The sequence below is a fragment of the Amphiura filiformis genome, chromosome 1 (genome assembly GCF_039555335.1).
Source record: "Amphiura filiformis chromosome 1, Afil_fr2py, whole genome shotgun sequence".
In the NCBI taxonomy this organism is placed as follows: domain Eukaryota; kingdom Metazoa; phylum Echinodermata; class Ophiuroidea; order Amphilepidida; family Amphiuridae; genus Amphiura; species Amphiura filiformis.
In genome coordinates, this window is record NC_092628.1 from 21,385,126 (window position 1) to 21,438,451 (window position 53,326).

General features: G+C 37.3%; 2 protein-coding genes across 2 annotated transcripts; one reads left to right on the forward strand and one right to left on the reverse strand.

The window, feature by feature from the left end:
• The first annotated feature begins 6,654 nt into the window (after positions 1–6,654).
• LOC140157106 (holocytochrome c-type synthase-like) lies at positions 6,655–26,102 on the forward strand. Its single transcript, XM_072180181.1, has 6 exons — positions 6,655–6,771; positions 17,932–18,115; positions 19,803–19,971; positions 20,782–21,052; positions 23,038–23,121; positions 25,178–26,102. The coding sequence occupies exons 2-6, from the start codon at positions 17,942–17,944 to the stop codon at positions 25,392–25,394; spliced, it is 915 nt and encodes a 304-aa protein (XP_072036282.1). The 5' UTR covers positions 6,655–6,771; positions 17,932–17,941; the 3' UTR covers positions 25,395–26,102.
• Positions 26,103–30,899: 4,797 nt separating this feature from the next.
• Positions 30,900–39,827, reverse strand: LOC140169045 (uncharacterized). The gene is given in 6 exon segments (XM_072192356.1): positions 30,900–33,064; positions 34,355–34,577; positions 35,564–35,658; positions 35,661–35,729; positions 37,523–37,795; positions 39,785–39,827. Coding segments are annotated over 5 exon segments (1,191 nt in total). The 5' UTR covers positions 37,572–37,795; positions 39,785–39,827; the 3' UTR covers positions 30,900–32,309.
• Between the last annotated feature and the right edge of the window lie 13,499 nt (positions 39,828–53,326).

The window sequence follows — 53,326 nt, forward strand, 5'->3', positions numbered from 1 at the left end:
TATTGTCCAAGGAAAGTTGTATGGAATTTTTCTAGGAAATCATTTTGATCCCTATAAATTTATTACGTTTATAAATAATAGGAGTTCTATGTTGTTGTACAGTTCTAACTTTAACCCCATGAGAACTACCTGCCGATTGGCCCAAAAGAAGTTTTCATTATCAATTCACCCAATCAGCAACATTGTTAGAATAATTTCACCACACAAAAAAATTGGGGTGAATTATTTGTAAAGCTCCATTCTGATTGGTGATTAAAGTGATGATATCATGTAATTGACCAATCAGAGGCAATGTTAGATCGGCAGGTAGTGCTCAGGGGTTAATAAGTAGTCTGCATCATTGTGCAGATGGGTGAAAGATTTAGTGCTAATGTGGACGCTAGTTTGGTCGATGCAAAGATCCACAATGAAATGAATTATATAATATCATCATCATCATGTTTCTGTGGATTGATGCGTAGGGTAGTTCTAAGTTTACTCAGTCTTCCATTTTCCATCCACATTGATGTAAAACAATCCACACCAGCACTACATTGAGTTCCTTTTCATCAATCATTTTTCTTAGATCCAGGGTGGGGCCTACTACTCCTTGACTGTCCTCTTGCTTTAGCAATGTTGGCCTCTCTTTTTGCTTTCCTCTTCTTTTCCTTATCCTTTTCTCAATGTCCTTAAGCAAAATCCAAGACAAGATTCCACTTATTATGAAAAGAGGAGTTAGGAATAGAAAGACAGTGTACAGGAAACCGTATGGATCCTTGGCTACCCATTTGATTATATTTTCTTCCAACCATTCTTTCCAAGTGCCATCTCCAGTGTCAACGGTGATGGTTTCGTCTAATGGTACTTCGTCTTCCCCAGACATGGTTGAGGATGCTTTGCTCGGTGGGAGTTAGGACCTGTACAAATGATACATGTAGGGTAAAAGAGAACACCAGATTTAATTTTAATTTTAATATTTACAACAATTGTAGCATAGTACATGTAGTAACAATAAAACAGATTCCTGGGAGACTGATTGACATGATAAATTGATGCAGAGATTTAAGGTATTTGAGCCTATTTAGGCCATTCGCACTAGATTATTAGTTTACATGTACCGCCTGCATCCAAACTTGAAAATCACAAAAAAAATTTTTTATTATTTTTGTTTCTGATTTTCTCCATTAAAATAACTTTCAACTACTTCTATTTGCCATTTTCTGGCTTTAAAATAATATCAACAATAATGATGAATAAACAAGGAGTACAACTCCACCTTCACTTATTTATAAAATCAAATATTGTTGTGAAATAATTAAATGCCCGCTCTTGTCAAAATGAGTTGAAGGTTGCTTGTATCTGTTCAAACTAAATAAAGAAAATAATAGATATAAATTAATAAAATAACTAAAAGTCACCTTGTCCCTTTTTCAAAATCTTTAACAAGAAACTAATAATCAAGTGCGAAGGGCCTTATCATTTTAAGTAAAATGAAAAAAAATGATTGTTTGGTTGCCATTAGACAAATTTTGGAGGGTCGGTAGGTCGATCCTTTTTTTTTCTTCATGGGCTCTTCCTCCATTTTGAAAAGACTAAAGGTGTTATACCAGCACCCTCTATCTTCTATCCACACAGTAACTACCGTGTCAAAGTGGATTTAATATAGATTTCTCGATCAATCTATCTTCTATCCACACAGTAACTATCGTGTCATCGCGGATAGATTTCTCGATCAACCTGCAAGGGGGTGTTTAGCAGTACTGCAACCAGAACCAGAACCATCCATGGTACGTACATCAATGCACCTGCCACATGACATGATGCATGAAAATGATGAAATAATCCAGTACCGTAGTAACGCTGTTACTTTCCTATTCGGCGAGGATGACAATTCTGACATTGTCTGTTTACAAACAAAAGACCTGTCAAAACTGTTCCGGTTGTCAAAATACTCAAGTATCAGAAGGATTGTCCACAATACTACTTACTAGTGTGATTCGCGCAGCATGAATAGGGGATTAAAAAGCTGTGAAGAAGGACCATTGTAGGCCTACTTCTTTTGTCCAATTTGCCAACAACATTTCGAATGGAAATAGTTCAGACCCAGAACAGGATAAAATTAACGTTGTGGAGATAGGACATCCAGGCGGCCCTACTCTGCCATGTTTGGCTGAGTAACAGTACATGAACATGTCCTTTTGTGCCTATAGATGTAAATCAGTTATTGTGTTTAAGCTGTGTTTATACAGTACGACGGCAACTTCGTGACCTCTTTTGTTCTATAGAAATTTTTACGGGTTGGTGAACATGGGTTACGTAACTAAATGTTGAAAATTTGGCCGGCAAACATGTTTTAGCGAAATAGCTCCAGAAATGGGAGACACGGGTCGTTTTTTGCTTAGACTGCGTACCATGATCACGCTTAAGATACCAAACATTTGTGCAAAGAACAAAAAATGAGAAAAAGTTGAATAATATTGAAAATAAAGAAGCTTGAACATGTCCAAAGTGGCCGGGAAAATGAGAAAAATTGCATGTCACGATCACCAAAATGGTTATATCTACAACAGTGAGTAAACGCCGGTCGATGCTTTTCTCTAATGATAGATATTAACTAACGTTAGCTTGTATTAAATTTTCAGCGAAAATGATTGGTGGAATAATCGAGTCGTAGGTTGGAAAGTTACTCTCAAAACAGCCTGTGTTGCAATCTTGCGTGACCCGTTAGTGACAAGTGTCACTAGCAAAATAGCAGCTGGCCTTGTCATTATAATCGAATAATAATCGCCAGAATCGTCCAGTTGACTCCAGTGATATTTATTTATTCAAGCAAATATACTGCATTGACTTACAAAATATTGAAGTCAATATAAAAAGTAATATCACCTCATTTGGCTGAACTTAAAAGCAGTTTTAAAAATATTATTGTTGATCGAGTCTCTGAATGAGAAATAAGATTGCAAAAGATACGAGTATGGTACAGCAGGTTGTGATAGTCTAGTGGTTGACGCCATGGTTTGAAGTGCGAGAGGTTGAAGGTTCGAATCCTACAGCATTTCGATTTGTTTTTCTCTCTTGTTCTGTTAGGCCTATGGTATGTGTGTAGGCCCGTCAGTATTATGATCATTTGAAAATATTTCTATGCAACACGTTTGCAATGTTTTTTCTATGTGTAGGCTTAGGCCTACATATTAAAAAAAAATGAGATAGCGTCAGCCATAATTTACGAATTTCAAACCTGATATCGGCGGTCAAGATAAAAAAATGCTTTCTTTCATTTTACCTCATTAGGGGGCTGGCATTTTCTTCGGGAGGGGGGGTCCCATAAATACTGGGGGGGGTCATAGAATTTTCAGACCAAAAATAGGGGGGGTTATAATTTTTTTAACACCCAAAATAGGGGGGTTATAGAAATATTAAGGGCTGGTGGCTCAAGATTTTCGCGAGCTGCGCGCGCATTCTTTAACTTTGCAATCGAAATGTGCATACAATCTATGCAAAATTTTTACACGCTCTGCGCGCCTTCTTTACACTTGCAATAAAAGTTTTAACGCATTCAACACACTTTTTTCACTTTAAAGTTTTGACGCGCTCCGCGCCTTAGTTTCGGCAATGAATAAGTTTTCTTGAGTCTGTGTAGTTGGAAGGGGGTCATAAAATTTTTCGACCAGCGATAGGGGGTCGTAAAAATTTTTGCCCGCGATAGGGGGTCATAAAAAATTGACTCCGGTCACTGACATATTTGTGACCCCCCCCTTCCGAAGAAAATGCCAGCCCCTTATTTCGTATGAATAAATAAATATCACTGTAGTCAACTGGACGATCCTGACAATTATTAATCGATATATGGACACGGCCGTCAATTTTCCTGCTGACACTGATCACTAATGGTCACGCACGATTGCGAGGAGAAGCCGTTTTGAAAGCAACTTTCCAACCTATGACTGGATTATTCCACCAATTATTTTCGCTGAAAATTTAATACAAGCTCAAGTTAGTTAATCATTACAGAAAAGCATACGACCGGCGTTGGCTCATAGTTGCAGATCTTATCCATGGGCTCAATATGGAAATGAAGGGAGAAACGACTCGTGTATTCCATTTTTTTGATGTTTTCTGAAAAACTGTATTTGCCACCTGATTTTCAAGATTACGTTACGTAACAGCAGAGGTCACGCCGGTAAAAATTACCGGAAGTGAGTTAAGTTGCTGTCGTACTGTATACTCATGGGTTACTCATCATCAGACTGAATCATTGTCGTTTACAACTGCACAAATTATGTGTGTAATTTTTGTGAATGTTGACCAATAGAAGGTGTCAAATATAGGCCTATGTGTCGCTTTTGAAAAACAGCAAATCATGCGCATGCTTAGTATGCAAATTTATACGACGGCGATTTAGTACACAGATCATGCGTGCGATTCAGGTTTCTGCAAAAGCGATTGAGTATACATCTTTAGAAATGACCGGCGTTTGTGTGTTCTCAAGTGGGTTGTATCAAATTTATTAGCACATTTGTATTGGTTCGATCAAGCATTGAAATGCTTTCAACTTTTGTACTGGATCGTTCAAGCATGATCAACAAATTTTTCAATGTAAAGTGCCTCTGGCCCTAGAAGTAGAAATAAAAACGAATACTATATTGGCCTGAGTTAACTTTTAAGTTCTAGGGCTAACCATAGCTGCATCCCTGTTCGGACTAGAAATAATCATGAATTATGAACATGATGAATTGAACCATTGAGTTACTAAATAGATTTAAAGCCATAATGTACGATCTTATAATATGAAATTGGTTAATTTTTTTCAAACCTGATTTTTTTATGTAATTTTTACATTACATTGTATGTCCCAACTTGCACTTAAATGGAATCGGCCAAATTTGTTGTCTTTGTAGGTCAACAGAGCAAAGTTCAACATATGATATAAATAACATAATTTAAAAATTATGATATGTCCTCCCATAGAACTGCGTGTTAAATGGCCAAAATAACCAGTGGGGTTTCTTGTTATTTCAACCTTAAAAATGGACAGCAACCCTTCTCGTCAGTTAATATTATTTCAACATTTTGAATAAAGAATAACAAAATCAAAATCGTACCTACATTAAGTAGGTATGCTAGGTGAATTCAAATTTGCCATCAAACTGCATCATTTTACATATCAAATTAAAGCCCTTGAGTAAAGAAAGCCAAAACTGAAAACATTTTTGTCATAGCACTTTTCCATAACAAAGTTACATCTTGTCAAAGATTGACTTTCATCAAAAAGATTCTGCTAGCAAAATTCCCCAAAACGGCATTTAGGGTGTTTCTAGATCTTAGTCTCATGGCGATAGCAGCTTTTTAACGGAACTGCTATCAAAATCCTCTAAAATTCCATATGCGACTTGATTATCACCATAAAAATCATATATTTGGGTCAAGTGAAGTATAGAAAACATATTTATGTAGGTTTTCTTCACCGACCTATCCTCGAAAAAAATTCAAATTTCTATGTAAATATGCATTGTGTTTGGGCCTTGGTCTCGGCGAATTTCGCTGACTAGCAAATGTGTTAACTAAGGTTTGCCTGGGATACCTACATTAAGTCTTTAATCATACCGCAGAAAGTAGGCATGTTGCCACGCGCCTCTGGGGGTCAGGTTTACTTGAGTTGACCAAACTCAAATATAGCGCAAGAGCCAAAAGTACACAAACGAAACATCTCACAATTTGCGCCTATCGATATTAAAATAAAGCGATGTCGCCAGGTCTGAACGCTGTACAGTACTATAGTAAGAATTCCAATTGAATGAACGCAGCTTTCAACAGCTGCACTCGATCTAACCGCGATCGTATATCGCGTATTTCAAACTACAACGCGAACGCACGACCTTGGATACAATGCTAACCAATCATGAGTGCGTTGGCATGGTTGATTCACTTTCGCGTTACTCACGCACAGTCGCACACGCTGGCGTACATCACGCAGTGTACGCAAAAACTCGTCACGCTATTAAAAGCTGCGTTCATTCAATTGGAATTCCCACTATAGTCTAGTGTACCGGCGTCAGCTGAATTCGAGTACGCTTAGACTTTAGAGGGCACACGCATGGAAAATGTTGTGTTTATTAATTTATGGATTTAATACTACTCTAGCTCGATGATAATGATTGATTTTGAACTGAAAAAAAATTAAAGAGATTTTAAGCTTCACACACATCATAGACATAGTATGACACTATTTGTTCATCATTCATAGAGAATAATAAATAGCAAAAAAGCAACTTATTTACCTTAATCTGTATGACTTAAGAAAGTAGACTTCAATCGACAGAGTAGCACAACGATCAATGGCCTAAATGCAGGGAAATTAAATAATTTATTTCCGGTGGAGAATATTTTTTTGCTACATGGGCGCGGCCATATTTAATGATGCATAGTGGGATAGATTAATGAGTTTTTATTTTCTAGTACCTGTTTCATCCCAAAAATGTTTTACAAAATGCAATATTACATAAAAGAAACGAAAAAAAGTAATTTTATTAATTCATAAAATTTTGTTTGTATATTGATAACATTTAATTATTATTTTTTTCAAGATACGTTACGCCAAAATATTCAATTTATTGTTGAATAAGCATCTGTCAATAGTTAAATGCAACGGGATAAAGTTGCGAAACTTGTGTCATGTGTGTTCTGCTGCATAACACATGACGATTTTGAGACTGAAAAGAAGCGTTTACAAGAAGCAACGTTTTAACTATATAATGTTTTCATGATATATCTTTGACTTTTATGGTGTGTTTTGTAAGTATAGCAATATACGATGTTCAGGATCTGCTTTTTGGGGCATTTTTAAAATGATTTTTACTAATTTTAGTAAGCTTATTAAATTTAAAGGCAGGGCTGTCAACTCTCACGCATTGGCCGTGAGTCTCACGCATTGGGTCACTTTCTCACGGTCTCACGCCAAGGTAGTATAATCTCACGCCAAGGTAGTAAAGCTCACGCAAAAAGCTGGAAAATGAGTAAAATCTCACGCATCGTCATGAATAATTTGTTGCTCCTACCCCCCCACCCCCCACCACCCCCCCCACCCCGCTTTTCACATTCTCGAGCGCCGTGGCTCAAATAATCATGGTACAAAATGAACATTGAGTCGTCAAATCCTGGTACGCCTCTGTCTCACGCCAAGCAATTCCAAAAGTTGACAGCCCTGTTAAAGGAGTATTTCGTGATCCTAGCATCCTCTTTTTATGACATTTTCAGTACATATCCACGAAAAAAGCATATTCCCAAAATTTCAGTTGATTCCGATTTTATGCTTATGCGAGTTATGCATGATTATGTGTATTACACTGCTCCATAGACAATACGTTGTAATTTCGTTCTGGTGCACCAGAACGAAATTCAAATTTCATGATATCTTTGCTAAACTAATTAATCTGCAAGAAATATTTTGTACATAAACATTATGTAGCCAGAGTATTCCAGTGACATAAAAATCTCAATTTTTTTTGAGAAAAGTGGGGGATGAGGCTGTGGATCACGAAGTGCCCCTTTAAAATCATGAAATCAGTGTACAGTGAAATTTAAAGTTAAAAATTGAAAACATGCATTGCATTGTCATTGTCATTCATGACATTAGATATAGACTGTGGAACTCTACAGGTATTAAATTAAGTAATTCTTGGCCAAGCTCAAACACTATGAAGCCTGAAGGCTATAAGTGTCCGGCTGTCCGCAAGTAAACACATACATGTAGGTATCACAGGGAAACCTCAGTTAAGGAGGCACACAGGATCACTAATTATCCATTATTATTCACCTCATAACTCGAAAACTATTTATGTAAAGTATATAAAAGTATACATTTTTTGAACGGAAATGAGCTCATAAATCCATTTAAAATGTCAGTTTTGGGTCAAAAGTACAATTTTCGAGAAAATCTCAAAAAGCGGCTTTTTGACCAAAATATTTTGGTCCGCCATAAAAAAATTTTTTGAAAATCAAAAACTGTAAAACATGAATTTTATTAATTTAGACAAATAAATCTAGAAAGTGTTTTTTAATTTTTTCGAAATTTTGCTTAGTTTTTGGCTCTTAGCGGAGCTAGTGAGCCTTAGTCATTGCAGTCAGTGAGGACTGTATTTTTGCTACATATTTTGGCCACTTGCATTATTGCTTTTTATGCTAAGGCTTCTTTTGTGTATGATATCTGGCTTTGAAATTACGCTCCAAGGTTTGCTTAGTTATTTAGCAATCGATTGCACTCCTTTAGAAGTGAATTTGGGGTGGGGAAAGTACTTATTTTGAAGTGAGAAAAGTCAAAAGTCGCCATGAGAAACAAGTCATTTCTATCGTTTTGCTTGGTTCCCTGTATGCGCTAGAGATTATTTTGGTCTGAGTAATTTAAGTTGTGAGATCATGGCGGAATTGACGGATTGCACTATTTTTCTTTGGGGAAAGTGACCTTTTATCATGAATTTTTGCGTGATCTCACATGGATAGAAACGTGATTGGATGATTCCTTTGTCCAGATTGTTTATTGAGTTCTCGGGAGTTTTGTTACCATGGGACAACACTTCAAAATATTTAGAGACCAGCGGCGTAGTAATTTAGTTAAATTAACGCTAAATAACCAGGGTTGGCAAAAAAATTCAGCCCGAATCGCAGGTCAAATAATCTAAAAGTCGCCCAATTTTTTTCTTTACCCTTTGTATTCTATGGGGCAGGAAATTGTCCCGGGAAAATCTTCAAAAGTCGCCTAATTGGGTTACCAAATCGCTGGTTTAACAACCCTGAAAACAACGCCTCGACAGCGAAGGTCACATCTGGCTATTCATTATCATTGTTTGTCTGGCACGCTTTCTACAGCGTGGAGGGTTGGGAATTCTGAAAATCTGTAAAAATTACAATTTTGCGGAATAAAGGGTGGGTTTCTAAAAAGCGTGGGAGCAATATATAATTATAAAGCGTGTGGTAACGCTACCAATTGAAAAAAAAATATAATAAAGTAATTTGATGATCTGTTGAAAAACATTCATATTTTCTTCATAAATCTGGAAAGAAAATGTCAAAATTTATTTGCTGATGTTTTCAATTCATACGACGTCACCAGTAGTATAATCGACGCTACCGTGAGTTTTATGAATGAATATAATTTTCAGTCTCTACATCAGCCGCTTTGGCCCGCTCGCTCACACTAGAAGTGGAGCGATCCGAACCACAGCGGCCGTGTAGAGAGTATAGACTGACCATTCATGTATTCAGGATCTCACAGGTATCTCGGCCCTTTATCATTTGCCCATGTGTTAATGATAAACAAATTAAACAATCTAAAGTCGTATCTTTTCGATGCAGTTGCAGTGATGCAGTTTTGCCAACATTTAATATCATAAATATGTCGCAAATGTTTCAGATGAATAAGAAAATCATGAGTGTTTGATAGATGAGGATAAATTCTGCATCAATTCGGATTCTGAAATGGATTGATGGCGCAGATAGTGATAAAATGGACCCGAAGTGACTGTATGAAACGGCGATAGTGCCGATGTTCAGTCTTCCGAATTTGATAAAGTAATGCTGTTATGCTGTAAGTTTTGGTCACAAACACTGCATAAGGGTGGGGGTTCAATTCGAAATTTGTAGTTGCTACAACTGATCATCACTATTTAATTCACTAGAATCTGTTTGTCTGTCTGTGTAGTAGTAGCTCGTTCACGTAGTGATTCCGTTGTCCCACTGGCCTACAAAACTTAGATTGCATGGCGATCGGAGTGTTATCGGCAGAGAATATCATCAGAGCGCCGCAGACTAGCATAGTAGGGGAAGCATGTTCCTCTAACTTGGTGGGTGGATGCATCTTTAGTACAACAAGTCACACATACAATATTTTCTCAATTCGAATTTTATCCTTTCTGTGTAGGCCTATGACTGATTTTTTACCGTAAAATTTGTGTCAATTCCCGATATCACATGTTAGTACCGTACACTATAAATGCACCACATTTTGTAGGCTCCAATTGCTGATTACATAAATGAGAACAACTGGTAACCAAGCGGCACTGCTGGTCTGTTATTCAATTGCGTTGTGTGTGGGTTACGTGTATTTTATGTGTAAAATGCCTATGCGGTGATCCACCCAAAAAACAAAATCCCTGGTTCTAGGTGCATCTTGACCCCAGCATAAGTTTGTATTGGTTAGTGGGTCAAGGTCACCTGAGGTCATCCAGGGGTCATCTGAGGTCAAATTTGCAAAAACTGTTGTAGGGGCATGAAACTGTGGGTACAGTCAACATTTGGAGTCAAATTTTGGGAAGGTCATCTGGGGTCACCCAGGGGTCATCTGAGGTCAAATTACTAAAAACAAGTATGGGCATGAAACTTGGTGGGTCAACATTTAAAGTCAAATTTTGGGAAGATACTAAAAATGGTCGTATGGGCATGAAACTAGGTGGGTACAGTCAACATTTGGAGTCAAATTTTGGGAAGGTCATTTTGAGGTCATCCGGGTTCACCTGAGGTCAAATTACTAAAAATTGTCGTATGGGCATGAAACTTGGTGGGTACAGTCAACATTTGGAGTCAAATTTTGGGAAGGTCATTTTGGGGTCATCAGGGGTCATCCGAGGTCAAATTACTAAAAACTGTCGTATGGACATGAAACTTGGTGGGTACAATCAACATTTGGAATCAAAATTTTGGGAAGGTCATTTTGGGGTCACCCAGGGTCATATTACTAAAAACTGTTGTATGAACATGAAACTGGATACAGTCAACATCCAATTGCTGATTACATAAATGAGAACAACTGGTAACCAAGCGGCACTGCTGGTCTGTTATTCAATTGCGTTGTGTGTGGGTTACGTGTATTTTATGTGTAAAATGCCTATGCGGTGATCCACCCAAAAAACAAAATCATTGTATAGATCCCTGGTTCTAGGTGCATCTTGACCCCAGCATAAGTTTGTATTGGTTAGTGGGTCAAGGTCACCTGAGGTCATCCGGGGTCACCTAGGGGTCACCTGAGGTCAAATTACTAAAAATTGTCGTATGGGCATGAAACTTGGTGGGTACAGTCAACATTTGGAGTCAAATTTTGGGAAGGTCATTTTGGGGTCATCGGGGTCATCTGAGGTCAAATTACTAAAAACTGTCGTATGGACATGAAACTTGGTGGGTACAGTCAACATTTGGAATCAGAATTTTGGGAAGGTCATTTTGGGGTCACCCAGGGGTCATCTGAGGTCATATTACTAAAAAACTGTTGTATGAACATGAAACTGGATACAGTCAACATTTGGAGCCAAATTTTGTGAGGTCGCATGTTCCTCAAATTTGGTGGGTGCATCTTGACCCCAGGCAGAACAAGTTTGTATTGGTTAGTGGGTCAGGGTCACCTGAGGTCATCCAGGGTCATCTGAGGTCAAATTAGCAAAAACTGTCATATGGGCATGAAACTTGGTGGGTACAGTCACCATTTGGAGTCAAATTTTTAGAAGGTCATTTCAGGGTCAACCGGTGTCACCCAGGGGTCATCTGAGGTCAAATTACTAAAACTGTTGTATGTGCATGAAACTTGGTGCGTACAGTCAACATTTAGAGTCAAATTTTGGAAGCTCATTTCGAGTCAGCCAGGGGTCACCTGAGGTCAAATTACTAAAAACTGTCCTATGGGCATGAAACTTGGTGGGTACAGTCAACATTTGAAGTCAAATTTTTGGAAGGTCATTTCGGGGTCGTCTGAGGTCAATTTAGATGAATTCTAATAGTTGCCAAGGCTTTCTATAGTTGTTGAAAGCTTCAAATACTAAAAAAAGGGATTTTAAAATTTTGCAGAACAAATTATTCTTGCTGGTTCAGTAGTAATTTGCACAATAATGAATTTTTTCAGATTTTGCAACTAAGTAATAGTAATGCTGCAAAAAATAATAATGCTGCAAAAAATAATAATGTGGCGGAGGAAGATTGACCCCCGCATCGAGTTTCAAGGACCGTATTGAATATTTGTGGGAATTTTTTCAAACTGAAGGTTTAAAAAATTGACCGACCTACCTAACCTTTCCATAAAGCTACCAACCTGTTAGCGCATTCGACTCCAAGAACAATTGCTTTCCCACAAAAAAGCGTAGAGCCACAGCGCCATTGGTGCTCTTGTTAAAATATAGGCAAAAAATCAGTAAAAACGTGTGACCCGTGTTCAAATTTTTGAATCATGGGTGATAAAAAAAAGTTCTAGGCCCTAATTTAAAAAAATGAAAAAACACTATCTAGATTTTGGCCATATCTAAACGTTTGACATAAAAACTTACCTCAGTGATGCTTCATTTAGACGCTATGGCGGACCAAAAATGGTTAAAAGTGGTCAAAAGTGAACTTGCCGAAAATCGCGATTTAGCAAAATACAGCGGATTTTAGGTCCATTTTTGAAGATTATTCCATAAATATATAATCCGATGACTTGTGACGTTTGGTCAAGTCAGAAAATGAGAAGGGGCGTCCAACTGCAGCAAATTGGCATTTTTTTGGTGATTTAGAAGGTAAAATATACAATATGACAAAATTATCTGTGCACATTCGGCAGATGTTTATCCACATGGTGTAGCCATTTTATTTACTGCCGTCTTGTTTCCATGGTGCAGCAGAGCTTCCGACAAGGCCGCGGCGTCGCATCGGCGTTTGAGGAACGACAGGGCGCGCGGACAGACAGGTTACGCAAATAAGTGCATGGTCGTGTTGCCGCGAACGAAACCATGATTATTTAAGCACAATTTTGTCCTGTTCCATATAAAAAAAAAGATCATGCTCTGTATAAAAATTTGCGGACATCAGAACATTAAAAGTAGCATAGAATAACTGACAAGCAATTATTTTAGCAGATAATCAGGAAGTTTTATGAAATGAAGAATAAATTGAGACATAATCATGATAATTGCGATTTCTGTTTTGTACTAATTTTCATAATTTTGCTTTAAAAATGCAATGTTTTTAATTTATCGCTTTTGGTGATTTTCTTTTTTTTTTTTTTTTTTTTTGGTGTTGACAAATATTGCATTTTTATGTTCATTGTCCTTTTCTGAACCGCAAACATGATGTTGTTATAGCCAAAATATCAATTTCTCGATCATGAGAGGATATACCTTCTGTGTCAGCGTACTTTTCATAGAATAACACGATCGCGCGACCTGCATGACCGAATCTTGATCTTGCCTAGCAACGATCGTGTGATTGGTCAATTCTCAAAAGCTGTGTTTGCGCCCGTAAGCGCCGGTATTTGCGTAGTACGCTCGGCGCAAATAACTGTGCGTACCCAAGTTGGCTCTCATGATCGAGCATTTAATATTTTGGCTATAGTACTCGTTGCTTTTTCTTTTTAGTTGGTGCTTGAGAGGCACCACAGCGGCCCGTCCGCGCCAAAGATAGGCATTTTAACGACCGTTATAGCTAGGCCTACACCACAGGAATCCCAAGTAAAATTTTAAAAGATTCTGATGTATTGCATTACTCAATATTCCGTTTTTGTTATTGTAATTGTTTGTTGTTATCATATTTTATTTTTAACTTTTTACGGAATATCAAACACGTACAAAAGTCATAGGCCTATTATAGGCCTAAAGCCACAATAAAGTTGTAAAATATTTTGGACCGCATAAAAAAGTGAATAAAATACAACAACAAAAATTTAAAAAAGTGTGTCTGTTGTTGTTTTCAATCGAATAAACGTGTAAAAAGTGGGGTAAAAGTTGATTATGTCTTGAATAAACTTCTTGTAAAATGGACAAAAAGTAGGCATATGTTAAACAGGCAAAACACGGAGAGATCACAAGAAAACTGAAAAACACGGAAATTTACATAGCCTAACAAAACCAAATTTCAAAAGTAGAAAACGGAACACTTATGGCTTTAAATTAGATTGTGGTTTATGCAGTAGGCCTACCGTATATAGGCATCATGCTATAAAGAGCGTTTTAAAACACTGCATGAAAACATTCAAAAAAAATTCTTTAAAGCAGTTTACCTTTTAAAGTATGCAGAAAACATTATAAACGTGAAAGTTGAAAGCCAGACAAACATTGCAAATAAAAAGGCATTCGGCCAAAACATTCGCAAAAAGTGTTGTAAACCCAAAACCTTTTATTGCAATCATGGTATATATGGTAGACCTAATAGGCCTAAGGAAATGTAGTTAAAATGGGTTATGAAAAAAGCACGCAATTTGCGTTTTCGATTATATTTCTCGCTTGAAATTATTATTTAGCATTAAAACATTCATGAAAATGCTTTCATAAACGCTGCTTTCGCTATGCGATTTCAAATATCGACATTTTTGACATAGAGTTGTAGGCCTATGCCTAGATGGTCGATATGATGTATTGAAATGTCAACGTTTTTGATATTGCGTTAATGGTCAATCAGGAGTAGAGAACGTTTGAAAACGAATCTTAAATCCATGTTTTGATAACACTTTGAAGCATTATTCAGGGCCTTAGGTATCTAATATAGGCCTACCGGTAGTGACTGCTTGCATATTTTTTATGGTCTTCAAAATTAATTAAGACGAGAATGAACGTCCGCATGCAGAGGCCCCCGAACCAAGGCTGGGACTGCATAAAATATAAGCTAATATAATAGGCCTATATTCTTGTCCAACTACACCAACTTGGTAAATCAAATAATAACAATGAAATGAATGAATAATGAATGAATGAATGAATGAATGAATGAATGAATGAATGAAATAAAACAAATTTTTAAACATAAAATAATAAGCCTAATGATGAACTATAGGTACGGGCTAAGTCTAGCCTAGTAACAAAATATTTAGGGCCTACGTTTTCTATCGTATCTACCAGATGGCGTCATCATTACAGGGCTTGTTACGGGTAACTACTTCCTACAGATAAATTTCATCTTTTCAAGTTCAGAATGAAACAAAAACAAAAACAAACAAACAAATCACTATTATGTTCATATATATATAAAAAAAACCTATAATTTATACCACTATATCAGTATATCAGCACTTTTTTGGCGAAATTTATCGAGTAGGCCTACTGATTCTGGGACGGGGACGGTGGTGGTCTGTCGGCCCGCAATTTCGCAATGCAATGGTGCAAGCTTTACCTACCTTGGAAGAGATCAATACGATAAACTACGGTAGTGATCGCGATTGGCGACTCCAGCGCCTCAATCAGTAATCACCTCGCCCATCCAGTTTACCATGTGTGCGTGTCTTTGCTAGCTATGCGCGCCAGCAGTACGCTAGCGTTCGAGAACGCGATCTATTGCGGAAAACAATGATTTATTTGCTTTTGCATTTTGACGAATTTTTAATGAAAAAAGGGTCTTTAAAATAGCTTTCCTTATGGTTCAAATTTTAAGATTTTTTTAAAATCTATTAATGATAAGATAAAATACGGTTTGAAGATGACATTAGTGATGAAAACTCAATTTTGGCCATGTAACACTTCAGTGATCCTGTGTGCATCCTTAACACATTTGTTAGTCAGTCAAAATGGCCTAAACCGGCAATACAAATTTACATAGAAATTAAAAAGAAGCTTTTTAAGAAGGAAACCTTCATAAATATGTTGTCTATACTTCACTTGACCCAAATATATGATTTTTTTGGTGATGAGAGACCCGCACATGGAATTTCAGAGAGATTTTGATAGCAGTTCCATTAAAAAAGGTGCTATCGTCATGAGACTAAGATCTAGAAACACCCCCGTAATGCTGTTTTGGGGAATTTTGCTAGCAGAATCTTTTTGATGAAAGTCAATCTTTGACAAGATGTAACTTTGCTACAGAAAGTGCTATGACAAAAAGGTTTTCAGTGTTGGCTTTCTTTACTCAAGGGCTTTAATTTGATAAAATGATGCAGTTTGATGGCAAATTTGAATTCACCTGGCATTAGGCCTGGCATTTTCGGGTAATTTTGTACCCGGGTACCCGCCGCAATTTTCGGGCGGGTAACCGGGTACTGAATTGCAAAAAAAAAAAAATTTTTTTTTTTTTTTTTTTTTTATTTTTTGGTTTTGTAGTGGCTCTGGACCTAGACCTAAATGCCAGGATCATTCATGGTTGACCTAAAAAAAAAAAAAAATTTCAAGATATTTTGTTATTTTTATATGAAAATTGATAATTTGTATTCATGTCATAGTCTATTAATGATTTCAAAATGTATTGAATTTGAATGCATTTTGAAATCATTAATAGACTATGACATGAATACAAATTATCAATTTTCATATTAAAAATAACTTGAAAATTTCTTGAATTTTTTTTTTTTTTAGGTCAACTATGAATGATCCTAGCATTTAGGTCTAGGTCCAGGGACACTAAAACCGAAAAATAAAAAACTTAAAAAAAAAAAATAATTTTTTTTTTTTTTTTTTTTTTTGAATTTCGGGTACCCGGGGAGGGTATTTCCTACCCGGGTAATGTAATCTCGGGCGGGTACCCGTTTACCCGACCGAAAATGCCAGCCTTACCTGGCATACCTAATACATGTACACACACAAATAGCGGGGCCGGGGTAAAGCAAGTAAAGGAAGCATGCATAGTTAGGCATGTTCATAAAATTTAGAAATTTAATAAATTCATCTGAAATTGCTTTCATTAAAAAGAGAATCATTTAACTTAAAAAATGAGCAGTCAATCATGCAATCATGTATGTATTGAATACAATTGGCAATGTTATGAGGAAAAGTTAGCCGCAGTCTGTGGCCCTCATGGACTTAGTCTTAGGACTTAGCGAGCGCGTAGCTCGAGGTGTTCAATCGAGCGCGTCTGCGCGAAGACTTGACGCAACCTCTCTGGATAGTATACTAATACTATAGCAACAGAGCCCAAAAGTAGTGCTATATATAGAAAAGTATGCTCGCCTGAATGTCCCAAATTTTGTGTCCGACCTTGCTCGAGAACTCTAGCTTCGAATTTGCACACAATAGTTACGCATTCGATGCTAGAGTACTTTACTATGGTTTTTCAGTCGGACAGCGGTTCAATTTTTTACACCGGAGGTTATTTATTCTGTTAATGTTGAAATTTGAATGAAAGTTATTTCCATGAGTCAACTGTATCTTTTGAGCAAGATTTGCGTATTTTGGACAGTCTAAAATTTTGCTGAAGTGTAATTTTAGCAACATTTTTGATGCAATCACCTGTCGTGATCGGCTGTGTTTACTTCTGACCTTCCATTGCTTAAACACGGTGTCATGCTTCAGCGAATCCGACTAGATTTTGAATGCAAAGGTCTCTAGCCTAGAATGTGAAGCTATCGGTGAGCAAATTCTTGGCTAGAGTTCTCGAGCAAGTCCGACCCAGCATTCAATGGCTTCCTATGTCTGATTTGATTTGAGTTTAGTCTTAACATGTGTGTATGTATTTTATGGCTAAATTTTTCAAGGGGTACCTTAAACCGTGGGAACGGCATTCCCAGAAAGTACTTGAGGTCACAGAAAAAAAAATTGATTATTGATATTCTGGGCACGTCATGACCATGCTGACGCTGAGCATACACACATTACATGCGCCTACGTGTGTCTGTAATGCGTGTGCGTCACACTGCACGGTGGCAAGTGCCATTACAGTATGAAACCAGAAAATAGTAATTTCATGAATTTGCATTAATTTTTAGTGTTACGTACCACGTAGCCTCCTGTGTGGCAGCAGCATTTTTATCCAATGGCGATACCCAGTTGCCCATGATCCACTGCTTTTTCAGAGTTGCTTTTTTCAAATGTTTTTGTCAATATATCCAAAAGTGAGACAGTATACCTATTAATTTCATGAAAAGCTAACTGAAAAAATTCACAATCCGAACTCATCTTTTTGGTTTAAATAAAACTTAAGGTGAAAAAGTGTAATTTGTTCAAAAACTTTTTAATAGAATGTCATCATATAAGATTCATCAATGTTCATACAAGACAAAAAAGAGAGTTTTACTTCTTATTTTTGCAGATACAACAAAATGGGTGCTTCAACTTCAACACAAGCTGCTGCAGCTGCTGCCTTGCCTGTGACAGGGAGCCCTGACAACAGCCCGTCTACACCGCCTCCAGAGTGTCCAATGCATGCTGGTGGAGCTGCTAGTCAGCCAAAACAAAATATACCAAGTGAATGCCCAATGCATGCTGCTGAACAGGTATACATATGTAAATCACTTGATACGTATTATAGTCATGCGTGTGGTGGCTCAGATATGGCCAGGCACAATGGTTTGCCTGTCAGCATTTCAGTTTCCCTAGATATGTTTTGAAATATTTTCTTGTTTATGATGATGCTAAGTGAATGAATCTGATAATGCCATAGGTGAAATTTTATGTAAAATGCTCAAATTTACAAGTAGACACAGTGACACCTGCCATGAGCGAGTAGCGCCTATAATGCAATGAATATATGCCAGATGTGTTCATCTTAAGGGATCTAAAATGAGCGTTTATTGCGTTTCGACAGTATTTTTTGTGGGACATGGAAGCACCTCGGACATATCGAATTGCATTCTGAATACTGAAGCATGTCTTTCTGATATCAAATAATTTTCATTTTTGAAAATCACAATATAATACAAATTTTATGACAAATTATAAAAATTTGATATTTTTCAAATTTTTGATATATAACAGTCCTCGAAGTAAATTATATAAACCTAATGATATATTCTTAAAGTGTATGTAGCAGGGAGGAAAAAGCCGACGGTCAATTGAAAATTTTGACCTTTCATATTGAAGATATGGATTTTTTCCCCAAAAGACCTAATTTTTTTGGTGTTTTGGGGAAAAAAATCCATATCTTCAATACTGAAAGGTCAAAATTTTCAATTGATCGTCGGCTTTTCATCCCACCTACATACACTTTAAGTATAAATCATCAGATTTATAAAGTTTACTTCAAGTACTGTTAAATATCAAACATATCAATTTTAATGATTTGCCATAAAATGTGTATTAAATTGCGAATTTCAAAAAATCAAAATTATTTGATATCAGAATGACATTCTTCGTATTCAGAATGCAATTCGATATGTCTGATGTGCTCTGATGTCCCAAAATAAATACTGTCCAAACGTTCATACCCCAGCCCTTAAGTCAACTCTTGATGTGGTGCCCTCACAGAATTAAAACCAGAGAACCAGGACTCTACCGCCATCTTGATACAGGCATGGAGCAAAAATTGGGGGTATTCTGTTTCCCTCGGAATGCACTCGAGGCATTCGTTGTCATGCAAGCGCGACATGGATGATGGGCGCATTTGAGAGACGCACTTGATGCGACCTGCACACGAGTACCAAAACGATTCAGATGAGACGCAGAACTGTTTACGTTCGTCTCCGCGCACCGTCGGCAAAGACCCGAATACCCCCAATTTTCACCCCATAGCTGATGGCGCGATTGTACGTGGTGGTATAAGGAGTCCCGGTTCTCCTTCTCCAATTCTGTGGGTGCCCTGGTGTGTTTGAGTGTAGGTGGGGTTGTGTAACATAGAGTTGCACATACTATATCAAATTTGTATTAAAAAAACGCTATAAAAATACATTACCCAGGCCAGCTGGGATTAGATGCACATATTTAGTAACATCAATCTACATTGGCAATGTACATAGTTTCTGAACAATATGTTGAATTAATGACAACACACTTAGATGGATATAATGAATGGAATATTTTGAAAAATATAATATTGTTACTTTGTTATCATAAAAATAAGAATTTTATATGAGAATTTGTCAAGGAAATAATCAACATCAAAGAGCTAAAAAGTATATTGTATTTTCACCATTCACACAGTCATTCTTAGTACCAATATTTGATTCATTTACTTTTTCTTACCAGCAGAAGACAGCTGTTCCTACCTCAGGGGGTGATGCTGCCTCATACCCAAGTGAATGCCCTATGTCAGGAGCCACAGCCGGAAGCCCAGCACTAGTGCCTCAGAAAGCTGATGATATAGACCCTACAAATATGGTAAGGAAATTGGAAAGGAAGTTGTTGCCAAAAACTGGTAGTGGTGGTTTACATGCAACATAACATATTGCTGATAGACAATAGTTGCCAATTTTACTGTACAAAATTTATGCCAGGCTATCATCTTTGACATAATATTCCAGTCAGAGGAGATTTGGGGATCTGAATGTAATGAAGCAAAATACAGCTTAGAAATTATTGAACATGACGCCTGTCTCTTCAATATACTTAAATGTCTCTTCAAAAATGCGTTGACAATTGACCTTTTGCACGAATCTGCCATCTTGATACCTAATAGGTGACTAATGACAGTGATGACCCTGGAAGTGAAGGGGATGTGCGGGTAGCAGTTCGGTGAAAACCTATACACCAAAAAAGGGTGTCTTTCGGTGAGAAGGCCCCAAAAGAGGTCTTTTTGTGAGACTGGGGAAAATCTTACCAAGAGGGGGTCTTTCTGTGAGACTGGGAAAAATTTACAGTCAAAATATAAAAGTTGATACAAAATTGTCAAAAAGTCATCAAAATTTGAAACGTTTTGAAAAATTTCAAGAAAATATTGAAAAAAAAAACGGTCATTTGGTGAGAGATTATCAGAAATTTCTTGAAAAAGGGATCTTTTGGTGACAGGAAAACAGGGGGTCATTGGGTGAGAGGGAGGTCAGTAAAACAAAAAAGGGTGTTATTGGGTGATAGGGAGTTGAAAATAGGGGTTAATGTGGCGCACATCCTCGCCACCCATTTTAGTGAGCTGCAACTAATTGAATGCATTGTATCAAAGAAATCCATGTAACATTCTTGTAAAATGCAATTGTAACTTTTCTAATTATGTATCTTCAATTACTTCCAGTTGCCCCACCTAATCAGAGACCATCGCCAGACCAACCATTTTCCCTCCCCACATCACGAGTCACGTCCAGCATCCCAAAAAAAAAAAAAGAGAACGAGAAGTGGGTTTATCCATCCCAACAGATGTTCTGGAATGCTATGCTGAGGAAAGGCTGGAGGTGGAAGTCTGGCGACATAGAGCAAGCAGACATGGGCAATATTATTAGAATTCACAATGCCAATAACGAGCAGGCATGGCAAGAGGTCTTGAAATGGGAAGCAATGCATGCCAAGTAAGATAAACTTTTAATTCATCAGGCCTCAGGTCTTGCCATTTGAGGCGAGCGATAGCTCTCGCTCGCCACCGCTCGCCCAAACTCAATTTCTAGTGAGCAATTTTCCATTCGCCATAGACACGAAATATCACTTGCTGCGAATTACCCAAAATTGAATCAAATTTACATTTGACATTCAACACTTTTAATGTATTTGATTTATCGTAATAAATTAGTCTTAGGCTAATGATGAAGAAAGTTAAACATTAGTTTAATTTTGCTCACCTGAGAGCATTCGGAATGTGGTCTTAATCCCTAAAAATGAAAGGTAGGGCCAACAGCACGTAGGTGTTCCATATTGGTACGAATGATCTTTCAGACTTAGAGAGTGATTCAACCACTAGAGAGTGATTCGACCACTCGCCTGGCATCATACTAGCGAGTGATTAACCACTCGCCTCTAAAATCTAGACGGCAAGGCCTGAGGCCTTGGAATAAGTCAATTTTGCTTCCCCGTTATTTCTTTCTGATGCTGATATGCATGTTGCATACAAAGAGTTGAAAACATTGCATATAAGTTTAAGGGCATTTGGCCTGAGGGCATGCCCTATTGGGCTATTTCAGTTGAAATCCATACACCCCCTATGGAACACATGACCTTCATCTCCCACACAGGGAGTATGAATTTCAAATGGGGATACCTAAATAAGCGACTCCATTTGAAATCTACACCGCCTGTCTTCCCCGGGCTGTCTTTCATAGGGACTGTATTTATTTCAACTGGAATAGCCCATTTCAAGACCTGCGATTCACTATATGTGACATGATCATGGGGAATGAGTCACATGTCGACCCTGGTCAAAAATGAATTTTACATTTGTTTCTATGAAGGACATTAAGAGCTTTCAGAAACTGAAAACCCCATGTTGATACGGCTTTTCTTTGCGAAGTTACATCAATTTATCAATCATTGAAAACAATATAAAACAAAAGAATTTTGACACTTTCTTAGCCAATATCTCAAAATCAATATTACCAACATCCGACTCATTTCCCTTGATCATGTCACATATGTGATGCGATCAGGCAAAATCAGTCGGAACTCGGAAATATTGATTTTGAGATATAGCCAAACAAAGGGAATATTTCCTTTTGTTTCCTCTTGTTTTGGAAAATCTTTAATTGCTCATATCTTTGGAACTGGTTGTTCAATTTCAATGGGGTTTTGTGCAAAATCCAGCTTTGTAAATGCTTTTTACTATCCTATAAGAAACTGAAAATTTAATATTTCCAGGTTCCGACTGATTTTGCTTGATTGCATCACATATATGTCACTGTATTATTGACAAACTGAGGACTGAATTCACAAAGATGTATAAGTGCTTAAATCTAGCATAATATTTCCAATTCCAACACTAATAATTTGCTCTATTACCATTCATTTATGGCAAAGAAGAAGGGCAGTTGTTTACATTTTGAGAGTGTGCACAGCGTAAACACAGAAGTGGGGTTCTGATTGGTTGATTCAATTGTCTGACAATCATAACAACAAACCGGTAATCTGATTGACCGATTGTGTGTCAAAGTGTTGGTCGGCGCAGAGCGGTGCTCTTGATGGGAACACAGAGCTCTGCGTATGTCGCTCATTAACAGGGTGCTCGCGTCAATCAGAGCAAAAGACTGTCATACTTCTATGGAAGCTAGAGTAGGGGATATAAGATGGGACACTTTATAGTTGAGGCAACATGTGCCATCAAATTGCTGACATCTGACTGGCAACCTGGAGGACTATATGGCTATTGATCAGCTTAGTGGTTAAATCATGTTTTGCTATGTAAAGCGTGAATAATAGTTCTTGATGTTTGAGTAATTCTCAAAACATGGACTTTTTATGCTGAATCTTATGGCCAGCACACAGAACATTAAAGAGAACTTGAAGAAGTTAAGGATTAAGCTTAAAGAATTACATTGCAATAAGTTTCTATGCTGTCTTCTATTTGCAGGCAATGTAGTGAACCAAAGCTGGCAAGTTTTGGTGGTCGATATGGTGACTTATCACCAAGGGCGAGGATCAGGACATGGATGGGGTAAGTTTACAGCAGATAATATGCTAGAAACTAAAAAAGCCTTTCACTCAATGTATAATTGGTGTAGCATCTTTAAACTTTTCAAAAGTTCTAGCTTCACTGAGCATAGCATCTACTGTAAAACACTTAAATTTTGTGGGTACTTTTTTTCGCGAATTGAGAAAAAGCAAGAAATTCGCGAATCCAGAAGAGTTACTGTTAGTTTCAATGTAAATTATATATTTTGTGGGGGATTTAATTTCGCAAATTTCAGGTCCTCGCGAAATTAAATACCATACAAAATCTAAGTGTTTTACAGTATTTAATACATTGTGTACTTGCTGCTCTGGACTGATTGGACAACACTTCTTTGGAACAAAGCAAAGTTACACATGTATGCCCCAGTCAATTTACCGTAGTGTTATTCTCTAATTCATGAGCTTAACAGCAAATAAATCATTTTCTATCCTGCCATCCTGAAGAAGTACCGTATCGGACTATGAACCTACACAAAAATTCTTTTGAAAAGGTATGAGGCACACATGTATTTCGTGTGATATGCTGCTAAGTAATATTAAATATTATAGTGCCCCGGTTTGCCGCACGTGAAACATATGTCACCTGGCTTGAAGGAATTGGCTGTGTTGGCATACGGAGAGAATCTGTGGCTTTTGCGAGGGCCTCTAAAAACTGGTAATTAGGATAAGCACTATCTGGATTAGGATAGGTCGCCACGGCCCTACTTGTGCCTCTTTTTTTTAACTTCTTGAGTTGTTGCTTGGTCGCTTTGTGTTTGTGTAAGGTGCGAAGTGACGCTGCCCGCATTTTCTTTTCTTCATCGCTGTCGTCTGCGACATCATCAGATTCATATTCTTCCACGGCACCCCAACCGGCCTCCCGACTTGTCCGTGAACCGAATCAGCTCATTACGATGATTTATCTTCTCCACTACTTCCCCTAACAGCTTGTCACTATGACCAGGAAGCTCAGAGATTTCTCTAGCTTCTACTACGTTCTCTAAGATTTCACTATTGAAGCTGTATTGAAGCTTGTTAAAGGACACGTCTACCCCTCTTTTCAGCTTATTCACTTCCTGACTGGTCTTGGAAAATTTACTAACAGTGTCTTCTTTGAACTGCAGGATGGTCTTGTCAAAATATTTTTGGAAGTCCCCCAAGGCTTTTACAAATGGGTGAGCGTCAACTGCGTTGGTGCAGAACTAGTGCCACCGGCGACCCCGACAGGGGATTGGGCGTAGCCCTTTGTCCGTCACCTTTATAATTTCCCCAAGTTTGCTCGCATCCGCTGTACTCGCCCTGTACACTACTAGTATTTGCCGCTTCTGACTGTAGACTCTCTTGCTCTGGCATAGTATTTCTCTAAAGATGATCAATTATCTTGAAAGAAAATTGTTGTGTTGCCACGTCGAGTGCAAACAGCTCAAGTGTTCTCTAGCGAACCTTCCACCTATGAAAATCTTTCATCCTATACATGGAATACCTAATATAAAGTCAATTCTTCTTCTGGTAATGTATAGAACATTTATGTTCTGACTGCTTCCTTCACCATATTTCTTGTTGACCAGTCCCAGTGGCGTAGCCAGCACTTTTTGAGTGGGGGGGTGCAAAGGGGGGCAAGACAAATTTTAAGGGGGCACCTTTTGGCGACAAAATAAGTTAATGTTACAAATGCGAGCGAAGCGCGAAAAAAATGTTGGCATATTGAAGCTAAACTGGTGAAATATGGTACAAAAGGGGAATAAATTAGTGCGAAGCGTGAAAAAATTTTAGGTTAAAATGGCAAAATATAATGTCAATTTGGTCAGAAACACAAAAAAGTCTTAAATGTCGGGGCGGCCACCATCCCACAGGGGGGGCAAGAGGGGGGGGGGGGCAAGATTTTTCACATGGGGGGCAGCTTCCTTGCCCCCCTGGCTACGCCACTGACCAGTCCTAACCACAGTTAATAGCAGCAAACACAAAGTGTGTGAAACCTGGTGGCTACCGGTCTTTGTATCAAAATGAATTACTTCTGGATAATTTCCTAATTCAAATTTTTCTCAATTTTGTTTCCCTAGGTATGATGAACCATTTGACAGACACGACTGGCAGGTGGACCGATGTGGGAAAAAGATACGCTACATCATTGATTACTACGACAGCGGTGCCGTGGAGAAGGACACTTACAAATTTGCAATATTGGATGTTAGGCCGGCATTTGATTCTCTCGGTGCAACATGGGACAGAATGAAAGTTGCGTACTGGAGATTTATGTACGCAAAGAAAGAAGATTGACGGAGAGAATGTGCTACTCTTCTAGTCACAAATCTATGGATTTTTAGTCTGGGATGACATGCTGTACTCTGATCAATCCTAAATTGAAGGCTAATGGAAGAAAAAATTGCCTGTTATGTGCACTGAGCGCTGTGCAAAAACCTCCTTTGTAACAGTAAAACCTGAAGATGCTACATAATCATCCGATTTTGGGCCTTTGGTAGCTATCCATCTGTTGCTGTGCCTATGGCACCAACTCACTTGTAGTGTTATGAAGCATAATGGTTTGGGCTGATCAGAGTATAGTAGAGGTACCAATCTGATTGTTACCGTGGCAAGTGGGCCTTTGGTAGCTCTCGATCTGTTGCTGTGCCTATGGCACCAACTCATTTGTAGCGTTGTGAGGCATACGTGTTTTGGACTGATCAGAGTATGGTAGAGGTACCTGATTGTTGGATTGGCACTAACTATGATCAACTCATCTTGGAAGCCTTAGATTTGTGACACACACAGATTAGGAATTGAATTGTGGTCATTGAAGTCCACCATGTTGTTTGTGTTTTAAAGTTTTAATTTATTGCATGAGACTTGTAATTTAATGGAAAATCTACTTGGAAACTTTTCTGAAATTTTGTTTGACCCAGAGTATGTTTAAATATAAATAAGTTTATGGTGTACAGAAGATATTCAAGAACTAGTTTCTTGTACATATGATCTTTTTACTGAAATGAAAATGATGGTTAATTACGAGGGTGTATCAAAAAGTGTTTGAAATCGCCCAGAAGTGAAAGAGCTATATCAATGAAATTTTGTCAGTGCAATCACTAGTCCTTATGTACACTATGGTGCAAAAATGGTCTCATAAGTATGTTTGCTTTTTTTACAGGCGCTAGATGTCAGTACCTGCCTATGTAATCGCATAACCAGCAAAATGATGAAAATTGAGGCAAGTAGCATGATTAAGTTCCATTTTAAGGGTTAGTGCCCAGAAAATCTGTGATGAAATAAAAATTCCTTTAACAAAAAGCAACAGTGACATATCACAATCACCACCGAAGATAACTTTCATTTCATCATCAATTTTCTAGGCACTGCGACCCTTCAAAAGCAGGATCTTAATAACGCTGCTTGCCTCAATTTTCTCAATCTTGCAGTTCATGCACAGTAACTGGGGCAGCAGGTTATTGGCATCTAGCGCCACCTGTAAAAAAAGTAAACATACTTATGAGACCATTTTTGAACCATAGTGTACATGAGGACCAGTGATTGCACTGACAAAATTTCATTGATATAGCTCTTTCACTTCTGGGCGATTTCAAAAACTTTTTGATACCCCCTCGTATTACCATTTCATGCACATCAATTCTAATTATCTAACTTGCTACAATAATAACATACTTAGGGCCAAAAAAGCTCATTTGTAGAAGTCAGCAAGCAAATTTGGGCAGAAATCAAGAATCTGTTTGAAACTCAGCCAAATTCAAGGTCAAATTATATTAACCCTATCTGCTGGCTGACAAAGTTGATTTATACCTTATTGTGCCTTTTCATCTTATTTTAATTATTTCTTGCCACAAATGGGCCACAATGTGGGCGTTAATGGTGTTTTTTTTATTGTTTTTACTACTTTGCTCAACTTTGTTCACCCCAGTTTGTCAGTGACATAGCTAGGTGTGTATTTCGAGCACCCAAAGTTAATTGCGATAACGTACACACACACATACAGGGCGTTTTTTCAGCACACCAAAATGCATTGACTGCACAACCGAACTTGAGGCGAACTGAAGTATAACAAGCAAGGTGTTTTTGAAGATATTTTGTTTCTCCAATATATCAAAAAATGAGAATGAAACAATCACAAAAAAGTCATACAACCCAATTTTGATGCTGATACATGTTATGTGAATGAAAAGTATGTGGACAATATTGTTGATATTGGAATTTTAAATTGTAGGCCTCTGTTTTTTCGACATGCCACTTGTTTGACATGATAAACCCTAACCCTACTGCCCTAAACTTAACCCTTTGGTCTTTGTTGCTGATTGGTTCTAGAAGCGATTATCGTGTTGAACAAGTGGAATGTCGAACAAACGGAGGAATGCGCCTTAACACAATTAGCAAGTTGATCCCCTTGAAGTGCTCCCAGTTAAAATATGTATGATGATGAATTTATGATATTGTTAAACCCTAACACTGCCCTTGGATTTTTACTATGGGAAGGAAGGGTACCCTGCTAGGATTTGAACCTTAGATCCCTTGTGTGCCAAGCTGAAGCACAAGATTACTGACCGGTAACCACAGGGGTTTTGCTGGCCCGGCCAATGAACCAGGGGCTATTTTAACGTGCCTCACCATCACGTTCGTGCAATGAGATAAAAGTGTTGATGAAGTAGAGCGCGTTTCAAAAAAAAAAAAAAAAAAAATTGACATTTTTACCTGAATGTGACCGTAAGAAAGGCTCTACCATTGTCTACTATTAAAGCATATCTACACGGATGGTTAATTGTCACTGCACGAATATTTTATCTCGTCACGTACGTGACAGTGAGGCACGTTAAAATAGCCCCTGCAATGAACCCATGCGTATATATGACTTGGGATGATTGCATGGGGTTGCATGCATGTGAAGTGGTTTTCCTTTCATGCATGCCCAGTGGTTTTTTGTGGTTACGATTGAAAAGTCATTAAAAAACTTCTGCACTACAAATTGTTAACACAGGTGCTTTCACTTGTTCAACTGGCCTGATGTTGAGATACCTCCGATGGTGTGATAGGTGTTGATGACATCATTTAAGATGTTGTGGCCCCCACTACATGTATGCAAAATCACTAGCAATGAACAAACTTCAGTGTAATAACATCTGCAGAAGATGCTAGTTGTTTGTGAAAGCGCTCCGGTGAGTGTTAACAATTTGTTTAATTTGGTTCACCTCAAGTTCAGTAGTGATGCCGATGCTTTTTCGCAGTTGCACTGCAAGCATGCAGACAAACTGCCCCTGTACGTGTGCGTGAAGCGTGTACTCTCAGCGCATTTAAAAACTTTACGTGCATGATTCGATACTGCGGCGAGCGAAATAGTCACATACGTCACTACTGAACATGAGGTGAACCAAATTATAGTGTAGAAGTTGAAAAATAAATATTTATTTAGTCATTTCTCCCTGTGGAATAAATAAACATGTATTTTGTATGTTTGTTTGCACAAATTACAGCAGAAGGCTACAGGGTGATCCAAAGTCTCAGCTGGTAATATAGTATTCATTTCTCCATTGACCAGTACCTGTTAACAGAAGTTTATGTGGAAACTGTTGCATTGAAATAAAAGAATTTTTATGTCATAAACTTGACTAATATTGATCAGCTTATCTATTGTACAGTTAACTACAGTAGTTGAAACGCACATTGTGTGCCTTACTAGCCTACAAAGCACAATTTAAAACAATAGAAATTATGAGTGGTTTAAGAATATAAGCTTCTTGGTTTTGTTTGGAGAATTTCTGTCTTAAAGGAACACTCCGGCAATCACAACATTATGACTTTTATGTTAGAAAAACAATTATCAAGCACGAATCATGTGACCATAAAAACAGCCGTCTCTCACCACTCGATATTCCAATTTCCCGGGCAGTGAAATTGTTGTCAGCAGCCCTTCATTGTGTTACTGGGACGCCATTGCCACTGGCAATTTCGGTGCCGGGAAATTTGAATATCGTGTGGTGAGACACAGCTGTTTTATGGTCAATATGACTTTGTTTTAAATAAAACCATGTGGTTCATGCTTGATAATTGTTTTGTTTTCTACTAACATAAGGCATAATGTTGTGATTGCTGGAGTGTTCCTTTAACAAAAATGGGATGACACAAAAATAAACAATAGTCAACATACAAGACACTACATTCTCAAGTCATTTTATTCACAAATATGTATCAATTAATATAAAACTAGAGCTAATTGCGCATACACATATACGCGACCTTAGCAATAGCTAATTAACTAGGCCTTTGGCTAATTAGCCCAGCTATCTAGCATGCATGCATGTATTAAGGCATATAAACAGCCAGCAGTAGTATAATATGCTGATTTTACTGAGAGGTCTTTTTTGGAATGCACTGTAATTTGAAATTGACCATAGGGACAATGGGAGCAAGGTTAATTTGTTAGCTCACCTATAGCATATGTGAGTTCAAAAGGTCCAGCAGTTTGGTGTAATTCATTGGAATATACATGTATAAGAACAGAAGTTTGTAGTATCATATAATTAGGCCAAGTAAAATAAAAAAGCATGTTTCAGTCCGGGTTTTTGAAAAAAGGAGGAAGAGGGGGCTTTTTATTATATATTTTCATGGCAAAATCGGTGTGAATACCCATAATTTGAGCTGTTTTAGCATACACAATAATGCCTGGAAAAAGGAGGAGGCCTCTTTTTATTTTTTGTTCTGAGGATATAGGCGGCCCCTCTAATTTTCATAAAAAGTGTTTCTTGTATATTAGCAAGGCTATAGAGACATTTCTGCTTCCTAGATATATTTTTTGAAAAGTTATAACTGAATAAATATATAATTGAAGAAACCTCAAAAAAGGAAGCGGGAGGGTACGTGAAACATGTTTATTTTTTTTATTTGGCCTTATAATTATTAATTATATTACATAATTATTTTCCATAGTTGTGAAATCATTTTGTTAACCAAAAATTATTCAATATTCATGTAAATATTTCTGTGCAACTTTGGTCATGCGCTATTAGAGTATTTTACTACATACCGGAAGTAATATCTGCATGACCTTTGACCCCAATGACCTTGGACCCCAATGGATGAATACAATGTGTAATGTTATCATGCTATATTATAATTTGTGGAATGACTTAGCATTTTTAGTAACAGAACAGAAAATCACATCAGCCATAATGACCTTCGTCTGACCTTTGACCTCAAGGCTAATGCATGTGTCAAGTGACATCATCTTGCTGTGTAATTCGTGTAAGGAGTAGCAGTTTTAGTAAAAATAACAGGAAATAACATTTTCGGCCATAATGACCTTTCCATAACCTTTGACCTTGAGTTGGTCACGTGACATTTGTGCCACCAGCTATTGGTCCTGATGATCAAGTAACATTGTTGTACCATATATATTTGCGACAGCAGCAGCATTTAGGGTATTTGGTCATATACCGAGTATCCCTTAATGACCTTTGACCCCAATTCTGGACAATAACTTTTAGACACTGGGTATAGCTGATGCATGTACCCAAGTGCCATCATCGTGCTGTATAATTTGTGGAAGAAGTAGTATTTTTAGTGAAATCACGTTTTTGGCCATTGACAGGAAGTGGATGACCTTTGACCTGTAGTTGATCATGTTTCATGTGTCCCCCCACCCAATGGTCCTAATGACCAAGTATGGTCAACATGGCTCAAAGCATATGGCTACGGTGGCTCATTATAAGATTGACAGAAAGAAAGAAAGAAACAAAGAAAGAAACAAAGAACTTGACAGAAACAGACCTTAGCAATTTTGCAAATTGCTAAGGAAATAAATCAATATTTATTGCTTTATATTCAAATTCTAACATAATTATACATTTCATATCTTGTGAGTTGTAACAAAAAGATGACATATTTATGACAAGACTTGTGGCATCACCGTGGATACATGTAGGTACATTTAATACACAGCAACACCTGGTAACAACAAAATTGCTATGTGATTGTAAGAATGTCTTAAATTCAGTTGAATACCATATCGTTCCTAATAAACACAAGAAAAGAACAAAATTGAAAAGAAATGGGGTTTTATATTGAACTTTAGAATTTGAAAAGTATAAATAATGTTAGGTCAAAGGCTTTTCTTTGATGACTTTGACCACAATTTTTTATTTTTTCAAATATCTTAAAAATTCAAGAATCTAAGCTAATTGAACAGACAGTAGGAGAAATCCATACACCCTATGGAAGACATGACCTTAGCCTCCCACACAGGGGAATGAGGTTACTCCATAGAGGGTTATGGTTGTCAACTGGAAAAGCCCATTGTGTTTTCCAAAATTTCAAGTGGCAATTTTGCTATAAAACGAAACAAAATTTGCATATTTTTTTCTCTTGTCATGCTGTTCAATTCCATTTGAATCCCCTAAATCACATAATACCAGCATGAGTTTCAGGCTAACAATTCCTGATTAAAGCCGCTTAAAAATTGTGTTGTTAACTTTCATCATTCTATTGTCTACGTGTAACACAGGTGATGAAATGCAGTTTAAAATCCCCGCCAAGAATGCATCATTTCATATTTTAGGTGGGATATACCCGACGGGGACCCAGCTATGGCTGCCATTGAGGTGTAGGAATGCATGAAATTGGATTTGTCTATAGCCATGGGTCCAATTTCAATGTCAATCATAAGCAGTACACCCTTACTCAAACCAAACTTGAGTGCCCCCCCGACTCCCATTAAACTTTTCTATAACATCAATACAGATTTTGTTTGGATTGAAAACATTTATTACTTACATTTTAGTACCCGTAATCAAGAGTTTGTAATAAATGGTTATCTGCTAGTACAATGTACAACTAACATGACATTGAAGATGTCTGATGGACAACCAAACTCTTACAGACTACATTTAATCATCTTATCAATACAGTACCGACAATTAATGCTAATTTATTGTGTTTTGGTATGTTTCTTTGTTTGTGTGAGGGGCCCTGGTGGGGGATCTCAGTGTCGGGAGGTTTGAGTGAAAAATAAAAGAGTAACAAAACATGGCACAGATGTGGTAGTATGGTACAGATTTTTGTCTTCAAAATTGTAGTAAATGAACAAAACTAGAACAACCAAACATGAAACCTGGTTTGGTTGTACATCAGACAGCCTATATTCATGCTATTTGCCCCCTTAAATCAACTACTGCTGATACTTTGATTTAATATTATAAACCTTTAAAACCAGACACAATCCTTCAATATCCAGACCAGGACATGCCCGTTCCTATACCAATTACATGCATCATAATTCAGTTTTCTTATTGCCAAACTTCCTCCCTTCCTCATATTCCTCTGGAGGGGTCTCTTCTTTCTTTTCTTCTTTCTTTTTATTTTCTTTATGCTCATCCTTCTTTTTCTTTTTTTCAGTCTTCTTTTCAGTTTTGTCTTTTTCTTTGTCTTTTCCTTCTCTTCCTTTCCCTTTACCTTATCTCCTTTCACCTTTTCTTTACCATCGCTGCTTGCCTTAGCTTTTGCACTAGGTGACCCTTTGACATTGACACGAAAAGGGTCATAGGTCGTGACCTCTTTGATCTTATCAACATATTTCACATTAAATCTTAGTTTTTCCATCTCCATCTCTTCCTCCATTTCTAAGATTTCTTCATCATCGGCATGATTCATACCCGGGAGAGTTTTACGAAATTCATAGTTGACACCATACAGAAATTTGACAATATTCATATAATTCAAAGCCCCTTGGCTTTTAGGACTGTATGAAATCACATTGAAGTCATAATCCAGGTTTTCTCGTGCGTCGGGATCCGTAGTAGCGAAGTCTTTTGCAATCAGGACAATCATACCAGGAAGACCAAGGCGGTATTGGAAGACATCCATGTCGTCTTTGGTGGGGTTTTGTATGAACCCAAAGTTGAAATAGTTATGGTAGTGCAGGGCTACTGATTTGAATACTGGAGTCAAGATCTCAGCCTCTGTTGAAGCAATGAAAAGAAATTAAGATAAGCATACTATTTAAGGGATCTAGAATGAGCGTTTATGGCGTTTCGACAGTATTTTTATGGGACATGAGAGCACCTCAGACGTATCGAATTGCATTCTGACTGAATATGAAGCATGTCTTTCTGATATCAAATAATTTTCATTTTTTGAAATGCATGATATAATACAAATTTTATGACAAATTATTAAAATTTGATATTTTTCAAACTTTTGATATAATTATATTATAACAGTCCTCGAAATAAATTTTATAAATCTAATGATATATTCTTAAAGTGTATGTAGCTGGGAGGAAAAGCCGATGATCAATTGAAAATTTTGACCTTTTATATTGAAGATATGGATTTTTTTCCCAAAAAGACCTATTTTTTTTTTGGTGTTTTGGGAAAAAAATCCATATCTTCAATACGAAAGGTCAAAATTTTCAATTGATCGTCGGCTTTTCATCCCACTTACATACACTTTAAAATATAAATCATCAGATTTATAAAATTTACTTTGAGTACAGTTTAATATCAAAAATATTTTCATTTTTTAATGATTCGCCATAAAATGTGTATTACAAAAATCAAAATTATTTGATATCAGAAGGACATTCTTCGTATTCAGAATGCAATTCAATATGTCTGATGTGCTCTAATGTCCCACAATAAATACTGTCCAAACGTTCATACCCCTTCCCTTAATATAATACATGTTCGTACAGGGACCAACAAGCCGGGGATTTTCAAATTGTCTCACTGACAGGCCCGAAAAATTTGCTGACCCATTTTTTTCACCAGGGCACTTGAGAATCTAACAAGTGAGGAGAGACCCAGTTGTAGGAACTACAAATTTCGAACGTTTGAGGACTTGTTCTCAAGTTGTAGCAGGTTCCATAGGGTGTCTTCAGTGTTAATTGTTTTCATTATAAATGTCGCAAAATATTAAATTTGACAATAATTTACAACCTGTCTGACCTCTCCTTAATTGCTCACCTGTGTCTTCATATCATATTTTGTGGTGAAAAATGATTACAAATGTGTAATTTGCAAACATTTTTGTAGCAACGATTTCTTCGTACTGACGGCTAAGTGTGGATGTGAATGCACATTAAACACATACAAACACATACACAGCACCTGTTGGAACTCTCAGTCGGAGCCGGAGTTTCACTTTGCTCCCAATGCCCCCGATGCCACCACTACCCAGGGGGCTACACAAAAGGGAATAACATTTATATGTAGTACAACCACATAATGAGTCTTGGGCACTAAACTTACTGGCAAAAAATACAACGGGTAGTCTGGACGGTACAGTCGAGTAAGATGCAAACAGAAACTCATGAAGCTCTTCGGGTACAAACTTCATAGTGGGATCTGGAAGACTCTGTATAGCCAAGGTTTTAGCTTCTGCAGGACTGGCCACATCAGTCCATTTCTTCTTGAGCCGACTACTGCCCCATGGGTACACACGAGCCGGTGGAGCTTTTTTGAGTGGATATTTCTGTGGATGACAAAACATGACATAATAACTGACAACATGGGAGAAAGATTCAAATTTTAGGTAAGATTGTGAGAAATTAAGAAAGAAAGAAGAACCAAGAAACTAGATCACAAGGGAAATATCAAGAGAGGGAGAGAAGCAGAGTGAAAGAGAGGAGAGACAGAGAAGAGCAGAAGAGATGGGGGGAGTGGTTGTACTGGATATGCTTAAGACAGTTGCACCATTCCCACAGGGATGAAAGTTTTCTGGCTTTGATTCAGGCTTTTTTAGTCCAGATTTACGCAATTTCTTTTATTTTCAGCTCATTTTAGGGCCATTCTGGTCATTTTCACACTGTTTTCTAGGCTTTTTGTCAAAAACAAACTTTCATCCCTACATTCCCCCTTCCCAATCATAACCCTGTCCTCCATTTGCCCTTCCCATTAGCGAATTTCTAAAATTAGAAATGTTGCATAATAAATATGTTATTTAATTCTACAAACATACTTTTCTGATGCTTGATTGTCTTGTCCACCTAAAACAGTTTCCTGGACCCCATCAGAGGTTCTATATATATTAGGCAGGTTGCTGGACCCAAGCAGGTGTGACTGTGCTACACATGGAGGAGGGGGGAGGCAGAGGGAGGGGAGTGGAGATAATGGTAAGGTACATTTTTATCAAATGAGGGGGATTTTCAAAGATTCTGGGGAAAACATTAGCAACAGGTAATGTAAACACCACCCTGTTCCAAGGGGCGGACAGACTTGCCATGTAGTGTCGGTAGGGATTTTTTTCTGAAAGAGGCTAAATGACCCTAAAAAGTCACCAAAAGTTTGAAAAATCTGAAAATTTATTTTCTTACATTTTTCAATCCACTTTGGCCAAAAATGGGTTGGTTGGGTCAATACTACAGGTTTTGGTTTTCTTCTCATCACCTGACCAAGAATCTCGCAGTGCCGTGAATTTCCCTATCTGAGAATTATCTGCAAATTTCACTCCATTCTTACCATTTCATCTATAAGATCTTCCTGCTCCAGTTTATGAATGGTTCCAAACCACACAATACCCCTCAGGGCTACAGCAAGAGTTTTCCATGGTTTTCAATCATTCCATTATGGAACAGAATAATCCACGGATCTGGCGACTCCAAAACACGCTCCTCAAAATCATCCTCTGAAAGATGTCATAGAAAAACATAATAAAGCTATTATTATTATTATTGGGCTCCTGAAGCAGTGCTTTGTAGTTTATATAAATGTTGCTGAATAAGAAACAGATGTTTGCAATATTTTGCATTTAGTGGATAAACCAGGGGGAGGGAATGGGTGCAGCTGCCAATGACCTTTATCTTCCACAGAGGGAGTACCTGAATGGGTGACTCTCTTTGAAATCTACACCCCCTGTGTGGGAGATTTAAGGTCATGTCTTTCATAGGGGGTGTGTGGATTTCATCTGGAATAACCCAATCACTCCCAGCCTTCGTGTTCTGATGAGGGGTTAAAAGCTGATGGCTGGGAATTTTGTTCTACTTTGGGTGGGAAAAAGCATCCGAAAAGGGTTGATTTTGCAGGCATACATTTGTTGCCATCTCAATTGTACCTGAAAATATGTTTTGTGAAGGTGCAGTCTTCTCTCACTGCCCCCACCACTCTGCTTCCTGATCCTTTCCAACACAGGACTGCCACTGATCTCTGCTATGCTGTTATGCAAGTACTTCCCTCATCGATGGGAATGTGGGGGAATGATGGGACTTGTGATTTTTGGACTATACATGCAAATGCATTCCCCAACCACAGTAGGCATTACATGCCCTACTGTATCCTGTTGTTCCTACCATTGCCAATCCAACAGGTTATACGGTCGGGAAAATCATGTTACAAAATGCTGTATGCCTTTACCTCTGGAGCAGCGCCAAACAGGTAATCCTTTATAATCCCAGCTTACAATCACACCAGTGCCCACATTTCCCGGTTAAGGGGAGGAAAGTACTTGTATAGTGCATTACACTTTAATATTTAAAGAAAATATCCATAGCATTAGGCCAAAGAAAAAAAATTGTTAATATTGTCCTCATCCAACAGACCCTAATCTGGCAAATTTGGAAAAAAATATTGTGCAAAAAATACAAATATCCTAGTTAGAAATTCCAGAAAAGGTTTTTTCTTTCAAAAGTTTTGACATCCTGAAAAGTTTTTAAACAGTTTCTTCACACTTTTAAACTGTTTCAAAACATAAATGATGTGATCAACTATACCCCTTGGAGGGATCTATAGACAATCAAACATTTTTGTTGCCTTTAATATTGAAGTATATCTTACAACATTTTATTAAGCAGATGATCTTTCATAAGTAGATGGGAATTCATAATAAGTTACAATGTTTAAATGAGTATGCCATCAGTTATAGACGAATCCAATTTCACACATTCCTACTCCTCAATGGCAGCCATAGCCGCGACGGGGACCCAGCTATCTCACCTAAAATGTGAAATGATGCGGCCTTGATGGGTATTTTAAACTGCATTCTATCACCCGTGTTACACGTAGACAAAAGAATGATGACAGTTTACTACACAAAAGAATCTAACATCGAATTTTGGTCAAGCTTTTGTCAGAGCTATAGGCAAAATAACAAATTCTTGATCATGAGAGGATGTACCTTCTGCGTCAGTGTACTTTTCATAGAATAACACGATCGCGCGACCTGCATGACCGAACCTTGACCTTGCCTAGCATCGACCGTGTGATTGGTCAATTCTCAAAAGCTGTGCTTGCTCACTCCATAAGAGTGTGGTCTTTGCATAGTACGTTCGGCGCAAATAACTGTGCGTACCCAAGTTGGCTCTCATGATCGAGAATTTAATATTTTGGCTATAGTCCTGATGAACTCAGAGCCATATATCACCAAAGCTTGACAACTCACACAGAGACCGGCTGCACCAGGATTACCGACAACATTTTAAATACCTGTTAGTTGGAAAAGATCTTGAAATTTCTCCTCATCAGTGAAACCCATCTCATCCTTTTGACCTCCAACATGTACCGTTTTCTTAACCACTCTGCCATCATCAATGATTTCTATTTTTTCTTCGTTAGCGGCATTAGCAAGGAGTACCACATAATTTGTGGACAGCGACAGGGCAGCTACCAGGAATAGGATAGTGTGAAGAATCCCAACATCATCACAGTTTGGTACTTACACTGAGTGTGGTCTGGTTTAAAGTGTGAACGACATCAAAACTAAAAACATAATAGAAATTGTTGAGATAAAATAAATTTTCTAATTCTTCGCGAGGTGGTGATCATCGTCGCCGAGTGAGTAGAAGCTATCAAGTTTGTTCGGCTTACATAAGGCAGAATAAAAATAAGACTCGTTACACAGTGTTATGTGTATCTATATAAATAAAAGGAAGTCGCTAAATCTTGTCCAGAAGCAGGCTCCGAGATGATTTGACTTTCAGCTCTGATTTATTCGATGCGTTGATCGGGTACATATTGCCATTAAACCATCTGGCGTTCATTTTTGCAATACGATTCAATCACTATGGAAATAACAAAAAAAATGGTCTGTTGCTAGGCCGTTGAGGTCAATAACCTTATGGGTCAGGTCATGACAGCAAACGCGTCAAGTGGCGAGTCACGCACCTGCGCGTCTGCGGCACCATGGTTTCATCGCGCTTTACACGCGCATGGTATGGGCGCACTTAATGTAGGCTTACGTGTGTGTACGCATGCATATCGTGACTGACTTCTTCTGTGAGTGGCGGATCCAGAAATTTGGGAAGGGGGGCACACTCGAAGTTTTTGCCGCCACCTTCTTGAATGGCCACGAAGCCCCATTGTGTCGCGCGCCGTGCAGGGGGTTGTGTCCCCTCAGAATTGGAAACTTGGTCAAAGTAAAGGCCTTGAAGCCATTTCGGGGGATCATTGGGTGTAAGCTGATGAAAAAGGCGGTCATTGGGTGACAGATTTGCAAAAAAGTCCACTTTTCAGAGGGAATGTTAAAATGTAGCCAAAGGGACCGAATTAGTCGTTAACTGTTCAGTATTAGCTCGAAAAGGTTAAATGTTAGGGTTTGGGTGAAAGTCCACAAAATAATGTTTTGCTACAACTTTTAAACATGTTTCTTACATGTTTTATACTCAGAATTGGAAACTTGGTCAAAGTAAAGGCCTTGAAGCCATTTCGGTGGGATCATTGGGTGTAAGCTGATGAAAAAGGTGGTCATTGGGTGACAGATTTGCAAAACAGTCCACTTTTCAGAGGGAATGTTAAAATGTAGCCAACAGGGACCGAGTAAGTCGTTAACTGTTCAGTTGCTCGAAAGGTTAAATGTTAGGGGGTGGCTGAAAGTCCAAAAATACGGAAATGTTTTGCTGCAACTTTTAAACATGTTTCTTACATATTTTATACTATTATAACCCGGAATTGAAACGTTTCCTAGCAACCTCTTCTAACCTTAATGTTTTATGTTTGTTGGGATAAAGTTAAAATCAATCATTCTGTCACAAGCTGTTTCAAAAGTAATCTGAGGGATTGAGTGAGTAGGCCTAACAACATTATCACAGGTCTGGATAATTATGTTTATCAAGCTAACATGATCATGTCTTTACTGGATGAATAATCTACATTTGTACACCAAGACACCATGATTATCATCACCGTTTACCATGTTTACCAACCACTCCCGTTTACTAACCGCTCCCGTTTACTCAACTAGTGGGGACCCGCACGAAGCGCGGGTCTCCCGCTAGTTGATATATAAAATGTTGTGCACAGAGATGGCAGCTGTGCAGTGCTTATAGTTGTGCGTTGCGTAATGTGTGACTGACGCACACATATGTGAATTACATGACACACGCAGTGACGCAGTATTCAAAAGCCGAATAATTTTCGACTTACATAAGCTGAACAAACTTCAGTAGAACTAGAAGACTGAATTCAGAATTCCGCAGTCTTAAGGTTCGTTCATACTACCACCACATTTGCGATGCGTTGCTTTGCGATGCGGTGCGTTGTCGCACCGCATCTACTGCATTGCGATATCGCAATAAAGTTAAATACATTTTAACCTGGAAATGCGACGAGTTGCGTCAAAAGTAATCGATATATCGGCATCGCAAAGCAAAGCATCGCAAATGCGGTGGTAGTATGAACGAACCTTTAGACTTAGTACTAGTTAATTTTAGTTTAGTCTAGTAGTATATAGTATATAAATTTTAAGCTTACTAATAATCCCGGGCCAATAATAATACTACATGTATGCCATGACGGAAACAGGACGGTTCGCACCCTTTCAATTTCGGACCCGTGCACTTTCGCCCCCTTTCAATTTCGCACCCGTGCACTTTCGCCCCCCTTTTTAAACCGCGGGTAATGTGCTGCTGTTGATTGATGATGCACGATCGATCGCTTCAACTCCCGGCGGTACAGTGGGGTGTTGTATGTGTATAGTATTGGTTGACTTTTGAGTGTTGATTGTCTGTGTTTGCAGTAGGCCTACCGGTACTGGGTTCAGCGTGTACAAAAGCAAATAGTATGTTGATGGACTCTCCGGTTCGATTGAATTTAATAGGCCTATATTATTACGATATATTAAATGTGCTTCGACTAAAGATTGGTATTCATTATGGTTTTGATTTGTTATTTTGTTTTACTTAGGCCTATTTTATTTTATTTCATTTCTATTTTATTTTATTTTAAGCCTATTAATTATTTTTATTTTATTATTATTATTATTATTATTATTATTATTATTATTATTATTATTATTATTATATTAATTATTATTATATTATTGTTATTATAATTATGTTACCTTATTAGTACTTTATAATAGGCTATATAATTTAGTATTCAATTATTTATGGCCTATAAAGTATAAAATTTATAGGGCCTAATATTGATATGGCCAAAAATATGATGGCTTATAATTTATAATTTTATCCCATCTTTATGTTGCCTAATTGATCTTCTTTGACATGACACTAATGGAAAAAAAATATTTAGCAAATTTCTCAAAGACAAATGCGCACAAGCAAAACAAATGCCTGCAGCAGCTTTGCGATAATGCTGTGCCGACTTTCTGCCACTAGTACGCGAAAGCGCCGGGCGTGACATGGGTTCAATCAATGCAATGGTAGCCTACGGTGACTAGGCAGTAGCACGCATATATTCGTCCCAGAACACACCTGTACCGGATCGATTGCTTGACAAGTCTCCGGGCCACACGGCCGCGTGATTGTATAAAGTGTGACTCCTTCAACCCATTATGTAATGAATGACTTACGCGAAAGCGCCGGGTATGGTGTGGGTCCAATCAATGGTAGGGTACCGTAAACAGACACGCATAAAGTGCCATATGCCTCTTGACGTCGATCGTAAAAAATATTATTAATCAGGAAAGTTTTCTGTTCGTTTTAATGAGAAATGTAAATAATGAACCAAATGTTTTAACTTTTATGTCTTTTAATGAATGATGTATTTTGTCTGTGTTCTTAATTAATTTAATATATATTTCTACAAGTGTTACGTAAATTGTATAAAACAAAGAAATGTCAATACTTTTAATGAATTTTGATATATTTGATGTATGATTTTTTGATGTTTATGCTTTATGTTTTTAAAAAATTCTTACATATATAGGGCTTATGTATAATTCTACAAATTGTTATGTATATTGTTTTTATGACACAGAGCCCCTGTAATAGCAGATTTATCTGAAAGGTAGCCCTGTATAAATATGGTTTTAATAAATAACATAAAGTAAATAAACAAATTTGTGGAAAAAATGCTATACAATTCTGCATTGTAAATGATTGACATTTATGTGTTCATGATTCATTTTGTTTACTGGCCTGTCAATCACGGACTCATTATGACGATGCTTTATTAACACCACGGCACATCTTATATCTTAATCTGCTTAATATGCCGACAATTTTAAGGCGGGATGTTTGAACTCGAAGATGTCAATAATGTAATATAGCATCTATTTCTTAGATAATAAAGATCGTGTAAAGGAGATGAATTTCTTTCTTTATTTACAATCGCAAATTTCCAATTTGCGAGTGTTCTGTTTTTGGTCAGTTCTTTCTTTCTTCTGTCAAACTTTTAACGAGCCATCGTAGCCATATGCTTTAAGCCAATGTGACCATATTTGGTCACAAGGACCATTGGGTGGGGGGACAAATGTTAGATGACCAACTCGGGGTCAAAGGTCATCCAAAGGTCATTATGGCCAAAATGTGATTTTCACTAAAAATGCTTCTTCTTCCACAAATTACATAACACAATGTCGTCACTTGCATACCTGCATCGCCTTTAGCCAGTGTCTAAAAGTTGTACAAAGAATTGGGGTCAAAGGCTATCCAGGGTTAAAATCTTACAATTGGGGTAAAATCTTACAATTGCATTATCTCAACATCCGTAAGGGGTATGGGGCTCAAACTCAGTGACAACAAATCTCATGACCAGGGAAACATTTTACAGTGGTCAGGTCAAAGTTCATGCAGAGGTCAAATTTAAGAAATGCATTTTCTGTACATCTGTAATGGGTACGGGACTCAAACTCTGTGACAACAAACTTAATGACCAGGGGAATATTTTGGAACACTTTGCAGGGGTCGGGTCAAAGGTTATCTTGGGTCAAATCTTACAATTTCCTTTTCTGGACATCTGTAAGGGTAGGGATATGGGGCTCAAACTCAGTGACAACAAATCTCATGACCAGGGGAACATTTTGTAGGGGTCAGGTCAAAGGTCAAATTTTAGAAATGCATTTTTGGGACATCTAAGGGGTGCGAGACTCAAACTCGGTGACAACAAACTTAATGACCAGGGAGAATATGTTTGCAGGGTCAGGTCAAAGGTTATCTGGGGTCAAATCTTATACCGTAATTTCATTGTCTGTAAGGGGTACGGGGGCTTAATTTCGGTGACAACAAACCTCGTGACCCGGGCAACATTAAGGTCAAAGGTCAGGTCAAACGGCCATTAAAGGATTACATGCCTTGCGATTGTCTGCGCTCTGTGAGCAAATTATCTCTAGTTTTCTTTTCTTTTTCCTTTTTTTTCGTTTTTATAGTGCCTTTTTTCTTCTTTTTTTTAATCAAGAAAGCTGCTTTGTCTTTTGAACCCTGTTTTGTTTTTGGATGTTGCTGCACATAATAAACAGTTTTAAACAATCAATTTATTTCTATCAATTAGATTTGTTCAGTTCATCTTAATTTCTTTGGATTTTTTTTCTTTCTTTCTTTCCTTTCTTTCTTTTTTTTTTCGTTTGCATGATCAGGCTATAGGGGTCCGACGCATAAATGACATCTATCTTAAAGGAGTATTTCGTGATCCTAGTATCATCTTTTTATGACATTTTTTAGTAGACATGGTAGATATGCTTGAAAAATCTTATTCCCAAAATTTCAGTTGATTCCGATTTTGCATTATGCGAGTTATGCATGACTATGTACTGCTCCATAGGCCACTGTTGTAATTTCGTTCTGGTACACCAGAACGTAATTCAAAATTGACGATATTTTTGCTAGACGAATTAAATCTGCAAGAATTATTTTTTGGACATAAACATTATGTAGCCAGAGGTTTCCAGTGGTATAAAAATCTTTTTTTTGTTGAGAAAAGTGAGGGCTAATAATAATAATAATAATAATAATAATAATAATAAAAATAACTTTATTTATACACGGTAAAACATGTTCAATACAATATTGATCTTCCACATGTCCGTGTGGATATTAAAACATTACTAAAATATAAAATATAAAAGTTTGTTAAAAGATAATTATAATGCAAAAATGTACATAGACTAATACAATATTTCACTAAGAGACAAAAAATTATAATAAATGAATATGATAAAAATAATCTGCATTCATCCTCATATCATTGTTATTCTTCTTATTATTATTATCATATTATTATCATTATGTTATATTATTAAATAAACTTTGTTTATATTATTAACATTGTTATTATTATTATTATCATATTATTATTATTATCATCATATTATATTATTAAATTAACTTTGTTTATATGTTTTGTGTTACTCCCCCATTGGATGTTGTGTCATACTTTCATTGTTTTTAATTTTATCCATTGCTTGTTGACACTTGTATCCTTTTGGATCCATCCTTTGGTCGTCAGTTGGAACAAATTTTCACTGTTTTTATACATATTATAATTAATAATTAAATATAAATTTATTATTATTATTACTATTTATTATTATTACTATTTTTATCATTGAATTCTAATTATTTCATTATTTTGGGTAAGCCTGCTGCTAAAATATCTGGCCTGTAATATATACTGAGAAAAAAATCGTTCCTCTATTTTGTTATAAAATATCCTTTCTTTCCTTCCTTCCCGGGTTTATCATGACTTAATAAGTGCATGCCCGACGGCCCCAGCACTATAAACATATTACGCTGCACCGCCGGGAGTTCAAGCAATCGATCGTGCATCAATCAACAGCAGCACAATACCCGCGGTATAAAAAGGGGGCGAAAGTGCACGGGTGCGAAATAGAAAGGGGGCGAAAGTGCACGGGTCCGAAATTGAAAGGGTGCGAACCGTCCAGCATTCGCCATGACATGTACTTCCACAAATGCAAATCCATTACTTCAATTTTTGGACAGACTAAAAACTAGGTTTCTGATCATACTCATAGACGCAGACCTGTAATTCAGTACTACACATATTCAGTATTAAATACCTGCTCAATCATTTGCATGATTTTCCAATACCGATTTCCTCCTTTGGAATCACGAAACTGACCTCGCTGGTGTTTTGACCTCTGGTCAAAGTGAAAAACACGTGTGTTTATTTTGTAAACAAACCATTGTTTCTAGCATAAAATATCACTGAAACAGTCATGATTTGTATTAATATTTAAGAAAAAAACACTTATGTTACAGTTCCTAATTAGAAAAAGTAAATAAAAATGAAAAGAGTCACTGGTTACTTCAATCAAGCCAAAAAAATCAGAATATCGAAGAATTTTATTACGTGAAATTATTAAACACCGCATTCTGTTCTTCGTGTGCAGAAAGAAAAGAGTATCGTATTTCTGATACTGTCCAGATTTTTAATGTTACAGGCACATTTTATACGCCTTTGTACATTTGCGCGTGTATTTTACATTTATATCCTTAAATTTCCTTACGGGGCGAAACATACAACTTCGCGGGTGTTGTGGTCTTGGTTCTCATTTATTCGTCATTATACGTTTTTGACGTATATTTGTTTTCCTTTTACATTGTCCCTTGCTACATGGTGCGGAAGGAAGGCAGTTGTCGGAGAGCATTCATGAACTCTCTTTTATACGTCAAGACATGATAATGGTCGTATGGTAGATATTTGTTGTGTAGCATCAGAGCGTCACAAGGACCCCCGCTGGATCGAGCGGGTTATCCCGCTGGACCACAGAATTAGAGAAGGAGAACCGGGACTACTCCCTATAGACCTTTTTCCCTCTATCCCACAATGCACTATTCCAGGGGGGTATGACGTAGTTCATCAACCTCATAGATCGTGTGCATCCGATGGTCTTTGCCAGGCCTTTGCAATTATTTTGTCTTAATATGGGCATACTGATTCCATATATGCGGATTATCGTAAAGGCCATCGATGTTACTAATTATGCAATTATTGAATACACGAGTGATGCAGTTACGGAGCGATGCAGAACATCTGTGTAAGAGATTTTGTGTTCGTTTTATTTTCAACTCCGAAAAAAAAGTGAAACGGACGCCGGTAAAATATCACTGCGTGTCCCGTCATCAGTTTTTCACCATTAGGTCTATAAAATGTATGCAAAGTTAGGTTTCAATAACAGGAAACTTTTTGGGTGAATACACCATGTCCATAAGGCATAGAAATGTTGTTTTTTGCCCCCGAAAGGTATTAGGGGGGCGCAACACTAAATAAGCGTCCCATAGGATAACGTGTGATTTTGGCCTACTTCGAGCGCCATTCCTGGCGTCCCTGCAATACTTGACAAAATAAATTTGGTATCAAATTAAAGCTCTGTTTCTGTAGATTCCAAAACTTTTGTCGGCATATATCGATGACCGTTGACTTTTTTCGCTATTTCGCGGTGCACAAAATATGGCCTAAAATATACTAAATTCACCACTCACATTTCAAAATCGGAAGTTGTCTTCATCCGCCACAGAGAATTGCTTTTGAGATAAAATGTCCGGTTTTTTCTGCATGTTATCATTGAAGACACTTGTCGAATTCATATGAGCTGATATTGAGTGATTTAAAGTGAACATGTCGGTAGATATGGTCGCTACAATCTCATACTCACTATGGACTATATTAGCCGAATTTCGTTCTTACATAAAATGCGTAGTGATTTAGTGTTGCGCCCCTTATAAGGATTTAAAAGTTTTCAAAATCCACATTTGTCACTTATTAATTAAATTAGAGACAATTTGTAGCTCAACACCGAAGATTTCATGTCTCTGCGACATTTCGTTCAAGAGAAATGTTGTTTTAAAGACCAGTGCCGAAACGCGGAAAATCGCATATTTCGACTTTTCCTCCAATATGCGAGAGTTTGCACAAAACTCACTAAAACTAGTGACAGACAACAATTTAAGCACGTCTTTGAACCAAGTTTAATTTCTTTTCTAGATTATCTGTCTTGCCATTTTGTTTTGGAAAGCACTTGTTAATGAGTGTGAAGTACAAACACCCCCCCTGTTTCAGTAGTAACAATTATGGTCTTTTTGCATAGGCCTACTGAATATGCAGCAAAACGGCTTCATGCAGATTAACAATGCCTATTAACTTAAAACCCATTTTTGAGCCTTTTGAAGATTTTTGGATACAATTTCTAGACTTTGCAGGCGCCTGCTCGGCCAATAAAGCATTTTTCCCAATAATAATTCATCAGGGTGACTTTTCGTAATCCTTGTTTATCATCATGATTGAAATAGAACACATTTCATGACGCGCATTTCTTATTTTACGCGAAGAATGTAAAAAGAACGCGTTCATAGCGACGGCCGTTACAAGGGGCGCAACACTAAATAAGCGTCCCATAGGATAACGTGTGATTTTGGCCTACTTCGAGCGCCATTCCGGGCGTCCCTGCAATACTTGACAAAATAAATTTGGTATCAAATTAAAGCTCTGTTTCTGTAGATTCCAAAACTTTTGTCGGCATATATCGATGACCGTTGACTTTTTTCGCTATTTCGCGGTGCACAAAATATGGCCTAAAATATACTAAATTCACCACTCACATTTCAAAATCGGAAGTTGTCTTCATCCGCCACAGAGAATTGCTTTTGAGATAAAATGTCCGGTTTTTTCTGCATGTTATCATTGAAGACACTTGTCGAATTCATATGAGCTGATATTGAGTGATTTAAAGTGAACATGTCGGTAGATATGGTCGCTACAATCTCATACTCACTATGGACTATATTAGCCGAATTTCGTTCTTACATAAAATGCGTAGTGATTTAGTGTTGCGCCCCTTAGTGACCGTGGCGCCATTATCATCATTATCGGGGATTCCTTTTTTGTGATGAAGGCACCAGTCGAAATGTCCGTATTCCAGAATGTGATGAACATAACTCTGTACTCCCCGGGGAGATGATGTATTTTGCGACACTCATACCCCCCTGGAATAGTGCATGATGGGAAAGAGGGAAAAAGGTCTATACCGCCCCAGACAAACGAGAACCTAGACCTATGACTTTGACTCGCGTAGTGAAGCCGACACTGCTTAGCAACGAATTTGACAAGGACGCATACCTGGACGCAAACAAGCAGACATGTTCGCGTCTACGGAACATGTTGCATTTAACGCGGGCGATAACAGCGCAGTAACCACGCAAACGAGCGCGTCAGAATGTACGCGTTATATCTCCGCGCCTAGTAACCCCGTCAATCCGTCAATATCACCTTGGATACGGGGCTTCACCTCCCGCTGTGGCAAGGGAAGGGCAGTGATAGGTCTAGGTTGGTATGTCCCCAGACAAACAAGAACCTAGACCTATAACTTTGGTTTGCGTAGTGAAGTCAACACTGCTTAGCAACGATTTTGACAAGGACGCAACCCGGACGCAAACAAGCAGACATGTTCGCGTCTGCAGAACATGTTGCGTTTGACGCGGGCGATAACGGCGCAGCAATCACGCAAACGATCGCGTTTTTCGTTCCAGACATGAACGCTTATTTCTCCGCGTCCGACCACCCGACCAAAATCACCTTGGATACGTGGCTTCACCTACTGCCATGGTTAGGGATGGGCAGTTACAGGTCTAGGTGGTATGTCTATGGGTATGTCTATGTATACCGCCACATACTATCGCGCCGTCAGCTATGGGGAGAAAATTGGGGGTATTCGGGTCCTTGCCGACGGTGCGCGGAGACGAACGAAAACAATTCTGCGTCTCATCTGTAGCGTTTTGGTACTCGCGTGCAGGTCGCATCAAGTGCGTCTCTCAAATGCGCCCATCATCTATGTCGCGCTTGCATGACAACGAATGCCTCGAGCGCATTCCGAGGGAAACCGAATACCCCCAATTTTTGCTCTATGTCTGTATCAAGATGGCGGTCGAGTCCTGGTTCTCTGGTTTTAATTCTGTGCGCTGGACTGATAATGTAGTGTAAATCTATTAAGCTACACGTCTTCAAACTTTTTCATCGTACAATATTTATGTACGTTGTTATCTGCACTAAAGTTATTGTCGAAAGTTATTGCGAGCTGAAATTCATATGCAATGATCGATGATCCTTATGACAATATTTTTAAGAATACTACACCCCTGCCCAATTTTGTGCCTATTTTTGCATTTTTCTCAAAAATTATAGTGTATTGGTGACAAGTAAGATAAACTACAACTACTGTACTGGAAATTTTATTTCAGCACAGACAACAGTTGTGAAGTTACAGTCAAAAATGAGGGAAAACCAATATTTGATCAATAAATCAATAACTACTTGCCTTGAGTTACTAAATTTTCAGTGCAGAAGTTGTAGTCCTTGCCCCTATAATATACATATCTTACTTGTCATCAATGCACTATAATTTTTGAGAAAAATGCAAAAATAGGCACAAAATTGGGCAGGGGTGTAATGATCTTTATGACATTCTAAACATGTTTAAAATATTTTAATATTCATTTAAGGTCATTAAGGGGTCATAAAGGGGTCAAAGGTCCAGTTTTCAAAAATGCTCCAATTGAGCTGATATTTAAATGCAATGATCTTTTATGTCATTCTAAACATGTTTAAATGTTTTTAAATTCATTTAAGGTCATTAAGGTGTCAATAAAGGGGTCAAAGGTCAAGTTTTCAAAATGGTCCAATTGAGCTGAAATTTAAGTACAATGATCCTTATGACATTTTAAACATGTTTAAAATGTTTTAAAATTCATTTGAGGTCATTAAGGGGTCATAAAGGGGTCAAAGGTCAAGTTTTCAAAATGCTTCAATTGAGCTGAAATTTAAATGCAATGATCCTTACATACCGTGGAAACTTGGCATGTTGGCCATGGGGATCGACGCAAAGTCAGGTACCACGTGAGCAAACTAAAAAATAGCGCGAGCTTACACAAAAGAAGCTTCGCGCGATGTCGCCGTTCAGGTCTGAACGCTGTACCGGCGTCGGCTGAATTCGAGTAGGCCTACGCTTAGAGGGCACAGGCATGGAAAATTCCAATCTGTGTATTAATAATCTAAGGATCCTTATGACATTCTAAACATGTTTAAAATAATTTAATAATTCATTTAAGGTCATTAAGGGGTCAAAGGTCAAGTTTCCAAAAATGCTCCAATTGAGCTGATATTTAAAGCAATGATCCTTATGACATTCTAAACATGTTTAAAATATTTTAAGATTCATTTAAGGTCATTAAGGGGTCATAAAGAGGTAATATATGGTCACATGTCATAAGTTGGGTATGCAAAAGGGTTAAGGGTGGAGGGATTACATTTTTCGGAAAATTGCGTTACAAATTTGATTGGCTTTCCATAACCCCATATCCTACAGCAGTGGTTGATACCTCATTTTAAGCCTAATTTTATACTCTTTCAGTCTACTGAAGCATATAATTATACATTATTCAATCAAAAAATCACATCAGTTGAAACGAAAAATGCCAGGGGTGAAGGAGCAGGCGGATGTGGAGCAGGCGGATGCGGGAGTGTGCAATAGGGCCTATGTGAAAATTCACATGTCAGCATGTCAAAACTACTGGTTACTTTTTCAAATCTAGTGAGGGTATGATGTATTGACAGCTTTGAATGTTGAATTTGTACAACTAAAACAATTACTGACTACTTAAGGTGGTACTTCACCCCCTGATAAATTTTTTGACTAATTTTGCATTTTTCTCAAAAAGTAACTACACACTGGTAACAAAAGTTATGTATATTATAGGGATAAGGACTCCAATTACTTCACTGAAATTTCAGTGATTCAAGACAAGGGTTCATTATATATGTTAAGAAATGAGGTACATTCGAGCGGTACCTCTTTTCCTATCATAAATAACATACCGCTTGTCTTGAGTCACTGGAATTCAAGTGTAGTAACTGGATTCCTTACCCCTATAATATACATAACTTTTGTTACCAGTGTGTTATTATTTTTGAGAAAATGCAAAAATAGTCACAAATTTATCAACAGGTGTAGCGCCACCTTAAAGGGTTATATGTTCCTTTTTTTTTTTTTGATGAAATCCTAGTTGAATTTCAGTATTTTTAGCAACATGCTAATGTACATTTCTCTTCTTGATATTCATTTCCTCAATAATAGAATAAGCGTCTCGCTAATTACTCGTAAAAAGGTCATTGACCTTCACAATGTAATTAACATACGTACAATTATTTTAAATAGTTCATTTGAAGCATTAATGTATTGAGAACATATCCTCCAAATCTGATGACATTCTTGCATAAAATAAAAATTTTACAGTCATTTTTGTAATTGAGGTCCGATTTGAGAAAAATGCATTTGAAAATTGAGATTTACATAGACGCCTGTGTATTAATTAAAAGTAATTAAGCATTATCTCATTAATTAAGCATGTGTTATGGTTTAAAATGGTGTTAATTATTAGAGGTTGTCAATATGTACAACATATCAAAAAATACATTTTTTGTCATTTTTGACCATGTAATTGAAATTGTACCCAACTTATGACATGCGACCATATACATGTACCACAATATACTGCCAAAGCCCCATGGTTCAGCTATGGTGCGGTAACCGCTCTAGGTGACTGTTGAAGTTCTTATTGATATTAAATTAAAAGATGACTTTTTTTTTAAAGATGACTTTTTTTCTGAAAAATGAAGATTTTATTGTAGGCCTAATATAAGATAAAGAACATCGGTCACTCTGGAAATTAATTACAAGATGACTTTATAGGATGATGAAGAGCTAGCACTTTTTTCTGTGTTCAACGAAAATGCACTGAATTGAAAAACAAAACAGACTTATATAAATGAAAAGTACCACCAACTTTGATTAAATTGATTTAGAAAAATTCAAAATGAGTCAAATTTAACAAAACCCCATAGGTTAACTATATGAATTGGTAAATTGGTTTTTACATTACCAAAATAAATCTATTTATAAAATACCGGTATACGATTTCGGTCAAATTTTAATTTGGTTATTCTTTGCCAAACTAATCACAGATCGAAAAATTCCCTTTCCTCCCGAGTTTTACAAATTGGGTATGGGTGTAAAATGTAATTTCCAATTTTATTCAACAACATTGAACTACATGCAGCTTGAAATTCCTCTGGGTACGGAACTATACAGTAGAACTATCGGGGAAGAACTTATTAAAGCCATAATATAAGATATTATAATATGAAATTGGTTAATTTTTTTTTCAAACCTGATTTTTTGGGGGCATTATTTGTAATGTCCCAACTTGCACCTAAATTTAATCGGTCAAATGTGTTGTCTTTGTAGGTCAACAGAGCAAAGTTCGACATAAAGTCGTAATTTTATGTCTATAGAACTGTATGGCCAAAATTACCAGTGGGATTTCTTTCACTTTACCCTGTTATTTCGACTTAAAGGGGCATTTCGTGATCCACAGCCTCATCTCCCCACTTTTCTCAAAAAAAGTTGAGATTTTTATATCGCTGGAATACTCTGGCTACATAATGTTTATGTACAAAATATTTCTTGCAGATTAATTCGTTTAGCAAAGATATCATGAAATTTGAATTTCGTTCTGGTGCACCAGAACGAAATTACAACGTATTGTCTATGGAGCAGTGTAATACACATAATCATGCATATTAAACTCGTAAACGCAAAATCGGAATCAACTGAAATTTTGGGAATATGCTTTTTTCGTGGATATGTACTGGAAAATGTCATAAAAAGAGGATGCTAGGATCACGAAATACTCCTTTAAAATGAACAGCAACCCAATTATTATTATAATATTATTTCAATATTTTTAATGAAGAATGAAAAACAATTGTTTCAGTACAAAATATCATTGAGATTTTGTATTTATCTTTAAAATATCCTCATGTTACAGGTTCCTAATTAGGAAAAGTAAATGAAAATGAAAAGAGACGCTGCTTTTATACTTCAATCAAGCCAAAAAAATCACAGAATATCGAAGAATTTTGTTTGGTGAAATTATTAAATGTTCTTCATGTGTAAGACAGAAAAGAGTCTCATATTTCTGATACTGTTCAGGTTTTTAATGTTACAGGCACATTTTATACGCCTGTTTACATTTTGCGCGTGTAGAGTACATTTATATCCTTAAATTTCCTTACAGGGGGCGAAACATACTTCTTCGTGGGTGTTGCGTCTTGGTTCTCATTTATGCGTCATTATACGTTTTTGACGTATATTTGTTTTCATTTTGCATAGTACCTTGCTACATGGTGCGGAAGGAAGAGAAGGAAGGCAGTTGTCGAAGAGCATTGATGAACTCTCTTTTATACGTCAAGACATAATAATGGTCGTATGATAGATATTTGTTGTGTAGCATCACAAGGACCCCGCTGGATCGAGCGGGTTATCCCGCTGGACTGATAATGTAGTGTAAATCTATTAAATACACGTCTACAAACTTTTTTAATCGTACAATCTTTATGTACTGACTGTTATCATGGTTTATTGATAAATTAAAAGATGACTTTTTTTTTATGTAGAGCCTCTGAACAATGAAGATTTTATTGCAATATAAGATAAAAAGAAACCACCGGTCACTCTGAAAATTAATTACAAGATGACTTTATAAGATGATGAAAAGGCCTAGTGACCCTGCAGCGAAAGTGGCAAATTGAGTTTGTTTTATAAATAAATATAAGTGAACATTAAAATTGTCATTAGCATTTTTTAAATGAAAAATTCTGGAAAAAAAGTTAAACAGCAGTATTGACAAAATTGAAGCCCCATTCAAATACAGTGCAGCTAATTTCTCTACTTCAGTAGAGAAATATTATTAGGCCAAGTAAAATAAAAAAAACATGTACCGGTATATCGTCCCCGCCCTCACCGATTTTTGGAGATTTTCAAATATTTTTGTTATTTTTTCCTATTTGCTTCTTTACTTTGTTTCTAAAATTGTTGTGATGAAAAGACATGTTCAGAAGTTCTTGGTTATCATTTATAAACACATGGCACTGTGACACTTTCTTCGGGACTTTCTTCAAGCTAGGGGTAGAGCTTTGAAGAAATAACAAAAATATTAGGGGACCTCCCCGATTTTATGATGACAAACACTTTGCAATATTGCA

What these genes read in the sequence shown, in the direction of transcription:
- LOC140157106 (XM_072180181.1), top strand. Translation starts at nt 17,942, where the DNA reads ATGGGTGCTTCAACTTCAACACAAGCTGCTGCAGCTGCTGCCTTGCCT. An exon ending in TGGGAAGCAATGCATGCCAA is followed by an intron (nt 21,053 to 23,037) that starts GTAAGATAAACT and finishes TTCTATTTGCAG; the next exon opens with GCAATGTAGTGAACCAAAGC. An exon ending in AGGATCAGGACATGGATGGG is followed by an intron (nt 23,122 to 25,177) that starts GTAAGTTTACAG and finishes TTGTTTCCCTAG; the next exon opens with GTATGATGAACCATTTGACA.